Here is a 72,089-nt window from a genome sequence, read left to right on the forward strand (position 1 = left end):
TTACATAAAACCGGCTAAAAATCCTGCCGCCCGCAAAACAATAATTTATCCCGCTAAACAGAACCAAAAACCGCTAAGTTTAGCGGGAAAACCGCTAAATTGGCAACACTGCTTCCCGCGTTGTCCCAACCAACGTTGCTTTCTTTTATCTATGCTTCTAGCTCGTTGCATTGTTGCTCTACTGTTTGCTTATAGGTTATTATTATTTTTTTTTTTTTTTTTTTTTGGCAGTCAAGGCAGTTACGTTATGCGTTGGCGCGGCTGGCGCGGACAAAGAAAGGAGGTGAAGGGGCGAGAGGAGACTCTCTGGGTTCCCGCAGCTTCCGAAGGTCAAGCGTGGTGACCAATTACCGATGCGCGTCTTTTCTCTCTGTTTTCTTGCTCCATGAAGTTTTGCGTTTGCCTCTCGCTCTTTTTTGCTCGTTTACGGTGCATTTCAGGGGATTCCTCTCCACGGCGTGCTTGCAGTTCGTGTTAGCGTATAGGGCCTTAAATTTGACGGTTATTTTTTACAGTGTACAGTAACTTGAGTAAATTTAGTTGAAATACGTACGAGTCTGGCTGGCAGGCGCTCTGCGTACGGGTTTTCACCTATCTGCCTAGCCCCGCACACCGCCATATGGGCCCCTACAGTATGTGCAAATATTATTAATATTATAACAATCCCGTTGTCGGCTCACAACTAGTTTGTGCCAAAACAGAATAATATCGCTTTTTAGTTTGCGTTATCTCGCAATTTTTCATGTATCTGCATAAAGCTAAACACAGAACTATCATGCTCGGCGTTTCACATCCGACATTCCTAACTCTTCCTAACTTTCTAAACGTCCGTGTGTGTCCTAACAACAGAAACCGGAATTTTACGGGTTAAAAACGGCGCGTTGCAAATATGGAACGCACACTTTAATGCAAAGTTGACGTCGAGTGACTCAAATCGAAAAACATGCATAATTACAATATTGGTATATCTTCTGGTGAACGCTCAGCAACCGTTGCATTCGTTTTCGCGCACAGAACGGTGACTCCCAGAGAAAGAAAGATCACAGTGATTGCCTTTATTTTAACAATGTAAAAACACTTGCAGGCGTGCGCTGATGAAGCCTCAAAATCAGAATTCTCGTAGCGTGATTTGTGACTGCGCCGGTTACTACCCAACCTCGTTGTCACGCCACTTTCTGCAAGCAAACACTTAACTTTCCAGTAAATACACAAAAGCGACATCGATACAACTATCTTGTACATCACCTTATTTAATCATAACTGTGATTAATCATAACTGTGATCTTGAACATCACCTTATTTAATCATAACTGTGTCCACAGGCACTATATGTTCTATTTAAGTTAAGAAAGAAAAAACATAAACCTTTTTTCGTCAGAAGAAACTAAATATCAATGTTAAGTCTGGTAACAGTGTATTTTTGCCGAATCATTCCCGAAGCTTTAGAAAAGTTCGATGAAAGTTGCGCGGAATTTTTGATTCGGCAAAAGTTCGGCCCATCAAATATACGACCCGGGTAGAAAAAGGGGTGGGGGGGGGGGGGACTCTGCTCTGCCCCCCCCCTCCCCTTCCCCCTTCCACCCAAAAACAAGTTGCTACGCTACTGCCCGCAACTCTGTTTGAAAGCGCTTGCTCCCACCGCCGCAGCAAGAGGCCAGGCGAGACAGTTGACCAAAGTTGTCACGGCTCTGCAGGCTGTGGCAGATAGGTGCGACTCCCAAGACTTCAAGGAGCGGATGATTCGCGACCGCTTTGTCGTCGGACTTCGGGACGCGAAACTCTCTGAAACCCTCCAGATGGATTCAGACCTCACGCTGGCGACCGCGCTAGCCATAGCGCGACTCAAGAAGACTGTCCACCAGCAACAGCAGGAACTTCAACCGGGGGCCGGTGACAGTGCAGTCATCTCGGCAGCGGAAACAGAAGTAGTTTTCGTCGCTAAGAAGTCCAGCTCGAAACAGGGTCGGTACATAACGCAAAACTCAGCTCGTTGCGGCGTCGCGAAGCCTTGAGTTGGCAGCGGCCAGCGGTGTTTGTTCTGCGGACAAGCGTTGCATCCAAGGTCGGCCTGTCCAGCCAAGTTAGCGAAGTTTCATCACTGCAATGTGAAAGGGCACTTCAGCGTGGTTTGTTGCAAGAAAGCCGTCACTCCTAGGGAGGTAGGACTTTCACCGCTTCCAACGAAAAATGGGGTGCATTTCTTCAGGTCTGCTGGCAATGATTCTGCGAAAGACATGTTCATTCAACTTTCCAATAAAAGGATATTCACATACGGGAGAAATCCGCCACTTTCCTCCGAAGAGCGCGCATTACGTGAGACATACATCAACCTTTCTTGAAGCCTCCCGGCGCTGTCCTCCTCCTTGACGGAGGCGCGGAGGGTTCGTTCTGTCAGCGCGAATGCTCCGCAGGTGGGCGGCGGAGTAGTTCGCTAGCGATACTCTTTTGCCTCGTCTGGCCACGAAGGCCTCCGCGCTCTTTTCGCGCTCTCCGGAATGGCCTGCGCCAATATACTGTTCCTGTTTTAGTCCCCACGTGAAATGGGAAAGTTAAATGGCGACGCCACGTTCTTTTTAATTTCCAGTGTTGACGACTTCCCGGTGTTGTAGGACACCAGCAGAGGCCTTTACTTGACGACAGACATCATATCGTCAATATGGGAAACAAAATGCCAGTGAAATGATCGCGCGGTTTCCACCATTTTCGCAGTACACAGTGGGTGAGTGACGTCTTTGCTCAATGCATATATGCGCTCTGCGGCGGCTGATATTAAAAACAATTTCAGCTCCTCACAGGACGCTTCATGTTCGTTGTCGGCTTTTGTATTCGTGGACGCACGCGGGTCAGTAGTTCGACGAAGTCGACATGGGGCACCCGTAGGAATCTTCGATACTCGGCGGTGTTGCTTTCAAGAAGCTCTTCGTAAAATCGGTTGTGTATCCCAAGTTCTGCGTTCAATCCTTTCACTCAGCACCTTCTTTTAGCAGGTAGAATTTCGTATTCCGTTCCTAGCAGCGCTGCTGCCATCATGGCATATCTCTGCGTCGTTGTCGAGAGTGCCACCGCTAAATTAGTTTGGCAACACTCTTATCCTTGACGGCTCTCCGCCGTCCGTGTTCGTGCTAGAGCTGCGGACAGAGTTTCGTGGACTGTTGATGTCACGACATCCGTCCGCAGAGTTCTCCTTCGTGTGAATACGCCTAAATTGTACCTCTGTTTTCGCGAAAGTAGACTCGGGCGCAGAGTTATCTGATGTGTAATCTAGATTTTCTGGCCTCCCGGCAAGACTAGAAAGAACAGATGTTGTCTTGACTGATCCTAGCGACAAGCGCCCAAACGTTCTGAAAGAGTTCACCGGAAACATCTACTGGATACAAGCAACGATAAGGAAGACGGGATACGCAGTTACGTCGTTGCGCTCAGTACACTTGGGACTTCCAGAAGTGGAGGAAGTAGGACTAGTAACATTTGTGAATGGGGTGGGATCTAGCGAAGCTTATAAGGCTCGCAACCCTCAGCTGTTCCAGGGTCTAGGAACTTTCACCGGAGAGTACACTATACGCCTTAGGCCGGACTCTGTTCCGCACTCAGTCCATGTGGCGCGTCGAGTTTCCATCGATGGGGGACGCGGTCAGGTGAGAACTGAAAAACATGGAATGTCAGGGGGTGATACGAAGGGTAGACGGGCCTACTGAGTGGTGCTCTGGAATGGTTCCAGTTTAGAAACTCTCGGGGGTTGTCCGCATTTGCGTCGATCTAACTCAGCTGAATTGATGCCTCCTCAGGGTGCGTTATGTACTGTCCACCGTCGATGACACTCTGGGTCTCATGAGTGGTGCAGCCGTTTTCTCCAAACTAGACGCAAACTCGAAGTTATATCAAGTCAAACTGTCAAACGACTGCCAGTTTTAACCCCTTTCATACCCTACGGGAGTTACTGCTTTGAGCGTGTACCTTTCGCAATAACTTCTACACCCGAATATTGTTATAAAACAATATCAGAAACTTTGGCGGGTGCACCGGGCGTTGTAAAGCTGATGGATGATATCTTGATTTATGGTGTCACGAAGGCTGAGCATGACAAGCGCCTCCAGCAAACGCTTGAAACACTCGCAAAGGCGGGTGTAACTTTGAATAAATTCAAATGTCAATTCGGGGTCAAGGAAATGTTGTTTTTGGGTTGCTACGTCAGCAGGGTTGGAATACAATCCGGTCCGGACAAGGTGCCTGCTATCAAAAACCTAGAAACGCTTCGAAACTTAGCTGACGTGCGTAGGTTTCTTGGCATGGCTAATCACCTCGCACGATTTCTTCCGCATCTGTCGGAAGCGAGTGCTTCGTTGCGGCAACTACTGCAAAAAGGTCGCGAGTGAACCTGAGCTGCACTTGCTAACATAAAATAAATGATATGGTGAAACCGCTGTATGGCTAAATACGACCCGCGGTTCTCCACAATACTCTCCGCGGACGCCTCTGCATTTGGTCTAGGAGAAGTAGTGCTCCAAGAGCAAGAAAAGAAGGTCTTTAACACCGGCAGAGTCGTGTTACGCTTTGATTGAAAAGGAGGCTCTTGCCTTGACTTGGGTGGTTGAGAGGCTTGGGGGTTAGCTGAGAGGGTTCGAAGTGCAGTTTAAAATGGGTCACAAGCCGTTGGTGACGTTGCTGGAGAAACTCCACTTGACTTGCTTCCCTCGCGAGTTCAGCGATTTCTGATGAGGCTCACGCGCTTCAGTTTTAGCGTTGCCTACGTGCCTGGAGAAAAACATGTCGCTGCGGATACCCTATCGAGAGCAACCATCCAAGAGAAGCAAACACATCCGAGCGGAATGTTTTTATCTGATCTCACAGATTTCCTGGAAGGCTGCATTGCTAGCGTGGCCGAAGTTAGACACATTGAAAAAGTAAAGCAAGGCCGGGTGGCAGAAGGCATCTTTCAAATTCTAGTTTGGTTCTGTCGGAAAGGCTGGCCTAGCTACCAGTCGTTGCCGGTTCTCTTACAACCGTACTGGCAAGCAAGAGCGACGATCACGATTTGTAATGGGGACACACGGCGAATCATTCCTCAGTGTCAAATGGCCGAGGTGCTGCGTCACCTGCATGACGCGCATCAATAAATTGTAAAATGTCAATCGAGGGCACATGAGTCTGTGTCGGGGCCTGGTTCGAGCTCTGACTTTTTCGCTTTGGTAAACAACTGCCGAGTGAGCGCGGAATCACGTGAACAGGACGCGGTACCTATGATGCAGAGCGAAACTGCCTTGGCAAAAGTGCCTTGGCAGAAGGTTGGTGTCGATTTTTGCCAAATGGACGTTGCGGACTACTTGGTAGTTGTCTACTGCCTGTCTCGATGCCCACAGCTAGCCCGCCTCACATGAATCACCAGTGTCATTGCAATCACAACATGCTTTTTTTTAAATTAGATGGACATTTCCAGATGGACAATCGTGTATATTTGTCCTCGCTGTAGTCCACTTTTCTTCTGTCCTAAACGCCACCTCTTCCTATTTTTTTCTAGGTGAAGCACTTTATTATCTCTGTCCTCCCGAACCTATATTGTGCCTTCCGCATCATGTGCCCTATTTCCTATCTCCCCCCCCCCCCCCCTTAAAAAAAAAAAAAAATTAATCTTGATGTTTTTAGGCCGGACATTTTTGTTCACCCCATACGTGAAACCCTTATCTGCTATGCTTGTTTCAGTGCCCGGGTGCCCCATCCAACCCGTTTCATAACCTCCTACCGTCGTTCCTTTCTGTTTGAACTATGAACCCGTCCCGTCGGGCGCTCACCCATATACGGGTCTACGAACCTCATACCGTCACCACCTTTTGTTTAATACAGAAACCCTTACCTGAGTTTTGTATAATTATACCCCCCCCCCCCCCCCCCCCCCCAAACTAGGATTTAATTGCAACGCCATTCTCGATTCCGACCGGACCCCGGCCGAAACGTTGAAGTAAATCCGCCTGTCGTTTTTTTTTACGAAGGTTCTCTCTCTCTCTCTGTCTATACTTATATACATACATATATGTATATATATATGAGTGGCTACGTGTTCACAAAACACGTATGTCGAAATCCCCGCTGCCAATTCCCCGCGTTACCTCCCCTATCTTCAATATCCCCTACCTTTCCCATCCTCAATATTTCCGACTTTCAGAACACCCTTTGCACCTATCTCCTTATCAGTACTCCCGCCTTTCCCCCCAACTCTCGTTAAAGGGGAACTCCGCCGATATTTTGAGCTACCTAATCCAAAGGCATCGTCTGAATGCGGATGGCTTCCTGATTCCGAAATGCTGTCTCGTTCCTCCAGATTCACTCGAGCTAATTAAAAAGTTATATTTTGTTCGCTGCCGAAACCAATGCATACTCCTTTCCAGTTTTTTCCTATTTTTCCCAGACATCCAAAAATGATGTCACCAACGGCTAGCGAGGGGCGCTGCCGGCAATCGTGTACGCTCGCGCAATCCTTTCTCACGTCAATCAGCGACAAAATGGGGGCGTTTGTGCTATCTGAAGTTGATGATAGTCTCTAGTTGCACAAAGTGCTACCTTGGCCTACGTGCACAACTCTGAGAAAGTAAACGTTTTTTCAACCCGGTACGTTCAAGCCGCGGCTCGCTAGTTTAGTGAAATAGCTAGCAAAACCTTCTCTTTTTACCAGAAGCTGGCTGGCAAAGAAAGGTCGAAGAGTCACGCAATACATTTTTTGACAAATTACCGAGGCACCACGGAAAATGCTCGGAATGAGGGTGCAGGTGCCGCAGACTCTCGTATTACCTAAAGGAACGTGTCATTTGCTTTAGACTTTATTTAGAAAAGTTACTGTTGCAGGCGCCAGCACGTGTAACTAACTACTCTTGTGGCATGCGTATGCTTCTTGGTGCTTAAGTAATTTAGAAAAAGATCTAGAGACCATTTCAGAAAAACGCTTCTTCTCTGTGCCAGTTTCAGCATTCGTGCGTGTAGCGCGTACTTTTCCCGCCTTCCAAGCGGCGAACATGCGCGTGCTGGGCTGTGACCTAATACACGTAGACTGTGATTCTCGTAAACAACGAAATGTATAGAATGGAATGAACTGCATTCGTGTAGCCCAGGTGGTCTACACGTTATTTATTTATTTATTTATTTAGTACATACTGCGGACCTTTCGAGGTCCAAGCAGGGTGGGCGGAAAACATAAATAACGCTACAAAAAACAATGGTTTCACAGAAACAAGAAAACAATGGTAGAAAAACTGCTGCACAGAAATACAGGATATACACAATATACATACATCAAAATCTAGTATATTACAAAGTTATAACAATGACCCATCAAAATATACAATGACAAATATAACAGTGAAACTACAAAGCTGAAAGCTCCATCAAAATATGCATTGACAAAAAGACTACAATGAAACTATAAAGCAGCGAGGGTCACTGGGATAGATAAAAGGATTCCAATGATGATGCAAAATCAGGTGATGAAAACAGTTCCATGGGCAATGAATTCCACTCGTTTATTGTTCTTGGGAAATATGAAAACTTAAATGTATTAGTACGTGAGAAATAGGGCGTTAAAGAGTAGCTGTGATTGTGTCTTGTTTGCCTGGTTGGTAGTGGACTGACGTAAGAACAGGAATTTAGAGAAATCTTAGAATTGACAAATTGGTGTAAAAACTTTAAACGGGCAACCTTACGTCGGTGTTGGAGGGTAGGTATATTGTGTTAAATATTGTGTTAAATATCCTGTTAAAATGACAATTAAAAGAACTCTGCAACCACCAAGCCTAACACCAAGGTGCAATGGAATTAGTATCAGAGGCACAAATAGACTGTTCATCTCCAAATAAAGAATATTTGCTCGAAGATACAATAGTGCATGAGGTACTGAAATGCACCATAAAACTTGTCATTCAAAATAAGTTAATACAATTTACCCAAAGGAAAATATGTACCCGCATTTCTCTCTCTTTTTTTTTCTTCTTTTACATAAACTCTGCAAAAGTTTATGCAAAACTAAAAAGGGAGCGGTGAAATCGTTGCTATCTAGGACCTTGAGGTCGAAGATTTTCACACATTTAAGATACTTTCTACAGTAAATGTTACCCGGTCAAGGTCAAGACGCAGGAGGTGGAGGTTGAATAATAGCAGAGGTGCATTAATAAATGCCAAAAAGTAATCTGCAGACAACGAAAATGAAGGATTTAAAATACGACTCTTTATTTTAGTAATAACCAATGAAAAATTACGAGCTCGAATGACCACGCATCGAATATTCCGTGTGCCGAAAAGTCTGTGTGCCGACGTGCATTACACTGAAAAGCCATACTGATCCGATCACCGAAACGTCCGTGCACCGCGAGACAGGTGACGAAACCATCCGCAGGTGTAGAGCGGGGGAATCGGGCACGAGGGTGAGCGAGACGGAGATTTTGACAACGGGGAATTTGACACTCGGAAAAATGTCATGGGGTATTTGGAACGAAGGGAATTGACATGCGGATAGTATATATATTTATACTATTCGTGATATTATGTTATGGAGTTTAAGAACGAAGTGGCAATCCTGCTTCGTTGGCTAAGCTAACTTATATATTAATAAATGGTCAGTTTTTATTCGCACGCGAACATCTTAATTCTCAAGATTTTAACATCATGATCAACCTACACCGGCTCGCCTGCACCTTGACAATTTTTTCGTTTATCTTCATATACCGATGTTTATTGCGCTTGAAGCTTGCGCGCACGAGGTGTGAACCGGAGCTTTTGAGACACCGGTGAGTTAAAAGTGATGCAGTCACTGCTAAGATCAATCTTCTTTCCTTCTTCTGGAAGTATGACAAACTTTTGAAGCAGGACGGTCAGGAACATGAAGAGAGTGACGGAAGATACTTTCTCAGCGGGACACATCCGCTTTCCTGAAATAAGACAGGAAAAATCCACACTGTAATCTGTATGTATGTGTATATTAACACAGAAAAAAAAAAGAAGGCCTGCGATTTGCTCATGCGGTGAAGAGTACCTATTTCGTAGAACATAGATGAATGCTTATACGCCTGTCATTACGCAGTGTTCTGTTTTAAAAAGCAAGTTTTTACAGAGTGATGGCTGTTGTGATTTAGGAATAGCTGGAATATCTTTTTTATTAATAAATACCATCTGCCATGTCGACTACCTTTTCGGAGTTGCGTATTTACTTCTGAATAAATATATTCTACTCACGATAAATAGCCTCGTGGAGTGAAGTGGTGATTGCACCCGCGACTTCACCATTATGTTTGAAGAACCGTCGTAAGTTTGTTTAAACCCTCGGAACAATAATAATTTTGTGTTGAATAAATGGAGATGACAACTGAAAGCATGGGTTTATATGTATCCTCGCCGCCTCCAAAATGCGGTAACAGTTCAAATTTGTAAACCGGATATAAATTGGTACCTAGATATTCTAAAAGTATAAACTGAAAACGTTATTTACCAACATCCAAAAATTAGGTGACCACGTGCGAACGTCTGCACTACTGAGTTTGCTTTCTCATTGAATTCCATTGCAATTTTAGCAGTGACCATTAACTACATCCGCTACCCACAAAATTCATCGTATTTAAAAAAAGTAGACAAGCATTTATTTACCAACTGAAAACGGAATGAGATATTTAGGAGCGGCGATCAGCTGGCCATTTTCCAAAAACCGTGATGGATTAAATTTCTCGGGATTGTCCCAAAGATTGGGATCCACGTGGACTGCCCAGATGTTGGCCATGACAATTGTGTCCTTGGGTATCACGTAGCTTCCAACGCTGACATCTTCTCCTGCACTGAAACAAATATTGCAGATTCTCAACAACCATCTAGCTATTTGTTATACTCTATGCGTATGTTATAAGCTTTAAAACTGTAAGAACTACAGGATTTGTATTTTCTTCTATTTAATTGAGAAATAATACTGAACACCAACCAGGCTTTGCAAAGAAAGGTCTTTAAAGCTTAGAATTAATAAAACCTCAGAGAATCAAAAAATATTGTGACGTTTCCTGCTCATAAAACCGAATGTTTTAAATATCAATATTTTTTGTTTTCCATGTAAGCAAAAGGCCTGAGCAAGCAGATTTTTCTCGGCTGCGTTACAGTAGCATTCAGGTCCCGAATTCCGCCCCTTGTGAAATAATGTGTTTTTTGTATCATGAACCATCACATTTCCGCCCCCCCCTTCCCCCCTCCCCCCCCCCCCCCTCCCTCAAAAAAAGATATATCTATATATTGTTTAAAATATGCAAGTTTTGAATCGGATGTGCTGTTCAAAATGAAATTTGTGAGTTTTATTTTTAACAAGCTCTGCACACACACCACGAGCGCGTAAACGTTGTTCTTCTCACATATACTTAATTGTTTTGTGATCGTGTTGTATCAGTTACGTTTAATACTTCTGCAACTGCGTTTCCTTACGATAACGCCACTGATACATTTCTCACTGCCCACTGTTCCCTTATCATTTTGCCCAACCCTGAATCTCTCGTTACTCGGTCTTTTCCCTTGCAGCTCCCATACATCCAATCCATAAAGGAGGCATTTATTCCCAGGAACCAAATAAAACACAAGAATGAATGTTTTTAATTTTTTTTATGAAAAAAAAAATTAAACGCATTATGCAACGTGGGTACGGATGTGGGGAAAATCGGGATCAAAGTAGTGATGCGTACGATTTGGTTTATGTTAAACATAAATGTGCACGTATAGCGCTAAAAAAACAAGGAGCAAATTGTTAAGGTCAAACGGTTTGATGAGCAAACGAAAGGGAGCGCGAACATGACTTTTCTCTTTGATCAATGTCAGGATAATATCTACCTCGCCACTTTTTGGTTTGCAAATGTTATGCTTTGTTTCAGCTTTCGTCCGAGCGTAGCCGATGTTATGAGCCGAAGGGCCAATCAAACAGCGAAAGAGGCACAAGGTCATGGCGTGCTCTCGGCAGTTGATAGGACCGGCCGGTATTCGCCGTCTCTCCGTGCGTGCTCCTCCGCCGACTAGTCCTATCAAGCACAGAGAGCACGCCATGACGTTGCGCCTTTTGCGCTGTTTGATTAGCCCTTCGGCTCATAACATCGGCCGCGCTCGGACCTAAGTTGAAACGAAGTATAGTGAAGCTTCGAAGACATCACCATCATTCGTACAAATGCGGAACAAATAGGCAGAAAACTGTTAGAATTTAACTCAATAAAAAATAAAACGTATAAGGTAACTACATCAGCCAAACATCTTTCTATTTACAAATGATAGCCATCATGGGCACGTGCGAATTCCCTGACAACGTTTTAATACGTTAGCGTTAGAACGCTTGTATTGACAAAAACCCGGTGGTGTCTTTCCTTTGTCATCGCCGGAGAAAGAGGGAGAAGCAGGGGGAAAGGGTTGCGCGTGCGACGCTCCAATTGGTCCGAACTGCTGACGTCAGCTTGCTTCTACCTCTCCCTCCTTCTCCGGCGTTGAAGAATTGACCAACACCGTCCGGCATTTTGTCAAATCTCATTCTCTTTGAGAGCGCAGATCTTAGGCGCCCGTTTCCGGCTTGAGTGGCGTCGGCGTCGCCGTCGGCGTAACTGCGCGGTGCATTATGGGTAAATTTTCTCGCTAAATCTAGCAGAAAAATTTCCCCGCTAAATTTAGCGGAAAAATTTCCCCGCTAAATCTAGCGGAAAAATTTCCCCGCTAGATCTAGCGGAAAAATTTCCCCGCTAAATCTAGCGGAAAAAATTCCCCCGCTAAATCTAGCGGAAAAAATTCCCCCGCTAAATCTAGCGGAAAAATTCCCCCGCTAAATTTAGCGAAAAAATTTTCCCGCTAAATTTAGCGCAAAAATTTCTCCGCTAGATCTAGCGGAAAAATATCCCCGCTAAATCTAGCGGAAAAAATTTCCCCGCTAAATCTAGCGTAAAATGTCCCCCCTAAGTCTTGCGAGGAAATTTTGGTCACGTGACCGGGGGGGTCACGTGACCTGGGGAGTCACGTGAACCGCCCCCTAGGTCACGTGACACCCCCAGGGCACGTGACACCCCCAGGGCACCCCCTCCCGAGATCACGTGACTCCCTCCCGAGGTCACGTGACCCTTTCCTTTATGTCACGTGACCCCTCCCCCCGCCCCCAGAACACGTGGCCCTCAGCACCCTTCCCTCCTCCTCAAGAGCTGCGCTCCAATTCGGCGTTACAGGGAGTTGTAAAAGGCTTTCACTTTTTTTAAAGTCACGCGTACAGCTCGCGCGGAGCAAGAGAGGAGGAGGTGCTGCGCAACACCTTCCCGGACGAGAGGAGGAGGCGCTCCGCAAAACCTTGATAACAAAGCTGCAGTGCTGAATGAGATAGCGTCACCATAGAGGACCATCGCTGGAGACATATAGGAAACGAGTGCTGCGTACGCGCTCGGGCTTCGAGTGAAGTTTCAGCGGAACGTTGACGCAAACGTCGTGACCAAAACTTTGCCCAGCGTTGGCCTCTTCTGATGACGCCATCTCTTTCAGCACTACGGCTTTGTTTCCGCTCTGCCGTCGCCGGTTGTTCTTCACTCTGAGTTTCTGTAGTAGTAGTTCGTGGGCTGTGATGTGTGTGTGTGAGTGAAAACGAGGGATTCGGTTCACCCCACGAGTGATATTGATGCAGTTCCTTCCACGCGTGGTATGGATGTGGTTCCTTCCACGAGTGATACGGATGACCTATCAAGGACGTCGACGTACTCTGACAGGCAGAGTACAAGAAAGGAGCGAAAAATTACAGGAAGGTCCATCGGTAAATTTTCAAGGAATTCGTTAGCATGACCCTTGTGAAACGCCACACACGTCCGTATTTTGGAAATGGTAACACTGACCCCGTAACGAGACCAAACAAGCAGCAAAAAATAGAGGAAGCAAAATAAAAAAAAAGCCAAAAGAGAAAAGTTGAGGAGTCAGCGTTAGCCTTTTCCAGGGGGGAAGTGTGTTACGCTCCCGACAGTCATGCTACCGCATTCCCAAAGAATCCACCAATGAATCTTTCTGTATTTTTATTTATTTTTTACACAACGCTCTCAAGGCCTCAATATTTACTCCCTTGGTTTACTGTTTTCTCTAAATACTGGTTCTAAATTAGAAATTGTGAGTTTTTTCCGCGCTCTTCCATCTCTCCTTGCACGCTTTGTATAGATATATCGTTATGTAGTCAGGACACCAAAATAGGTTTGTCATGGCATAATGTCGAAAAAAAAATCTCGAAGATAAATGTTTAAGGGTCTAATGCGCTGAACAAGTTCACAAAAAGAAACGCTACGCAAAAGTTATCACCTCGTTCGTTGTACTTAAATCAATGCTTGTGACGACTTGACGTGAAGTTCATGGTGGGGTGTTTGAATTCCATTTAGCGGCTGCTCCGTTAAGATATATAACATATTATTTGAGCTTCCCATTACGTATTTTGGACAATAAATAAATCTGTTCTTGTACCATATATTTCTTCAGAATCCACCTGCCGAACATTGTTACCCTAATATGGAAATAAAATTAATCTTTGTTTCTTAAGTATTTATATTTAGCACCCATGAAGCTAGGGCTTTATCATCTATTTATTTCTAAGATCAGGCAGATGAATTCAGCTATATTTGTGTAGTTCCCTGCACTTTACTATTATTTTTAGCTTTTCAAATATATATTTATATATATTGTGAGGGTGTTTAATGAGGTTTTTACAATCGTGATGAATGACAAAAAGGGCGCAGTTTCGACGGTTGAGTGTAGTCCGAATCTCTGCCTCAGTCGACCCGGCGCGTGCCTTGCTCCCGTGCCGACACTTCTTTATCTTCCTCACAATACCCCCGGGGGGCTGGAGTGCCGGCCATCAGGCGCGTTGGCGTTGGGAGTCTGGTTTATGTATGGCGATAGTAGCGAATCATACGAGCCACATGGAAAACGTCCGTGGATCTGGAGCGACGGTTACGGGGAGGCCTGACTGGGACGACCTTGTAGTTCGTACCAGAAAGGAGGCTGACTACCCCATAATGGCCCGAAAAACTTCTGCATCAGTTTCGCCGATCGGCCTAGTTGGCGGAGAGGGACTGCAAGTAAAACCTCGTCACCGAGGTTGTACGAGACGTTAGTATGACTCTATGCATGACGGGCGATTCGACGGACATCTTCAGCTCGACCACCGACATCGGTAGTGTAGGCATCCTTAGAGGGGTCGGGTGCATATCGCGAAATTGTGTCCAAAGTTGTCAGGGGATCACGGGCGTACAAAAGGTAATATGGTAAAATCCTGCGGTAGCTTGGTGTGCGATATTATAGGCGTGAGTGACAAAGGGTAAGACGGTGACCCAGTTGGTGTGGCTCTCGGTAGCGTACCTTAAAAGCATGGTAGCTAAAGTGGTGTTTAGACGCTCCGTGAGTCCGTTAGTTTGAGGATGCTAGGTGCTCGTTACGTTGTGAATGGTAATAGCTAGAAGAAGAACCTCCGCAAGAACCTTTAAAAGGAACGGGGCGCCACGGTCACTGACGATAGCCTGTGGAGCGCCATGGTAAACAATAAAGTGGAGAAAGAAGTCGGCCAGTTCTTGTGCGCAGGCGGTGGAAGGGAAAGGTGCTTAAAAGTCGATACCGATACGTTGAAAAATGTTTTAAGGGGCGGTATAGGTCGTAGAGGGCCGGGTGGTGAGGTGATGGGGCTTTAGCTTGTCTGGCAGAGGTGGCATCCGCGTACCTATTTACTAATGGTTCGATGCATCCCATTCCAGAAGAAGGGGTTGCGAACTCTAAGGTATGTCTTCGAAAAGCCAAGGTGGCCAGCAGTAGGGTCATCATGGTTGGCCCTCAGCATGTCTTGTTGTAGATTGCGAGGAACAGCGAGAAGCCACGGACGTCCATGAGGTTCGTAATTATTAAATATAGGATTCCGTTAAGAAGAGTGAAAAGGCATGTGCGCCGCTCCACGCGTCGAGCGGGCTGGGGGAGCGCACCTTGGAGGTAGCGGACGATGGGCTCTAATGTCGGATCGGACTGTTGAGCCTCGACGATGTCCACGTGGTTGAGGGTGGCTGTGGTATTTAGGTGGTGTATGGGATGCTGAGGGGCAGACACAGCGGGGAGTGGGTATCGTGAGAATCCATCTGCGTCTAGGTGTCGCTTCCCCGATTTATAGATGACAATAAAGTCGTATTCCTCTAGCTTTAGTGAGCAACGACCGAGACGGCCTGATGTATCTTTAAGTACAGCAAGCCAACAGAGGGCATGATGGTCAGTGACAATGCAGAAGTCGACACCATATAAGTAGGGGCGAAATTTCGAGATCGGCCACACGACCGCAAGGCATTCACGTTCTTTGATAGTATAGTTCCGTTCCGCTTTTGTAAGGGTACGGCCTGCGTAAGCGACGACCTGTTCTTTACCGTGGACGTTTTATGCAAGAACTGCGCCAAGGCCGTGCCCATTTGCATCTCTACATAACTTTGCGCTGTCACCCTGGATGAAGTGGCCAAGGACAGGAAAAAACATAATCCCAGACTTGAGAATCTGGAAGGCCTTAGATTGGGAAGGGCTCCATTCAAACTTAGCGTTGCTGCGAAGCAGCATGTGTAGAGGCTGGGCAGTATGTGAAAATCCAGAGATGAATCGTCAAAAATAAGTACAAAGTTCGAGAAAAGCACGAACCTCTTTAAGTACCTTTGGTTAGGGAAAGTCAGAAACAGCCTAGATCTTGCTAGGGTCTGAGCGTATTCCATCGGGACTAACGAGGTGGCCAAGAAATTTGATTTGCTTCGCTCCAAATACGCACTTGCTTGAATTTAGTTGCAATGCAGAATTGATGAAGCAGTCGAATACCTGTCGTAGTCGATGCAAGAGTTAGTCGAATGTCGTCGAAAATACAACAGTGTCGTCAAGATAGCATAAGCACACATCCCAAGTAACACCACGAAGGAGGGTGTCCATCATTCTTTCGAAGTATGCTGGGGCTTTACAGAGTCAGAAAGGCATAATATTGAAGTGATAGAGGCCACTAGGGGTAATGAATGCGGTTTTAGGCTTGTCGGCGTTGGCTACAAGTATTTGCCAGTAGCCACTTTTGAGGTCTGTGGACGAAAAGAAGCGAGATCCTTGAAGAGCATCAAGCGTGATATAAATTCAAGGCAGGGTATAAGCGTCCTTTCGTATTACACTGTTGAGGCGTCGATAATCCATGCAGAATGGCCATGATCTGCCTTATCTCTTCACCAGTACCACTGAGGGGGGGGGGGGGGGGGGGACCATTGGCTAGACGAAAGTTTGATGTCTTTCTTCTGGAGCATACCTGTGATGTGCTGTTGTATAACGGCACGCTCTGCAGGCGAAACTCTGTAGGGTCGACTTTTTACTGGGGAGGCGAAAACGGTGTGGATAGTGTGACGTACGAAGGAGGTTGTCGGAAGGGTATTGTTCTGTAAGTCGAACAAAGTCTCGTACGTTCCTAGGAGGTGGGTCAGGGCTTTCTGTTGTTCAACTGGGAGGTTCGGGTCGATCATGTTTCTAATGCGGTGAGAAGGATCTTGAGTGGAAGGAAGGCGGGATGGGGTATAGGAAACACCGTTAGACAATGAAGCGATGTTGTCTTCCTGATATATCCTGAACTCAGCAACATGGCTTCCTAGTGTAATAATTTCTTGTTGGCGAGAAACATTTGTAATGCAGAGATTAACTTGGTCTTGTCTTATGGTGACAATAAAGGGCACATCAATCCCATTTTTGGTGAAGAGGGATAAGGATGGTTCGACAAGGCCGGAGGTTTCTGGAAATTGTTGATCAGCCGTAAGTTCTGCGAAACTGACAGATAACGGAGGCTGGAACACGTCCTGGATTGCGCGCAAGCTAACGGCGGGATACTCTGTTAACTCGACAAGAGGTTAAAAAAAAAGTAAGGTGTAACTCGCGGCTGGCGCAATAAATCAGGGCGTCTGTTGATGCCAGAAAGTCCCATCCTAAAATGACATCCGCTGCACAGTCCGGAATTACGGTATAACAAGTTTTAACGAGGAGGACTGAGTGGGTTGCACATCCTAGTGATTGACAAATAGTTCCATTTTCTAAACGCAGGAAATGCGCACGTGATGGAGTTAGAACGGCATGCAAACGTCGGCGGATGCCTTCAGAAATACAGGATGTAGCAGCCCCGACGTACACCAAAGCAAAAATTGTTTTGCCGACAATTTTGACGTTAACGGTCGTAGGTACAAGAGCTGGAGGATTTACCGCAAAATGCGATATTGCAGCCTGACATCGGGTTTGGCTGCCGGCTGCCTCGCTTAGTTTGACGTCAGGGTGGGAGTGGTAGCGTTGTTGAACGACGAAACTGAACGGCGACGGGTGGGTTATGGGGAAGGCGATCTCCTGCGGCGGTTTCCAGCTGTCAAAAGCAGACTTTCATCGCGGCGGTTGTTGAAAGTGTTGGTCTCGTTGAAGTAGTGAGACGGCGTTCCACAGGAAAAAGGTTCTTGGCTAATCCGGCGGCAAGAATAGCGGGCGACGTGTCCAGGAACGCGGCAGTAGAAACATATTGGCCGGCTGTCTTCTGTTCGCCAGAGATCAGCTCGGCGCTAAGCTCGGCGCTGCAGTCCGTAGAAGCGGCAAGGGGATGGCTCGTGCGTGTTGAAAGGGGAGGTGCAGCGCTGATGCATCGGCTGGATAGAGCAGAGAGGGGAGAACGCTGGTGTGGCAGGTGAAGCAGGTGCGCAGGCACACGGACCCGAGTTGGGCGGCTGCAAAGCTGCCCAAAGTTCTTTTTGCACCACTTTTTAATGGTTTCTGGCTCAATGGCACATCCGGAGGCGTCGTCAGTCAAGCTTGATGGGTTAAAGTATCTCAATAGTTCGTCGCGGATGATTGTGCGGATGAGTTGCGGGAGGTTCATGGGTGAAACGGGGCGAAGGGAAACTTCAGTAAGGTGTTCGAAAGGCGGCTTGTTGATCGAGCTCTGCATCTCTTCTTATGCTTTACACTCTGATATGAGCCGCTGTACCATCGAAACGATTTCGGGCTACCAAAAAAACAAACAAGAAAAGAAAAAAGAAAACGTTCCTGGGACAGACCTTTAAATAAGTGTCGGATCTTATCCTCCTCGGACATTCGCTCATCAACTTGTCGGCAGAGGCGAAGGACGCCTTCGATGTAACTTGTGGAAGTCTCGATTGCAGCTTGGCAGCGGTGTGACAGCTTTGCTTTTGCCTGTTGTTTGCGGCTCTTCGGCTTGCGGAGCGCTCCTGAAAATGATGTTTTGAAGCCATCCCACGTGTTAATGTCGTCTTCGTGGTTTTCAAACCACTGAAAAAAGCTGTGTCCTTTAGAAAAAAAAAATAAAAAAAAAAACAGCACGTTTGCCAGCTTATGGGAATTATCCCCATGGTTATGGGCGCTTACGTGGTCGTAGTATTTCAGCCAGTCATCGCCGTCGCCTAGGTGGATGGGGAATCCACTGAAGGTTGGAGGGTCCCGCTGGCGGTTCTTCACGTAGTTAGGAAGCGTCCGTAAGGGTTCACTTAATGTAGTTTGTTGTTCATCTGGCATGGCAACGATAGTAGGACGCCCGCTTCGAAGGTCCAAAGCATGCCTTGCGGTAGCCGACCACAAAAGGTAGGGGAGCTTAAGCACTTGTGAAGGTGTTTAATGAGGTTTTTACAATAGTAATGAATGACCAAAAGGGAACAGTTCCGACGGTTGAGTGTAGTCCAAATATCTGCCTCGGTCGACCCGGCGCGTGCCTTGCTCCCGTGCCGACACTCCTCCGTTATCTTTGTCACTATATATATATATATATATATATATATATATATATATATATATATATATATATTTTGCCGTTTTAAGAAGAACTTATTTGCACTGGAAAACAATTGAGATAACCTCAACAGCCTTTTGCATGTATTGGGAAAAAATAACTAAAGCTAAGCGAACTATGGATTGACTGCAGAAACGTATAGTGCATAAATTTTCTTCTCTTGTTGGTTTATCGCTTGCTGATGTGTAAATAAGAACACAATTTAACATGGCTGTTCAATATTGAAAACTGCTGCTGCCAAGCGCTGTATAGCATATTATTAAATAGGGTGCAATGCACTGTGCCTGTACCTTTTACAAACATCCGGGGAAAGAAAGACTTTAGGAAACAATTTTAGGGCTGTGCGAATAGTGGTTTGAATCGAATAGCGCTGCGTCATCCATAGCCTTGACAATGCAAGGGAAAGCCAAGACGACCCGTTCTTTTAACAGTGCAGAAGCTAGGGATGACGCTGCGCTATTCGATTTGAACCACTATTCGCACACCCCTAGAAACAATATAATCAAACATTTAAATGCTTGAATTACCTTCTGGGTATGCCAACAGGAACGGCGGTTCTCCAACGGTGCACTTCGCGGATGAAGGCCATTACAAAAGGCATCTGGTAGCGGTCTTCCCACTGTGGCTGTCGCGCGAAGCCAACAACCCGATCTATTTCCTCTTGCATCCTTTTTTGGGTCGTACCCGGATTCGCAGCACAAATCAAAAGATTCCAGGCCAGACTACGGTTGACCGAGTTGGTGCCGCCTCCGAACATGTTGAGAACGTTCCCTGGAAGGTAGTCACCTGGAGGAAACAAAATAAACTCAGTTACAGCGACAAAAAAAAAAAAAAAATTTAAGTGGTCCTCATCATTCTGTAAATCCTAGGAGAACAAAATATGTCGTGCGTGCAATACCCGTGCGTTGTGATTTGCAATGGCCGGTTACAAAATGCCTTAAGTTGTTTATAATTTATTGCGCACACAACACGCTCATGTGCCATCCCTCGGTCTAAAAACAAGACGCAAAATAAATATATATTTATTTAGAAATGGTGTGTGTGAAGAGCATGCTTTAATGATAAGTTGTTATGGGTTCTGCTTCTTCCGAGGAAATGGGTAGTTATTAGGTTTCTTAAATTACAGTAGCGCCCTGATGGCGTTTAAAGTATACTCTAAGAAAACACTGGACGTAGAAGAATTCTTAGGTTTTCTTCGCGGCTTGTCCATACTTTGCACCCTAACTTTTTTTTTAAGTACCCCCAAAAGGGTTTTTATGAAAAACCTGTAAGTTTTTTTTAGGCTCCTTGTTTTGATAAGAAAAACACATTTTTCATCGCCCAGTTGCCTTTTAGTGCTCCATGGGGCGATAGTGATTGAGGCGAAACAGTTCTGCAGCAGCTGAAAGAGTTCTTTGGGCTTCGAAGTATCTTTCAACGTACTTGTTTTAAAGTGTAGTTGCGAGGGGAGTAGGTTTATCAAAAGCTTCTTGATAAAATTCACGCCTAACCGTTCTTCCAAATACAAGAAAAAAAAGATTCTTGTGTGAACACGTCACACATGTACATTGAGCGAGCGCTACACCGGTGTTAGCCCTTCCAAAGGTCACTCAATTCAATGCAGCGCCGCCATGTGCTTCCCGGAGTTGCAGGAGGTGCGGGTCTCGCGCACTGGCCCATTTAATGCTAGTTGCAGGACGAACACAAAGACATAAAGTGACTTTATATTTATCGCGGGGCTTTAGGTTTATCGCTCCCGCTATGCTATAAATTGGCTGCTGCGCAAAGTTTATTTCTTTTTTTACTTCATTCGCGGATGAGTTATTTCACGGTGCATTACGAATCTTCGATCAGCCCTGTGACGTTATGAGATCACGTGGGGAGTGCGATTCGTTATTCAGTTCAGGAGCCAACGTTATTAGATTAATTCAGTTACGCAACTGCCCATAGACGCTGCATGCACCAGCAGTACCCCCCCCCCCCCCCCCCCCCTTCTCACTCACCACAACTTGCCTCCCTTCGTTTGACGCGCCGGACGTCTGCTTTGGTAACTGCAGTCTATTCTGTGGGATACGTACGTACGTTTCGAAGCGCAGCGTCTAGGTGGCGTTCCACCGTACTCTATGGGACACACGGTTCGTAAATGAAAATCAAGATGGCGCTTCGAATGACGGGAGGCGGACTGAAGTGGGTGAGGGGGGTACCCCCTTCCGCGGGAGTTCCACAACTGAGGTAATCTAGTAACGTTGTCAAAATCAACTTGCGCGCGCCGATGGTGGCTTGTCCAAACAGGCTTCCGTGAGTCATACTTGGATCCTGCTCGTTGTGCTCCCTTTCATCTCCTCTCTATGGCACCCACCAAAGGCATCGGGCTACGGCTGACACAATCCGGGATTCGATTCGCACTGAGCCACGTGGTAAATCGCGCTTGTTAGAGTTAGTAACGCCCAATAATGATTACGTGTATGTGGTTAATCGTTTAACACTCCTTTTGCTAGTACAAATGTATTGCATGCTGCAAGCGAAGTATAGTGTATGTCGCCTTCGACTAGCGCGTAACGCCTTTTTGTGACACTAAAACTTGATGATTTTCATATGAAATCTAGCCTGTGAACACATTCTGAGACAATGTAGGTGAACTGGCATATGATTATATTGAAGACACGCGCGAGAGACAAACTAAACCGAGAGAACGTCAAACTTAAATGCCCAACTTTTATACTGGTTCGTTTTTCTGCTTAGCTCTTCTTAGGCTCCATTACTCATCATAACTGAAAACAAAACTTCATAAAATGCAAAAAAAAAGAAACACAATTTGAAGCGCCGTTTGTGAGAGGTTTTGACTAAATCTTTGTTTTATCAGGCGTTGGTATTGTGGGCGAGCTGTTAGCTTAAAGGAACCCTCCAACGATTTTTGAGCGTTCGGTCTCTTTGGGTTATTTAGTATCCTGTGTGGTTTGGGCGACCTAAGAGAAATGAAAAGAACCGTAAAATAATAATGTATCGCATTTCAAATTGCCCAGGAAAGAAAAAAAAAACGCTTGCTGTGCGGGGGCACCAAGCAGTGTTGAACGCGCGTACTTTGTGACATCATATGCCATGAATTTTCCGATTGGCGAGAGCCGCTAAATATTTTGAAAGCAAAATAAGGCAGATAATTTCATAAACCTTCGTTATTCTTCAAAGAAGTCATTTTTATGTGGCGATTAAAGCTGGAAAGTGAAGATAAAAGTTTAATAACTTCGGAAAACAGCAAATAACAAAGACAACTCTTCTTCTACGCGCCCGCCTCCAAGCGGCGTAGCAGGGTGCGCAGGCGCACCAGCGCACTTTACGCTAGCAGATGACACGTGATACGAACGGACGGCGCGTACTGTATGCTGTATTGTGTGCTCTCGGGCAACCTGAAACAGTTAGGGTAGATGAGGAAAATTTTATTTGCTTTTAGTTGTTTACAATACCTTTTAGTGCATGAGCGAATGGCTGCGTCGGTAAAATTGCCCGTAAAAGCAGGCTCTCAGTGATAAGCGTGTAAAGGGCGGCCACCATACTTCAGGCTTCTTGGTCGGCTCCATTGAAGTGCACAGTGAGTGGTTGTGCCCGTACGCATCGACATGCGCTTGTTTCTTTTCATCGGCTGCCTTCAAAGGATCCGGTACAAAGACACTGGCTGAAAGTGAGCAGTGCTTCACCTCGTAGCGTGTTTTAAAATATGTCGGCCCCACGAAAGAGCGAAAAAATGACTCGACGAAGATTCGGTTCCAACTCTTCACCTTCATGTCTCACCGGCGTCAGCGTGCAAAAGGCGCAGCCTGGGAAGTTTATTCGCTGATATATTGAGAACCAGCTGTTTATGAGTTGTAATATCAGCTGTGGCATGCATGGTGGCATTCGCGCGCTTGAACCGTATGCTTGAGGCGACCGCTACAACCACTGGTTTCCCCGAATGTAGAGTTATTAATGTTCACTTCAGCCAGAAGCTTTTCTAGGTGTCGGGTATCCTCGAAGGTAACTCTGATCCCAGCGGCTGATAAAGCTCCCGCAGCACTATAATACGTCTACGGTTCAAGCGCTCGAACGAGACAGAAGCAAAACGCCCGCGCATCGGAAAGAAGAGATAACATTTGTAGAGATCTGGCTACCCTCCCCCGCGCCGACCCTCCGGACCCTAATTTCCAACTTCCGAGATGCGTCATGCCTCGGGGGACCGGCCATGTCCTCGCGTACCACAAGGTCCGGTTGGACCACTCCCCTAAGCCAAGTGACGTCACGGCACTGGCCTCCCAGAACAAAGGGGCGAAGGCTTGAAAAGGGAAGCCGGCCAAAGGAAGGCTCTCTCTCGGACGGCAGCTCTCTTGGACGGTGACGCTCGCTTGGACGGTGCAGCCCTCTAACGGCGGGACACGAAGTATGGTGCAGCGGTGACAAGAATACGAGGACGCTGGTGCGGGAATCGGCGGGGAGACGGACGATGGCGCGGGGAAAGTGCGGACAAGACGTTGAGTGGCAGACTCAACGAACGGACCGGACGGCGACCCTGGATGACGACGTCCCCATGATGCGGTGTGGACTACTACCGCTGGGAATTGGAGCAGCTGCAGCGGCAGCGGACTCTCCCCCGGCCTCGCTGATGACCGTCCCCCGATCCCGAAACGCCCCAGACAATAAGTAAATGAATAAACTCTTTCGCCGAGAGGGAAGTATTGCTGTGTCATATTCATCCGGAGATAGGGTTTGTGGGAATCGGAGCTAGAAGCCCACAGATTGTAACGTCGATAATGCCAGACGGAATTCTTACCGTACTAAGTTTTATTTAAGTTTACTTAAAGAACGTGTTCTCATGTTATTCCCGATTCCCGACTAATCACTACTGCCACTGGAATGCAACGATAATCTCCATAACCCTGGAAGTGCAATTTTAAAAATAACAAGGATGTATTACTTTCAACGTTTTACATTTGCGTACCACACACTAGTATCGGAGATACTTGATGAAATGCACAACATCCTCATAAAGGTGTTGTCCAATGGCGAGCAACTGATTAAACAAGGGAGAGATAGCAGTCAGCACTTTTCGCATCTTCGCCATTTGCCATTTAGCTAATTGAACAGCTCCCATTTCTTAATGTATGCCCATATCATCATAAAGCAGCAATGATACAAATTATCACTTTCTTAGCGTGATCCAGAGACAGAGATATTATTCGAGGAGCACACTGGAAAAGACCACTGTTTGGTACTCACTATTGTTAGTCTACAGTAGGAAGTCAATACCATCACACCAATCCCAGGCACACGCTGTCGCAACATCGAAATGTATCCCTCGCAGTTGTTGTCTGTAGATAACCTCACAGCCAGCATCACCAAAGTCGTGCCCGCTACTCTGGCATTCTCACTACTTGGCAACGTAACAACTGCCTTGCAGAAAGCTCTCGACGAAATTTAGGGGTCGGTGGCGACCTCCGAGTCTCATGAGGAAGGGTGCCAAAAGCCTTCTCGACGTCCGCCACAAGGATCTGTCGTTGCCGTTACAACTCGCTGGTCAACGCGCCCAGTACGTAGTCACGAAGCAGGGCCAAGCTGTCATGTATTCCTATGTACTTCCTGAATCGCATCTTGCCTGGGTGAAGAATAGATAATTCCCGTTCCTCGACGTTCTTCTCGACGATCCAATTTATGCTGGCAAGTACCTTGCGTTTGACTAACTTTCACAGAACTAATGCTAGCGAAATGCCCCAAATATTGCGTGCGCAGTCATGCTGTTTCCCCGGTTTGGGAATCGGGCTCACCCAGGACAATTTCCACACGCACGTGGGACATGTCCCTCTAGCCAAATTCTATTCACAAGCTCCAAGAGCTTCTTTTTGCCACCGTCGTTGAGATTCTTAAGCCCCAAGCTGCAGGTCCTGTTTGGAGATGCAGCACTCCACTTATTGCCCCTCTCGATGACGGCCTCCATCTCCCAGCCAGTGTAATCGGCCTCAGTAGGCCGACTGTCGTCACTTCCTTCCTCCGGTTCAGACCCGTACACTGTGGCGTCGGGTCAAAATACCGGTTACGGAAAATAAAAAAGAAACGCCCCCGAGTTTTTTTGTTTTTTTTTACCACTTGCTGCACATTCTTGCCGCTGCTCAATGTCAGGTTGTTCGCCGTGTTGCCGTTTTCGTGTTTAGCAGCAAGGGGTTGCCCCCTGACCAGACGCGTCTGAGACATGTTTGCTCGTTGAAACTGTCTCACGTTTGCAGCCAGTTGGCTCTGCCGAGTGTCTTGGCATACCTCTGGTCACCTTCGGCCTACTTGCCTGCCTTTCTGATGTCCTACGTGCGTAGGTAGTTGCAATGCATCTTTAGGCAGTTGGTTCTCTTATGCCATAATGATAGGTGTCGGTTGTTTGGCGTCGGGGTATCCTCGTTTACCTGATTCTTTGTCATAGCCTCGGCGACCGCCTTCTTCATCGCTTCCGCTGAGCTGATTATGTCGTCGATCTGTACATCCGCGTCGCTGTCTGCGTTGAAGTTCCTGAAATGGTCCCATAAGCAGTCTTAGGCTTCTCGGGTCTTTTGTTTCGTGATGTCCCTGTCTGTTAGCTCAATTTCAACGGGCTGATTGCAGCTGCCCCAAGTACAGTCAAGTGCCGTCCGGTCCACTGTTTGCACGTGGCTCCACGTCAAATCGGGTGTGATGCCTCGCTATTTTGGCTTCGTCACAGCCCTCGTCTTGGCTTACGGCTCTTTAAGCAACCGTAGCCCGGCCGCCGCCATTCTCCGCTGCAGTTCTCGGGCCCTCCGGTTAGTCTTCAGGTAGCCCGCCGGTGCTTTCAGCGTTTAAGTCGCCACCTACCAGGATTTGATGCACACTACCTGAGAGTCAGGTGCTCGACGCATCCGTTTCTCGTCATTGCTACTGCACCCGGCCTTCGTTGGCTTCTCCGTTTTGGTCGATAGTAGACAAATACCAGGAGCACGACCAGGAGCGCGAGACGTGCGCCGATGTTTGTGAGCACCAGCACCACTCCAGGGTATCGTTGCACTATTGAGCTGTGTCTACTTGTTGCTGGGGGCGATCTCGTCGCTGGAGAATCGCCACTTGCGACAAGATCGGTTTCGCCCTGTCTCGTGTGTGTAATGCTCGGTTGAAATGAAAAAAAAATAAAAAAAGGGTTGCCACGCTAATTGTCTCGACGTCACCACTCAGAGATAAGAGACGTGTACTTTAGACGTTGTGGCATAAATCTGGCACTTCCAAATTCTCGCGGCGTTGAATCTAGCCGATTTCGGACGTCCAAAAGTGTTTTTTTCCGTTCCTCAGCACCACAACGAAAAAAAAAAAATCTCGGCCAGAGTGCCATAACAAGTGCGAGGCCCAATCAGGTAAGTCTGTACTACCCAAAATGAGGGCACCGAAGTTGGTTCCAAGCTTCAGCGCAGGAGGCCTATGCAGATTTGAACTTCTGAGGTTGAGATAAAGCTTAGCAGTGAGGAAAAGGGTCGTGTTGGTGTCAGTAATCAGATTTGAGGAAGAAACACAGAAAAGGATGTACAGACATAGCTTCCGTTGTATGTGTTTTTCTATCTCTTTTACTATTTTCATTCGTAAAACGGTTAGCGGTACAGCGTAAAATGTGATTGTGCCTTCACCATCGCATCGATCACGGCTGTAGGCTTACGCGGAGCTTAGGGAATGAAAACCGCGACAGTGCGTCAACCTAAGTTCTTTTCAGAGCGCCAGCTCGGTAGCTCGCAGAATAAAGGCTGGTTTACGCATGCAGCGAAGCGCTAAGTTAGCGCTACGTGAGCGCTCCAAGGAGCGCTCATATGGCGCTTCCTAGCGCGTGATGTAGCGCTCGGTTAGCGCTTCAGTAGCGCTCTGTTAGCGCTTCAGAAGCGCTTTGTTAGCGATCTCACGCTCCTTGTGCCGTGCTTGCTGCTGCGGAACAGCGCGTGCACGGCGATTCCTTTGTTCTTGTTTTTCCTTTGGCATTGAAAGAAGAGGAAGCAAAACATCCGCTCTCCAATCAAGGGGTCGGGCAGGCGATCCAGAGTCATGGACTCTGAGCGACTAATTGATTGGGTACGACCTCATCGCTTTCTATTCAAGATGCGTGACCCTGGTTTCAAAGACATGCAGTTAAAAATAATCGCCTTCGAAAGAGCTCTGTGTCTCGGTCCCTCAGCCTATGAACAAGGTTCGGCGGGTACCCGTCGGTATCTCGGTGGCAAAAGATTTCGCGCACCCAGAAAGCTCCTCTGGGCGTTAAGCCATTCACACACATATGCACTAATCGCGTATATAAGAGCACTTGTCGCATTTCTTTTTCAGCATCCCACATGTTCGCCATAGTGCTGCTGATGCACACCCAAGCACAAGAACCGGGACCGCAGTGCACGCGCTAATCCGCAGCACCGCGGTACAAGAAGCGCTACTGAAGCGTTAACACGGCTACTGAAGCTCTAACACGGCGCTACTGGAGCGCTAACAAGGCGCTACTGGAGCGCTAACAAGGCGCTACAGAAGCGCTAATCGCGCGCTATGTTAGGACGAAGTCACGCGCGAGGAAGCGCCACATGAGCGCTCCTTGGAGCGCTCACGTAGCGCTAACTTAGCGCTCCGTTGTATGTGTGAACAGGCCTTAACTTCGTCAGGGGAGAATCTTGGCTCAAGTACAGTTTATTTACATGGGGTGCACCAACACTAAACGTAGAGGCCCCCAAAGTAAAACAAAGACCTCGATCGGTTTCGGGACAGTTTTATGTTTCTCGATCTGGTACTGGGACATTGAAACCCCCGTAAATCGGGACATTTAGACCTAGCACTTCTGGCTATTGAATACTTAAAGTAATACTTATCGCACCAGGACAGAGTGACTCAACCTCCTGGTTGTGCACGGCTCGCGCTCAACTAATGATTTGGGACATCGCATTATGTTAACCCCTTAACCGTTTCTTTTTTCTTGACTTTTCGATCCTAAGTTTATTTCTCTATTTTTATTGCACGCACGGCCCAAGCCGTACATGTCTCCACAATCGGTCGCCATCCTTAAAAACGTGTACAATAAAAAAAATGAGTGCTGCCATCTCTGAGCAGCACCGCAAACTATGCTCGCAACAAGCCTGGGATGCCCAAAAAGAGCCAAGGGGCGGGGTATAGTGTGTGGATGGTCTACACTCATCCTAAACAGTTTAAACGGCCCTCGGTGGACGAGCTAGGCTCGTCCAAAATGATTAAAGGACACACGCACAGGAAAAAAAAAATTTTTTTAGACAGCTTAGATGGAAAAAGGATCTCATAAAACGATTTTACAACGAAGAAACAAAATTTTTAGAGCTATATTTACGGCGCTATACGAATTTGTAGTTGGCGCTCGCGGGAGCCGCCGCTGGTCACGTGGTAGGCCCGCGCGCCGCCGCGCTGCGTCGCCGCCGCGCGCTGAGCGTTGTGCGAACGCCGCTTCAACGCGTTTCTCCACGCCGCCGTCGCCGCCGCCGCACAAGTTCGTCTGCTTCGGGGCGCCGCCGCCGTCGTTTGACCGGCGCACAGGTCTATCACGTCTGCTTGCGCTTTTTCAGGAGTTTCCTTTGGGCTCTAAAAGTTATTTATTTGTCTTGGTTTTTTGTTATACTTCAAACAAAGATGAATAAGTTACTTTTAGAGGCCATAGGAAGCTTCCGAAAGAGCGCAAGCACCACGTGATAAATAAAGACCAGTCACGTGATAAATACAGACCACTTTTCCGCGGTGCCCGCGGGCGCCAACTACAAATTCGTTTTGCGCCGTAAATATAGCTCTAAAAATTTTTTTTCTTCGTTGTAAAATCGTTTTATGGCGTCCTTTTTCCATCTAAGCCGTTTAAAAAAAATGTTTTTTCCCTTTGCATGTGTCCTTTAAGGGTTTAAATCAATACCTAAATCCAAACATCCTCCGCTCCTGCCAAAGAGGTTCCCAGAATGAATCGCGCGCGGTGACGGAATAATGAATGTAGACTATTCCACTGGATCATGTTAATTGTTGCCTTTTTTTTGTGTTTTTTTTTTGTGCCGTTCCTCTTACCGTTGCAAGTCGTTAATAGACACAGCGGCGGTGGAACCTGCTTGTTGATTTCGCTGTCCCTGCGGTTAGTGGGTCGGGGTTACCGTGCCTATCCCGTGCTGGGCCAGTCTGGATTAGCATTGCATGGAACTCTTGCATCCTTTGCATTTGCCACTCTTGCACTTTCGCTTTTATCTCCTGCTTCATGTTTTGCTGTCAATCTTGTTTGCCTTCTTCACACTCCTTGTCGGATGCCGTTGCGGCGGCTGTCTCAGGATTCGGCTGCGTCTTAGGCACTGTCGCCGTGGCCACGGCCGTTCGTCTTTCAGCTACCTGCTGGGTCGTGACTTCCATTCGCGCGGCGCGCTGCCGCATTTGGTATTCTCTGTTGCTCTGCGTGTCTTTTGTGCTCGGCTTCGTGCTTTCTACGTGCCTCTACCACTGCTTTGGTGTTGACTTCGGTCTTGCGTCGGCTTTAATCTTCATTTCGTACTCATGCTCGAGTTGCTGTACACTTTTCACGAAAACTTGACCTGTGCGAGTTCCATGGCTAATCCCTCTTACCCTAATGTCAACTATAAAAAAGATTCTGGGTCGTTGTCCTTGTCGTCTGCGTGCCTGCCTTCGGTCCTCCGACTGCCTCTGTACATAGCCGCTGCTATGTTCAGTGCCAGAAAACTCCCTGTTATCTAGGGAAGCGAAACAATTGCTGTTTGGGGTTACCGACCCCTTCGGTGCGGCTGTTGCGGTGACTGACGTCCTTGTGATGCGCGGGATTCTTTTTCAGTTTTTTTAGCCGTGGTCTTCTATCCTCCTCCGTCCTATCGGCGCTTTCTCGCCGATGACGTACTCGCCTTTGGCTGGCAAGCGGCAGCCGCTTTTCTACGAAATTTCTCGTCGCCTCGCTCTCTGGCAGGACATGCCGACGCCTCAAAAGCCGCGTTCCCTCTCATTCGGCCACTGGGGTGGTACTGGTCTTGACACTGTTTGTTCTCCAGACGGACTGTTTGCGTGGCTGCTTGCCCGTGAACACTGTAGACTTGTCGTCGAGACCATTGGACTTGAGGCACACCACCGCCGTCCGTTTATACGGTAAAACGTTGCTATCTAATCCGAATAGCCCGATTCCTCTCGGGATGCCTTGCAGGTTGAGGGTCAGCAGATATTTTCCGTTTTTTCCAATAGGCTGTGCGTGGATAATTTCATGAATGTCCGCTATTGCGTTGTCGATTATGTTTCTGGTTGAGTCTCCTCTGGATACTCCGTGGATAACGCCTCTGGGTTGAGTGCTGCTCGTCGACCGGTCTTTGGTAATTTGGATTTTTCTGCTCGGGTCTTGGTTTTTAAGTGGGATTTCCTTGATTGTCATAATGCCCCGTACATGTTGCCCACTTTGCTCTCTTACTGCGATGGTGTTGTTTCTGTATTGATCTCGTAGCCCAGCTGGTCGTCTTTGCACGGCGTTCTCAGGCTTCCCCGAACGTCTTGCACAGGGTCCACGAGTCAGTGTTCAATATTTTAACAGACGTCGGCTTCACTATCTTCTTCCTTATTCGCCCTCTTGCTTATCGCGTTACAGAATCTTTTCTTTTTTTAAAGCACAGCTCTTAGGCTCCCGTTTCCGGCTTGAGCGGGTCGCCGTCACCTTCGGCGTAACCGCGCGTTGCATTATGGGACGTTTCACATAATGACTTCACACGTGTCGTCACGTGTGTCGTCACGAGGGTCTCTAGGATCACAATTAACGTCACGAAGGTCACTTGTGAAGGTCACGATGAAGGTCACGACCTTCACAGTGAAGATCACGTGAAGGTCACGACCTTCACGAAGCCTTCACGAGTGACGTCACGAGGATCACTAGGGTCACGAGTGACATCACGAGGGAGGAGAGAGCGAAGGGAGGAGGAAGGTAGGAGGAGGGGAAGAGAACAAGAGGAGGAGGGGAGGAGGCGGAGAGGGTACAGAGGAGGAGGAGGGCATCTTTGTATTCTCCCTTCGTCCTCAAGAGCTGTGCTTTAATTCGGAGTTACAGGGAATTGTAAACGTCTTTCTTTTTTTTTTTTCATTAGAGTGGATTTTTTTCGGGTCGGGTTGGGGGGGGGGGGTTAAGAGGGTTGGGGTTGGAGCAGACTTGTACCGTACGCATTACAAGTAATCAAATTACTTGTAATCGATTACTTTTTGGAGTAATTTTGTAATCAGTTGATTACATTTATTAGGCAGTAATCACAAGAGTAATCTGATTACTTTTTGAAGTAATAAAAATTACTTGTAACCGTTACTAATTTTCCACGGGACCCCCCCCCCCCCCGGCACACACCTTTTTTTTTTTTTTTTTTCTGAAATGACAGAAATAAAATTTGCGTCTTTTTCCAAAAGAAAAAAAAAAATTGCGGACCTTAGGAAACAAGGTCAACCTCCCTGTATGTATAGTTTCTGTAAAATGTCAGATCTTCTTTTTTTCTTTTTTTAGCTGGGATTGGGGATTGGGAAGCCCCAAGAAAGCCCCAGTGCATGACAAAGGCCATTCAGGACGAAGTTTGAGGGAGCAGAATGTAGCTTTGTAAGTCCTTCGTTCAAACTAGCCCCCTCGCGCGCACACACAGAAATACGAAAAAAAAAACAAAAAAAAAACAATCCTGCTAACGGTACCTACTCGCACCCCTAGGAGAGCCAGAACCGAAGAATGTCTAAAGCGGATGCAAAATATAACAAAGCCAGTTCAAATACACGTCAAGATCCCATATTTCCCCTACGTGGTCTTTGCGACAAGCAACGTTTCGAGGTTGGAGGTAATTCATTGTTATGAGCGCTAAAGTTGTAAGTCTTCACACAATAAAGTAATCAGAAAAGTAACGATTACTTCTTAAAGTAATGTCCCGTTGCTTTTGCTGTCGAGTAATCAAGTAATCTAATCGAATACTTTTTAGCCAAGAGTAATAGTAATTGTAATCGATTACTTATTTTTAGTAACGTGTACATGACTGGGTTGGAGGAATTAATTTATTTTCAAAATTTTCTGTATTCATTAACCCCCATGCCCCAAGTTTCAAACCGTTTAAATAAGCAGATGTTGAACACACGACAAGACAATTAACCAAAGAATACTTAGAAGATCGCTCAAAACAAGCTCAAGATCAAGACGAATCAATAAGATCATAAATTAGGCAAGGGGGTGATGGAGCTGACGTCCGGTGAGCTCGTCCTCACCCCGACCAAGTTTCGTTAGTTCTTTTTATCAAATTCGCGTTTTATAAAAAAAAAATATTTATATATATCTTTGGTACTTTTATTCTCCTGATCTATCTTAAATTGACTTTAAACTTGCAAATGCTAATGCGGGACAAAAAATAGGCATTCTCATCTTTCATTCCTTTTCCATTGCCCCAATTCAAATTCTGTAGACTATTCGAAGACCTCGGGCCGCATGGCCATACCCAGGCATTTTCATGCAACGAGTGCTTGCCACCCGATGCCGCAGGAACTAGGCCTGGTGCATGCACCAGTTAACCAACAGGCATGCAGTTACAAAAACAAGTATTCTGGGGGAAGCCGTCGAGATTCAAGGTAAAAAAGGGATCTCCGTGCCGAAAATACCGATAGCAGCACGACAATGCAAAGGTGAATAATCGTGTTTGGATGAGCGGACCTGCCGTTTCTCTAATTTCAATGTGGCCTTCTGGACTCTAGCCAACCACGCCACAGAGCCTATTTTTTGCTTGCTTTTTTATATCTTTCAATTTGGAAATTGTATTACCATTTAAACTAAAAGAAATTTTAAAAAACAATTCTCGGTGCTTTTACGGTAAATGAGCTTCGTTTCAGCGCAAATTTCAAATCTGTCTAGAAATGGTTAGGGTTTCTTTTAATCAATAATCTTCTACCAACTACAGAATATTGATATGTCCGGCGTGCAAAGTCGTCTGGCCCTTGCCCACATCCTGCGTTTGGTTACCAGCCAAATATGCTCACGTGCTTTTGTTTTTTCCCGACCTTAAGGATTGACGGCAAGTTCGTGGCTGCTTCCTTATCGTACGTTCTGCACGCGATCTGCTATGTTACTCTGCCAGTTCCATGCTTGCGTTCCGATGCACTAATGAAAGGACGCACGTGAAAATACTTGCTCCCTCTGTACGTCTTAGACCAGGAATTAGCCACCGGCGGCCCGGATCTGTCCCGCAAGACCATATGGTACAGCCCCTGACACGCTAACAGAAAACCCTTCCCTCCACCTACCCCCCCCCCCCCTTCCCCAGACACACGCACACGCACGCACATATATTCTCGAGGACTAACGGCTCAAGAAACAAGGTTGGTTGTAAACCTTGTGTATTTGGGCGTATTAATTCCGAAGCAATACACCACAGGCTTAGTTTTATATGCAGGTTCGTTGTGTGCATCACTTATTCGCAGTTACTGTGCACAAAGCTGATGTATTGACAACCAAGATTTAAGGTCATCGCATCCAGCATAAATTGTTTGAAATTGCGGTTTTGTGACAGTGTCAATTTCAACTGTTTCTGTTACACAGGGATGCTTACTATAGAGATTCTGGCCAAGCGAATGTTCAGAATTCTAGCATAAATCTTGTAGTCCATCATTATAAAGAGCAATCAGACTCATGGATTTTAGTTAGTCAGGGTCATCGGTGGTTGAAATCCGAACTGTGATCCCTTGAAAATTTTGAAAACGATGCAGGCGGTACGTACTGCACCCCAATGGGCTCGCAAGATACCACGTACAGCACAGGGCATAGCAGTAGACTTTGCATCTTATCGTTTACATTCGGAAGCCCCTCCCCCCCCCCCCTTCCCCCCCGTTTTTCATCTGGAAATATCCGCCACTGTTTCCCAGCGACTTGGCCTGCTGCAGCGAAAAGGTTTCCAACTCCTGTTTTAGAAGTATTCATATTACCCTTCATCAGTGCGAAGGTATTTTTTGCTCATCTAAATATCGCAAGGAAGGACTTTTTTGCGATTGTAATACTTGTTGGAGACCAACTGTGGTTTGCGTTTTAATGTAGGTATGTCCACATAATCCACACAATCCTATGCAGACATAATCCTTTCTCCCGATGTTCATTTCAAGAATTCCTGTACTTACCTCGAATATAAGATTTCACATCGCTGCGTCGTTCTTTCGCTTCCTTGAGGAATGCGTCAATGTAGTCACGACTGGAATGGTCGTTTTGTGTCTCCATGTGGTCATTTACTTGCTTCCTGCGTTAAACATAAGGCGCTCTTATATTCGCGTTGTCCTCTTGTAAGAATATAGCCTTTCATCGTAGTTCAGAACCGGCATCATTTTACATTGCCAGATACGTTAAATAAACGTCAAGTTTATCGACACTTTTGTGGAGATAGCGTGCAATGAAACGTTTGATTTTCATTGCCCTGTTGCCTTCCGCAAAACTCGATTTCGGACACGAGCAAGAATGGAACCGCTGATATAACACGTTATTCAAAAATAACATCAACTCACTTGATAAACTTTACGACTCCTCGAAATGCGGCTTTTACCGTGTAGTATCGGCTGAATGGAATCAAGCCGAGAATTCTGTAGAGCCAGGTCGGCACAAAGAGGACGAGCGTTCTTAGGGACAGTATTTGTCCGGCTGTCTTGAAACTGTTGTTCAGAAAAATGCGCACTGGGTGATCATGGGTGTACCGAACTCCAAATAGCAGTGTCGTGATATGTGCCGATATGCTGGACATGATAAATTTTCTGATGAGCACAGGTTTTCCATTTCGGTCAGAAAGAGCCTTTACGAGAACACGGGATTCTTCCTGAAAGGCATACAAATATTTTGTTACTGCAAACATTAATAATACAAATTACGTTCAGTGCAAACTACTAGGAATATCTAAGACTGTAATATTTCAAATACAGCAAACTAAAAAAGGGGCTGCATGGTATACCTTGCCACTTCTTATGAGTTGCGAATGCGAAAGCACGCATGGCGTTCCTCCGTTCCCTTATTTCGTCTGCGGCGTACTTGCGTCGACGGTCGAGCGCGCGCGTTCTCCTTGCCACGTTGACCTTGGGCGTGGGGCGATGGAGCTGTTGTCACGCGGAAACGCAGCGCCATGGGGAGGCGCTAATTGAAACTGACGCACGGCGGCTTCATATCACTACCGCTTTGTGTGACTTTTTGCGTGGTTTCAAAGCTGGGATGCCTCAAATTCCGACTTCGGGAATTTATCTGCCGTTTGGCGCGGCTGATGACGTGGGCTCGCTCCATGGGAGAGTTAACGCTCTCGCATTAAAAACGCCAAAACTATACAAGAACGGATGAGGTAAATGAAACAGGGCGACTCATAACTAACATTTTTTTTTTTTTAAAGCCCATGCGGAGTGCAAGTTCGACCGCTCCTTGCGCATCCCGTGCGTTTGCTTACCCCCGCCCTTAAATAATTGCGGCGCGAGCTTGTCTGCCACGTCATCGTGCTTTCTCTGTGTTGCCCTTTCATTGAATTTCCGCTATTTCCGTTTCGATGTACCAACGACGCATTGTTAGGGGTGTGCAAATAGTGATGAAGGTCGAGTAGCGCACCGTCATCGCTAGCTTCTGTACTGCTGAAGGAACTATCCGTCTTGGCTTTCCCATTCACTGTAAAGGCTATGATTGACGCAGCGCTATTCAATTCGAACCACTATTCGCACAACCCTACGTATTGTAGAACACTAGCTCGCCATATAACTTATCTAGCCTTCACAAAATGCACAGTCATGACTATTGCCTGTGTAGCCCCCGTTCCAAGAGTGAGTGCATATTGCTTAGCCGATAACGAAAATAAAGTGCCACTAAAATATATTGCCCCGATTTGAACTGCTTCATGCAGCCCTCTAGATATTGTATTGAGGAAGCCTTGCCAAAATCTTAGCATCACTGAATGACAAGGCGCAAGGGCAACGACAACAATGGCTGGCGGGATGATCCTACGTTGTCTCTGTAGCCAGAGCATGTTCACGTGCGCGATCGTTGAAACATCTGCCTGTCTGGCCGATGCGATCTGCATGACATGAGTATTTCATAGCCCACTCCCGTGGGCGTGAATTCGACCGCCTCGGCCCCCAACGCGGCGAGGGAAATTAAAAAGATGGAGTGGAGGACACCCTAGCAACGGCGCTCAAGCCAGATTAGCTGGCTCGTGGGGATAGACGCTTCCACCGTCAACATAGGCAGCGGTTAAAACGAGCCTCCGAAGCGCTAATGTAGCTTTGTGGTAAGCTTTCTGTCTCACACGCAGCGGACCCCGGTTCGATCCACAGTGTGGGCTTATTTTTTATATTTTTTTCTCGAACATTGTATTTTGTCGTGGCATTTAACGATATTTACGACATTTTTTTCTTTTTTTACGATTAACACTGAAAAAGAAGGAATGTTGTCGACGAAGCATTACTGAGCTAAACGGTATGAGACTCCTTTTCCGGAGGTGCATCGGGGACAGTGGGGCTTGGGTTGCCTGATCAAACAGCGAAGCAGCGTGTACGGGAGGGGCCAAGTGGGTTAATAGATTTGTAATGTGAAGCCGTAGACTGTCACGGCGAAGTGGCGCGAACGCAGGGGGGGGGGGGGGGGGGAGGGAGGGAGGGACTGGGTTAACACGCTCCCAAGAGTTACATCCGCCGTCCTGATCTGAATTCCAACTTCCCGCCCGGCGTGATGAGCGCCGTTGCTAGGGCGCCTATCGTTGCTAGAGTGTCCGCCTCTCTCTCTCTTTTTGTTTTCCTTCGCCGCGTTGGGGGTCCAGGCGATCGGCTATACGCCTCCCATAGAGCATTCATTGAAATTTTTGCGGTGCACGGTTTTGCATGGATCTGCGACATCTCGGGTGATTGTTTATTCTGCTGCACGATTTCGACGGCTTTTCGGGAGCCGAAAGAAAGCACAAGTACATCGTAGCGATTAGCTATTTGGTTGAGATTATGGGTCACTGAGTGCATATACTGCATAATTCTCGGCCTCGATGCGTTTCTATCGTGGGTTTGCCCTTAGTCCCATTGATCTTTCTTACTAGACCCTTCGCCACCGCTAATAGAGTGCTTCGAGAGTAAATCGCCTTCTGTGACCGCGCCACCAGTTTCGCAAAGCTCTCTTGTGCGGTGGGCCTGCACGCTTTCTTAAAGAACGCCTTGACACACGTGCAAACAATTCCTCTTTTCACAACTTATTAGTGATCCGAGATAAACAAATGAATTCCCTTCATTGAGCGTGGCTCGCACATCCAACATAAGTAGTTCCTTATAAGTGTCAGCCTGAGGTCCGGGAACTGTAAATGTCTTTGTTACATCGCGTCGGTGAACAGAAGACCACTGGTCAAATTGGTTACATCAATGTTGAGCCCTGCGTTCGTTTGCCCGCTCAGTGCCCACGCTCCTCGAGTGGCCACGAGCTGATAGACACCAGTCTGCCAGTCAGCACATAACACCTTTTGTAATTAACTGGGGTACCCGTAGCGTTGCGCAGGTCGTAGGGTTCTGGTGGCCCGGTGGGTACCCGGAGCCGGATTTGTGCCAGACTTCGAAGACAATGACACTGGTTCCTGAGGCGAAGCCGTTGGCTTGTCGCCAGCTCCTGGATGTGGTCTGACTGGTTGGGCCTGATTGTGAGAGTTGTGCGATAGTGGCTGCTTTGGAGCCGAGCTGTCCATCTGAATGTCCCTGACAGGAGGCCACATGTCCACTTTTTCTCGCACCTCGGTGTTCGTCCATCACTTTCGTATACGGTTGCGATGACGGCGCACCAACCTTTGATCAATGCGGACCATCCATAAGCGTAGGCCCGTTCGACGTTTGACCACTCCAGTAGTCCATCCTTGACTGCTTGGTAACTTCTTCGTTAAAGCTGCCTGTCCCACACTAAGTTCATGTGGGCCCGTGTCAGGTTCTTCCGAGAGGGTAGAGGAATCGGCCGTTCTCACAAGTTTTTTTAAACCTAACATATTTTAGTCGTTCCAAAGCCGATGGAAGCTCCCTTCGATACATCAGAGCGAAGGGGGCGTTTTGCCCGTAATAACGTAAAGGGGTTATCTTTAAAAAAAAAAAAAAAAATGCCAGCGCACACCATAGTTCTTCCTTCCCTCTCTTGGCAAGAGCGATTTTGAGCTCCTTTATTATGCGTTCCGCCTGTCTTTTGTGGCAGGATGGTACGGTGCACTTCTCACCGCCAGGATGCCGTTGTTCGGGTAAAATGTTATAATTTCCTCTGACACCAGCGCTGCTGCATTGTCCGACACAACTTTACTTGGCAGGCCGAATGTCGCAAAAGTGGCCCGTAGTTCCCTATATGGAACTACAGGCTGCCCGAACTTCGAGCCATTCGGTAAAAGCGTCCACCGCAACCAGGAAAACCTGACCATTGACCGGAACTGCAAAGTCCAGGTGAAGGGTGTCAGGGATAGGTTCTTTGGGTGAACACTTTTGGTGCATCTGACAGGGGCTGCATTCTGCAACTGCTGTCTCGATATCTCTATATACTCCGGGCCACCAAACATAGCTCCGAGTGGAGGCTTTCATTGCCACAATCCCGCGAGGTCCAGAGTGCATCAGAGCTATCGTGTCTTTTCTCAGTTGTGTAGGAATCACGATTTGTGCTCCCCAACTTACACATCACCTGTGGTTTGAGAGCCCTGCCTCTTTGGATCTATACGCCTAGTCCTCCGGTGTTTAAAACCGGTCAAGGTTACCCTCTAGGATGGCTCGGTAGACATTCGCATGGACGCCGGTGCCTGCGGTCTCTCTCGCCACTTGTTGGACGGAATGGTGGACGAGACAAAGCCCCAAACATCAGGCTCTCTCCTGGAACCTCCGGCTCATTTTCAATGGTTGACAGCAGAAGCCGGCTAAGGGCGTCTGTATTCTGATGACATTTTCCTGGTCGGTATCTTAACTCGCGGTTATAAGCTGCCAGTCTGACACACCACCGGATCATTCTCGGGGGCAGGACTTGTGGAACAGGCTTCTTAGTTCCGAGGATGCCCAGCAGAGGCTGGTGGTCTGTGTAGATGATCACACGCCGTCCTGCGACGTACTGATGGAAATGGTTGACTCACAACACAATGGCCAGGCCTTCTCGGTCAAGCTGAAAATAGTTTCACTCGGAAGTTCCTAGCGTCCTGGACGCAAATACAATCGGAGCCTCTCGGCCGTCTGAGTCCACCTGTGCAAGCACGTCACCCACACCATATGGTGAAGCATCGCATGACAGCAGTACTGGTTTCCTTTCATCACAGTGTGCTAGCACTGTGTACTGCACTACTAATTGCTTCCATTTCTGGAACGCCTTACGGTGCGTGTCATTCCATCGCCATTCTGCCTTCCGCTCCAGTAGGCTATAAAACTCTTCCTTCCACTTTGGTCGCTCTATTTTCCAAAAATCTGTCATAGAACACAAAGAGTCCCCAGAAACACTCCAGCTGTACCTTGTTCGTCGGCTCTGGAGCGTCTACCACAGCGCGAATCTTGTCTTGGGTGCAATGAATTTCCTCCGCCTTTATCAGGTGACCCAGAAATTTTACTTTCCTGACTCCGAAGTGGCATTTAGTTTCAGTCCTGACTTCTCTAGTCTTGCTAGCACTTGGTCTAGTCGATAAGCATGTTCCTCCGCGTTTGCCCCGCTGATGATAACGTCGTCGAGGTATACAGCGACTCCAGGGATGCCGGCTAATGCCATGTCCATGACGTTTTGGAAAATTGCAGGCACTGCCGCCATTCCAAAGGGAAATCTTTTTACTTGGAACAAGCCTTTGATGTTGTTGGTTATTAGCAGTTCGGCGGTGCTGTCTCTCACTCGCAGCTGTTGGTACGCATGAGCGAGGTCCAACGTTGAAAAGACCGTGCCACTCCGGAGGTTAGGCAGCTCTTCGGTGTGGGTGGGCAGGGGGTAAGCAGCCGGCTTAGCTGCGATGTTTACCGTATTCCGATATCCCCCGCAAAGTGTTACCCAGCCATCAGCCTTCTTTACCACAACCACTGGTGTAGCCCATGTTGAATGTTGGACCGGTTTCAGAATTCTTTGCTTCTGCACAGCCATTAGCTCACACTCTACGACAGGCCAGAAAGCAAAAGGTATGGTGCGTGCCTTGAGGAATCTAGGGGTGGTTGGTTCTTTGAGCTCCAGCCGGACTGGTGGACCGGTGTACCCCATGATGTCGGACTTGGATGTCGCCTCGTGTGCTTGAAGCACCTTTCAAACCGCTTGGCTTTGCGAAAGATGGTGGAACCCACTGACCAGTATCTTCAGCGATGAAGGCTAATTTTTTTCCATCAAACTGCACCAAGTTCCGCTTATCACTATCAACAGAAAAATGTAGTCTTTGGACTTATGTCTTACTTCGACTTCTGTAGACCCGAAAACACGCAAGCTTTCGCCCATCCACGTTCGAAGCGTGTCATCGTCTCTCTGGAGGCGAGGAGGCTGAAAGGGCCAGGTCTTGCTGCATATACCTTCGGTAATAGTTGTGAATGCTGCTCTTGAGTCGACTTCGAACTATAATAATCTTCCCTGGAGCTTGAGCGTTCTGAGGTACTTGGGCACGATACCTCTTGCGTGTTGCGCATTGAATTCCTGCAAGTAGAACCGGTGGTTTTGATCATAACCACTGAACTCTGCATCGTCGGCATAGTCTTCATCGTAGCTCATGTGATGGGTTGTGCGTTGTGCGCCTGCCCTCGCTTTATTCCGACATGCTAACTCAATATGTCCTATCTCACTGCAGAACCGGCTGGACACCTTACTGAATGGGCAAGCGTCTTGTCTGGGACGTCCAGGGCAACAGTAGCCTTGCGGCTCCGCTTGCACTTTTTCCGCCTCCAAGGAGCGTTTCGTAGCTTGCGCTGATGTGAGCTTATGTTGGTCGGCCGTGGGGGCTTTAAGCTGCTTCTCCTGTTGAACCTCGTCTTCAAGCCGTTTTTCAATGCCGTAAGCATGCTTGTACGTCACAATTTTTTCTGCGAAACGCCTTTGCTGTAGACGCTCTTCTTGCACGCGACAGAGTAAACGGTCTCTCAGCGCCACGTCCAGTGGTAACATGGTTGTGTTAGATACCAACGGGTCAACGGCTGCTGATGCTCCAGCGCTTGTTGGCCGTATCATCACGCTGAAATTGCAGTTTGTGGATAATATCTTCAATGCAGTCATATAGGCAGCGATGACTCGCCGGGCTGTTGATCGCGGCGTTGGAATTCGCTTCGGTTGAACAGTTCCGAAGGCCGTGGGTCGTAATGTTGCTGGAGCAAGGACATGATGTTTTGGAAGCTCAACTTTTCTGGCTCATTCGATGCCGTTAACACTTGAATGGTCTTGTAGGTTTCCGCGCCCCACAGGGTCAGCAGCAGAGCTCTCTTTTCACCGGGGTTCGTTATCTCGTTTGCTTGGAAGAAGAAATTCAAGCGCCCTGACCAGGCTGTCCACCCTGTGCTTGAAATTCCTCGAGCTTACCTTGTGTCGTGGTCAATCTTCAACAACCAAAAACGTGACCGGTTGAAGTTGTCGTCTGCCTCGTCGCCAACGTTACATCGCGTCGGTGAGCAGGAGCCCACTGGTCCAATTGGTTTAATCAATTGGGAGGCCGGCTTCCGTCGGCCCGTGCACCCCGCGCCTCGACATGAAAAACCAATTTTTTTTCTTAGGCTTCAAAAGTTTTTGTTAAAACTACTAGTCATGTAGAAATTGTACATGCGGGACACAAAAATATGTCATAGCAGTTCGACGTCGGCCGAGCCCTTTTCTGAGTAAAATGCGATAACTCGCTTCGCGCTAACTGTGTTACACCGATAGAAATAAAAGAGAAGATGCAAGCGAGCTGGTGAACTTTCAACATTGTAAAACCCGAGACTTAGGACAAAAAAGGGGTCACGGGTTTTACAATGTCGTGTTGCACCGCCTGCGTGAGAGACACCAAAAACCTTGGTGCACCTTTTGAATGATAATGACCGCTATACATACGAAAATTTACTTTGAGCTGAGCTTTTCTCCGAGTCTGTCGAAAGACTGGAGAGCTTTTCTCCAGGTCCACACAAAAGTTGTTGATCTTTCTTCTCCTGAACTTATCTCCGGTGAGCTTATCTCAGGTAAGTTTTTCTCGGGTGAGCCTTTCTCCGGAATCCCCCGACGGTGTGTCAGAAAAAGTTAAGATTCTAACAAGACAGGAAGCAAGCTAGGAGTTGGGTAATCTCTAAAACAGGCAACAAATTTTATGCCCCCAAGTTCTATACATTTCTCAATGCGCCTCTACAGCAGGGAATGGGGGAAATGAAGGTATGAACGACTCTGAGAAAGAAGAGAAACGTATTCGTGTGCACTTCTTTCAAAGTATGGTCTTCTCTGAATTCAAGGTTTCGGTGTAACTTTAGAATGGTTATGAAGGTGCGATGCCCACCATACGATATTTTGTCTATTCTCTCATTGTTTTGTCTCTTGTTTGCATATATCGACTATGCATTATGGGGAAAACAATGCGCTTAATTTGCACGATTCCAAAACTCAACAAGATGGGATTTTATAAGATGTGTTCATGAGTGCAGTGGCCTCTGTTCCTATGTTTTATGTCTTTAGTTGTCATTGTATGCAATTTACATATGTTTGCCATTGAATTCAATACCAATTAAGCAATGCGAAGATACCCTGCAAGAGTATTTAATTTATGTTTATACGTAACCAATCAAGATATATTGCTGTCCCAATAACTTCGATACTACTACTATGAATCTCTGAATATCTCTGACAACCTTAAATAATTGTCTCGAGTATTTTTTCCAGCAGTGACTTTTTGCTACTTATGGCAAAAATTACAAGTCAATAAGTTAAATCACTTTAAAGTACAATGATTAATTAAAATAAATTTCAAGGCGATGCTTAAATAAAGAACGCACCTGGATAGAAGCTTCGGTTGCCGCGGTCCCCCAACCGAGTTCGCGCAGAATCTTTAAGGTAAGTTGCCGATTCTCGTGCCAGGCGTCACCATTTGAGGTTGCGAAACCTTATAAAAGGAAGTTGTGTAAAAGTTAATAAGCTGTGAAATGTACAGAAACACTCGGCACGATGTGTTGAAGTGACTCACCAGGACACTGCGATTCTTCCAGAAAAACACTTTTTGTTCGGTTTTGCACAGCCTTGTGTGTGAGGACTTCTTTGATTGACTCAAAATCGTTCAGTGCCACAATGGATGCAGTGCCAACTTTTATTCTATGCAAAAAAAAAAAGGGACAAAATTCTTAATTCAGCATATTGGGGTGTTTTCTGGCTTTGCTAAATTGCATAAAAAAGGTGATGTCGAACATTAACATCTACTTTCAACTCCTAAACTATCGTGCGACATGCCGTGTCCGGATAAACCTATACAAATATGCCCCTGTAAAATCTAGTCTCTTGGTTTTTGTGTTAAATATTCGCAGATGTGAACAAATAGTTTTTAACAAATAGTTTTTTTCAGGACAAGTTAGGGGTTGTAGATAATCCAAATTAGTTACTTATCAGGCTGCGCAATGTGATATTTTTGTGGCAAGACATACTATTGAAAGCCAATGCGCATGAAGCGTTTTTTAAAACCACTAAGGCGCAGCGGTTTGCTTGCTGACACTTGATTTTATTAACCACATCTTCATTAAAGCCATCCAACTAAAATTACAAGGCGTCTAGCGTGTTTTATTAAAACAATATTAATATAAATGTCATATTATATATCACATTTGACAGTAGTAAACATCACTGATATTAATATCAAAGCAAATGTTTATAAGTTCTATTGTAAAGGTAGCATAGAGTGTTTTTTTCTCCTTACTTGCATAAATGTCGCATCACTTGATTGAACAAAATGTTTATTCAGCGACAAATATTACGATTGCTCTGCATGCTGTATTGCTCGCAACTGCAAACCAGAAGCTAGCTGGGCCAAAGCTATTAATAGAATACTCACCCTACAATCGGTCCGTAAGTATTTGCCAGGTTTCGAAACATGATATGGTGGTTTCTCCCCAAGAATGGCATATAGCCTAGCACCGGCGTTCCTTTCGGCCCAGGTGGTAGTTTAGAATCATTTCTGCTTCTTTGTTTAACGAATATCAAAGCCCCTATTCCAACAAATATAGATATGAGCGCCAGGCAGTTTCCTATTTCGGTGCCAGGCAGAACCTTGAAAAAATTAAAAGTATGAAAAGGTTATGGGTGCACATAAACTCAGAATAGAAAAGTTAAAGTGTAGTTTGACTTTGCTACAAAACAAGATTGACATGTAGACTGTTCTGCAACGCAGTCTGTGTGGCATACTTGCATTTCTTTAATCTTTCAAGCATTAAACCGACACCCCAAAGGAATGGGGGCGGACGGTGTGGTTTTTAAGATTATCGCCTGTGACACCTTTGATTCGTGCTCAATTCAAAACTGTCATAGGCAGATCGCGAATTTATTGGCAAAGATTATATATGTTTCGTTACTTTTATGTATTAAAATCAAATTAAAAAAGTGTTTATTTTTACATTCAAACTTTAAAAGTATTCCTAAAGCTGTTTCTGCGGACAAACTTCTTTAAATTTATTTCACAATATTTCCAGCCTTATTACGGGCAAAGGCAGGAGTGGACGGTTCAGAGGGAAAATTTCCCTGTATGCGCGCAACGCTTACAAACTCACATATAGTCGGGGGGTGTCAAAAAGGAACGTGACAAAGCTTAAATGCCAACCACGACAACGAATCTTTTACTCATCAAACGGTACAGTTAAAGCACTCACAAATTCGGAATCTGTCTCAAGAGCAACATTATCACCGGGAAGATTATCCCATAACTCTAAATCTATATGAAATGATTGTTCAAATATGTTTATGCAGTCATGAATTGGAGTATGCACTTTTGATGATGCAAGCGCTCTGAACAATGAATTTCGGCTTCATATATTTAGAAATGTCGATTTTAAAAAGGTAAAAAAAAAAAAAATCAGTGTGTGACTGATTCTTGGATTCCATAATGGCTGCATGCCACTTTTGTTTTTCAGTACCGTGAGGGATGTCGTGTTTCTAAAATCATAAAAAAATGTGCGCGCTGCAAGCGATTAAACCCTTTCAAGGTAATGCGCAGGAGTTGAGGGGCGTCAGAACGACGACGAGCGCTTTTTGTTTGATTGAAAGCATAGTGGGTAGATCTCAATGCTATATGTTTTGAGGTCTGCCCACTATTTTTTTTTTCAGTCAGCCAATAAGAGCTCGGCGCCATTCTGACGTCACCTCAGCACCTGTGCCAGAAGCAAACGGCTTGCTCTACGCATTCGAGAGAGAGAGAGAGAGAGAAATATACCATGGATCTAATACGTCGCGGACGCATATTCTAATGCTGTTCTTAGAAGGGCTGCGGAAATTCCCTTGGCGCTACCCGTCTGAGGGAATGACACAACACACCGGTTCAACAACACGTAGACACTTAATGACAGTTATCGCCCGCGCTGCGATCCAAAGAGCCCCCGCGCCTACGCTAGAATGGCCCTTTATCAGCGGCGGAGGGTCGCATATGCGTAGCCAGTTGACCCTCGCAATAGAAATGACACTGACGATTTGGCAGAGGAGAAACCTGGGCCAACGCTTTGGCTCCCCAGGTTACCCACAAAGTTTAACCGAAGAAGGTGACTTATGGAGTTTTTTCCGTAAATACCAGAGCTTTTAGTTGCCTTTTTTGTATTGTTTACGTGTTTATTCCATTTTAGATCGCTCGAGATAATAGCACCTAAACATTTAGAGCTGTCCACTTTAATAAGCTTAATAACATCACGCTCATTATCGAAGCAGATATTTCGCTTAGTTGTAAAATTCATGTATCGTGTTTTTGTGATGTTAATTGTCAAGTCATTTTCACAACACCATGATGGCATACAGTGATCTCTCGTTAATATAGACGCCTCCGTTCCCCCAAGAAATCGTCCATAATGTGAGTTGTTTATGTTAACGAGACAAAAATGCATGTATGTTCGCAGTTTTTCCCCGAAAACGGTGTCCATATAGCGGGGTATTTATTTTAAAAGAGTCCATATTAAAGATACATGACTGTACTATTAACGAGACATGATGCACCGGTTACTGATGATAGAAACCAAATTGTTAACATATATTAAAAAGAGCAGAGGACCCAACACAGAGCCCTGCAAAACTCTGGAGTGCACTCTTAGCAATTCTAGAAAAACTTCCATTAATATTATCGAAGTGCTCGCCATTTTTGAGATATGCACTAATCCAGCTTATGATCTATGAAGGTAAATCAAAGTAAGTTAGTAAATAATTTAATTTGTACTGGGGTACTTGATCAAAAACCTTTTAAAAAGTCAATACAAACGGCATCCACTTGCAGATGACCGTTCACATAATCAGAAATTTTATGAAAACATTAAATTATTTTGTTCTTGTGGACAACTCTTTACGAAAACCGTGTTGATTTGGGCTTAGTCTGTTGCTTTCCGCAATGAAGTTAACTAGCTGCTTATTTACAATTTCCTCTAATAACTTATCCGATGTACAGGTCAAAGAAATATGGCGATAATTTGCAATCAAGTCACTTTCCCTGCATTGTTTTATGGGCAAACCTCTTGTCATAATCCACTCATTCGGTAAAATCGAGTTTTTAACTGACCTTGAAAATGCGCGTTAGATATTTCGTAACCCATTTGGCATACGTTCTCAGAATTTCATTCGGTACAGCATAAGGTCCAGTCGATTTTCTAGCATTAAAGGATAGCAGTAATGAGAGAACCGCTTGTTCTAATGTAAGATCTTTCATATTTCCGTTTTCGACTTTGTCACTGGGAATTCTGTTTAGTTCACTTAACTCAATTGTAAACATTGACTGGAAGTACTGGTTGAATTTCGATGGCATTTTTGCCTTGTTACTCACAATGTTATTATTAATTCGTAGCCGTTTTATGACGGACTATGACAGGGCCAGATAACGCCAAAACCTTTCTGGAGAGGATGTGATTAACTCTGGCAGTTGCCTTCTGAAATATGTATTTTAGTTATTTTTATCATTTCCTTCAGACTCGCACAATGTTCGCAGAGCAGGTAGGCCACGCTCACGAAGCGTCTTTAGTTTTCGTTTGGCCTGCAAAATGGTTTTGTAAAACATAGATTTTTGCGTTTTACCGTTGGGTTTTCTTGCGTATAAAGTTTCCAAAGAACTGTACCATGTCTATTTGATGCCACGAACAAGTTACAACACGTGACAGTGCTTTCAATAAAATAGCCAGTTCATCTTTGAAATATTTGTTTGTACTAAAGGTATATATAATAAAATTGTAATTTACTGATTTTCTTCAAAGTTCTGCACTATTAAAAATATGAAGGCCGTTTACAACTCCCTGTAACACCGGATTAGAGCGCAGCTCTCGAGGAGGAGGAGGGGAAGGGTACTGAGGGAAAGATATATCCTTTTTCCCTCCACCTCACCTCCTCATACAGTCTGCTACTCCTACCTCCGAGTGGCGTCGCCGTCGTCTCGCGAGGGTCACGTGACCTCATGGGGCTCAACGTGACGTCACCGAGGTCAAGTGACCTCGCGGGGGTCACGTGAACCCTATGAGGTCACGTGACGATGACGATTACGTCATCAGTGACGTCACTGGTGATGTCATCAGTGACGTCACTGGTGATGTCATCAGTGATGACAATGCCTGTGTCGATGACGTCATCAGTGACGATGACGTCACTGATAACGTCATCAGTGACGTCACGCGTTCCGTAATGCACCGCGCGGTTACGCCGACGGCGATGCCGACGCCGCTCAAGCCGGAAACAGGCGCCTAAGAGCTGCGCTCTAAAATTACATTTAATTTTTACTCGATTCAGATTTTTTGCAATTCTTTCAGCAGCACAGTTTGTGAGAAGTACATTCATATTGCGGGAGTGCGGAGTCTAAATAGGTTACTAGACAGGAACTGGAGACCAAAAGGTTTTCACATTTGCCTTCGTTGCCAAGTTTGAATAAGCCGCAATTCAAACCTAGTAGCGGTACATGATATATATTTAGAAAGCACCACAAGTATAGTCCTGACAAACATCATACAGTGGCAATGTATATTAGTTTAAGCAGATACGTTTTTACAATATCCAAAAGTACAATATCCAAATCCAAAAGTACCAAATGCTCTCAAGTATCACGTTTGAGGTTATACTGAGTAGACCCATGTCACCAATTCCTTATAAACTAAAATGCATTTTTTTATATTTGTTACCTATCCCTTATTAGTTACCAAAAATGGGAATGTGACTTTCTTCATGTTCATCACGTACTTTTAGGATTTGTTTAAACTTTTCTCATGGAGCATTTCTTTTTACGTTCTTACTGCACAATTTGTTAGTTTTGAAAATATGGCTTGGGGAGCGGACCGGCTTCGTGCCGGTTGTCGTGTGTTTAATACAGGATTCAGTTAACAGTAATGACAACGACGATCATTCATATGCGTGATTATTTCAACAGCCCTGTGAAGGTTTTGTTGTAGTATTTGTAGTCTTTATAGCGCCTTCACGAGACTTTGATATCAAGCGTATGCGGAGCGCAAGCTCGTCTGCTTCTTCTGCAGGGGTTGTGGTGGCGTCATAACGCAGAGCTTTGATTGGCTCTGATTGAAGGATAGTAGGTAGACTTCGAAGCAAGCTTCCTTGATGTCTACCCACTATCCTTTAGTCATAGCCAATCAGAGCTCGGCGTCATGACGTCACCACAACCCTTGCAAAAGAATCAGACGAACTTGCTCTCCGCAAGATTCGGAAAACGGTCCAATCAGGGACCCCCTTGACGTGCCTTATTGCCGGTTAGGCGATCTTTCAAGGTACGTATATCGCGACGATAGGAAAACATAAAGACACAAGAACGGTTCATAATGAAGGACGCGTCGTTTAACTGCCCCCCCCCCCCCCCCCCCCCAACGGTACTCCGTTCCTCAGCAAGTGCGACCAAAGTCGACATTCCTACCACATAAAGCCGATTAAGCAGAGTGTAAAAGTTCATCATCATGGCGCTCGTCGCGTTTGGGCATCTTCTAGCTCTAGCCACTCTCGCAAAAAAAAAGCGCCGTGTCACGCTATTTTAACTCTGACTGATTTATTTAGGCGGTGATTACAAACCCCCAATCCGAGGAGCACCATGACTTAAAGTAATACTTCGTTTTACCTTAAGTTCAGATACAGCCAACGCTATGAGCTGATGACACCAATCCGACAGCGCCCAAAAGGCACCTTCATGCTGTTCATGTTTCTGTACGTGTTCTACCATTGCTGAACTACTGATAACTAGCGCTTTTGATGTTGCTTGATAGGTCCCATTAGCTCATAGTGTCCGTTGTGTTTAGACTTAAGCGGAAACGAAGTTTATTTCCGCTGGGATCGTGGCGCTTGCTGCGTTCGGACTTAATAAACTTAGGGAACCGCTTGTGCACGTCCGATATGGTACAATTGGCCCTCCGGTACGAACTGCGCATGTGCTAGCGCAGAAGACTAGCAAATGCCCAATCGCACCGGAGGGGCCCATCGTACCGTATCGGATATGCAAAAAACGGTTGCCTAAAACTCTCTAATGTGGAACGGGGTATGGACCATTTTTGTGCGACGGGTGCCATCTTGAATTATGACGTAGTTAGATTGAGCGTAAAAAAACAAAACAAATTATAACAAAAGAATGTATAGCCAAGAAGAAAACAAAACTATTGGCACGAACTTCTTCAATTCTAGCGCCTTCCAATCGGCAAATAAGGTAATTTGCTGTTTTGTCCCAATCCTGGTATACGTCAAAATTCAACAAGGCGGCCGCCACGAAAAAAAAAAAACAAAAACGGTCTATACATAAAGCTAACAGCTTAGAACCGTGTGCTGCAAACAACTTGAAGCAAAAAAAAAAAAAAAAAAAAGGTGAAAGGCTTAATAAAAATATAAAACCTGGAACGAAAACAAAAATTGCGTTACGTTTCTTACGTATTAACAGCGCACCCTTTCTAAATTATCTTAGATAATTCATGGAATTTGTTTTCTACTTGGGAAAAGTGAAAACATCTGGTTTGACTTGAAAATTAAAATAAGTAGTAAATACGTCTTGTTTCATTTTTTATATTTTAATTGGCAACATCATTTTATTTGGAACGCCGATTTATGGCTACGGTATTCTTTCAAGGCTTCTTTCTTGTCGAAAACGGCTCCCGCCTTGATGGGTGTTAAAGCCAGTAATAGCGCGAGCCTGACATCATTCTAAATATTTTTGTAGACTCAAAAATAGGAAAAACCTATATCCACTATACAGGACTTTATTCAAGGTGCCATCGAATTGACAATCAAAAAAGTATAATCGCGCTTCATAACGAATGATCAGTTTTGTTTAACCGTATACCCGCAATTTTTATTTGTAATTTACCAACGAGATTGATAAATAAAAACTGAAGCAAGTTTCATGTGGTTACTGCTGAGATTCGAATTATATCGTATCTAGCGTACCTAAACTTAAAGTTTAATTTTTTTATGGCATTTTTTAGAACGTTTTTAACCATTCCAATTTAGATTGTGGCACATGTACTTTGCTGCGCATGAATGCCATAAGAGGGGAATTGGTGCGGCAGTCTGTGGTTATACTCAACGACAACTGTGATTGCCCTACAGGGTTGGCTCAGACAAAAGGCATACTCGTGGTGTTTGTGCTATATCTTAACAAATTTCTATATCAGAATACCAATCAATGTGAACACTAGCATTCACAAATGCAGATGAATCAGTATGGTTGGGTTTTACGGGTTTTTTTTTTTATGTCTCCTGCACCATTAGGTTTTGGGGCTGGTAACAGATATCTAAGCAGACACAAGTAACGAATAAATTTCTTGCGCAGGAGTGAGTCAACCAAATACGCATCAGATACAAACGTCTCAGTGGTGATATCACAGCGCGTCTGAAGGCGACAACTGTAATTCCCGCTCTATGCTAGTTGTCACATCAAGAAAAGAGGGAAGTGTTGTGCAATAGTAATGCGCTGTACGAAGTAGTGCTTACAATATTTGGTTGTCGGAGGAAGAAATAGGCTTTTGATGTTTGAAATGTGTGCATCTTAATAAATGGGAGATAACGGTAGGCTTATATAAAATTCGACCACAAATACCTGAAATCATTACGCGCAGGAGTTATTCGCAAGAAGCCGGACATTTTATACTGCGGTTCTTGAAGTCAGTAGGAGAATAGATGCTAAATTTACGCATGTTCCAGTACTTCCATGGACACATATTTTAAGCACTAAATAGCTTATCTCCTGTTTTACATGAATGCTTAATTAATTCGAGTGCACATACTAAAAAATGTCTGCTAACGTAAGCGTATAATTTGTCTATTTTTTTTCTCTTAAATTGATAACTGTAGCCTAGCCGGTCTGCAGCGAGTTCGCAGGGTTGTGTTGCATAACACTACCGAATAGTGTTATTTAAAACAAAAGTTCTCAAAGCTTCACTTAAATGGCGCTTTCTTGGGATACACGCTGTGGGCCACCCGGGGATCTAAAGCGTGAGCCCAGGTTGCCCGCCCACCAAATCGCCGGTGGTCATTACCACCGCAAGGGGGCCAAGGGTAATTGGCCACGGAAGGGCGCAATGCCGCTGATAAAACTCCGTCGCAGCATATGCGCGGGGGCTCTTGGGATCGCGGCGCGAGCAATTGCAGATTAAATGACTGCGTGTTGTTGAACCAGCGCGTTGTGTCATTCTTCAGAACAGCTAGCAGCAAGAGAATTCCCACATGGGTGCCCAGACGGGGAATGCTGCTGGTCTAGGATGAAGGCCGGGAACTAGGTTCGTTTTGTTTTTTACACAGTCCTTTTTGGGATTGTTAGTTTGCCCGTATTTGCGGTACCTTTTAGAGTGCAGCTCTTAGGCGCCCGTTTCCGGCTTGAGCGGCGTCGCCGTCGGCGTCGGCGTAACTGCGCATTGCATTATGGGAAGTTTCCCATAATGACGTCACGAGGGTTACCTTCGTGAAGGTTACAAGGGTTACTCTCACGAGGGTTACGAGGGTTACCCTCACGAGGGTTACGAGGGGTAATCACGAGGGTTATGAGAGTTACCCTTACCAGGGTCACGGGGGTTACCCTGGCAAGGTTAGCAAGGGTTACCGTCACGACGGTCACGAGGGTTACCCTTACAAGGTTCACGGAGTCGCCCTCATGAGGGTCACGAGTGTTACGCTCACGATGGCCACAAGGGGTACCCTGGTGAGGGTTTTGAGGGTTGCTCTCAAGAAAGTCACAAGAGTTACCCTCGTGACGTCACGAGGGTAACTTAGCGGAAAATGTCTCCGCTAAATTTAGCGGAGAAGGAAGAGGGGCATGCCCTTCCCTCCGGACCATCCCCTCCTCCTCCTCAAGAGCTGCGCTCTAATTCGGCGTTGCAGAAAATTGTAAACGTCTTTAATTTTTTGCTCCGAATTAAGCCAAGCTTCACCTTCTTCGACCTTTGGAACCCTTGCCACTACAGGATGTCGTGTATATAGGACGCCGTCAAAAGCGTGAGTGGTGACGAAGATTGGACACTCGGCGCGCTCGCGGATAACGCCGCCGGCGATAAGAAACCAGACACTAAGCCTGCAGTCTCGCTCCCGGCAGGCGCTTCATAAGAGGGAGGTCTAGCAGAAGTAAGAATGCGCCCATGCTTCTTCATTTACAACGGGAGCAGATGACGCATTCAAGCTTAGTTAATGTTTTTTTTTACTGCTGAGGGATGTTTAAGTTAGAAAACATTAAGGCCCAGGTCTATGTTGTAGAGCATAACATGTCAATAGAAGCTATCGATTCAAGCAAAAAACATGAAAGACGTTTAAAATTCTCTGTAGCGATGAATTGGAGCGCAGCTCTTGAGAAGGAGAAGGGAGTGTATACGGGGGGAACGGTGTGTGCCTCCTCCTTCCCCGCTAAATTTAGCGGAAATATTGGCACTGTTAGATGTGTGGACGTCATACGCCACGTGACGTCCCGTGTTGCCCATAATGACGACAAATGTGGCATCACGAGGGTAACGTTCTAGCGTTACCCTCGTGGGCCTCACGGGGATAACCCTCACAAGGGTAATCCTCGTGGGGGTAACCCTCGTAAGGATAATCCTCGGCGGGTAACCCTCGTGAGGGTTGACTCCGTGAGAGTAACCCTCGTGAAAGTAACCCCCCTGAGGGTAACCATCATGAGGGTTACCCCCGTGAGGGTTACCCTCACCCCCTGAGGATAATGTAACCCCCGTGACGGCAACCCTCATGAGGGTAACCTTTATGGGGGTAACCCCCACGGGGGGTTTCCCTCGCGGGAGTAACGCTTACGAAGGTTACCCTCACGGGAGGAGAGCATAGGGTGACCCCCGTGAGGGTTACTCTCGTGAGGATAACCCTCTTGAGGGTTTTCCTCGTAAGGGCGCCCTCGTGTGGATAACCCTCGTGAGGGTTTCCCTCGTGAAGGTAACCCATATGAGGGTTACCTTCGTGGTGTAAAACGCGACGTCACGCTTCCCATAACGCGGCGCGCGGTTGCGCCGACGCCGGCGCCGACGGCGACGCCGCTCAACCCGCAAGCGGGCGCCTCAGAGTTGCACTATAAAAGAACAATTAAAAAGTGTGTAGGGTTTATTCAAGCTACAATAGAATTCAGGTGACGGAAACGCAGTTTCTTACTAATGCCGGAGTTACTAATCTAGTACGTGTTCTTCGTTCCATAACTCCATGCTTCGTTCTTGTCTGTTTTGATTGTTTGATTTGGCATATATTAGCACCCTTTTTGTTTTGTCAAGCTGATTCACTCTGTGTGCTTCATAGCATTGACTATATACGTAAATACGTGTCTATAATAGCAGTCTGTAACGGCAAGACGTATTATACATGTGGAATGGGCTATTTTAGCGCAGTTTTCAACTCCATGAATTTCAAAGAAAAATGCTCTGACACATATTTTCGTACATCCGATTGCAAAACGTTCCGAGCTTCTTTTTCTTTTACAACACTCAGCAGAATTCGCTCATATAATCGAACGCGAAGAGAAAACACATTTGTGTTTTCCCATAGGAATGCATTGCCGGAACTCAAGTTTAGACTGTTTGCTGTCTGCTTCAAAATGCAACACCACACTAGCGCCACCTGAACCTCTAGCGTTTATTGTAATAGCTGTATGGTCTGGGAAACCTGGGGATCCAAAGCAATGGCCCAGGTTCCCCGCCTGCCACATCGTCAGTGGTCATTACCACCTCGAGGGGTCTAGGGGCGATTGGCTATGCGAAAGGCGCTCCGCCGCTGATAAAAGGCCGCCGCAGCGTATGCGCGGGGGCACTTGGGATCGCGGTGCTCGCGATAACGGAATAAATGACAGCGTGCTGGTGAACCAACCCGTTGTGTCATTATCTGAGACGGGTAGCAGCAAGGGAATGCCAGCAACGCTTACAACCAATTAATGTATAGCGAATTCTAGCCTCAAGCTACGCTTTCCTGGCTCTATAACATAAGGCCAACACTTACCGTGCTCTGTTCTTGACGTTCCATCCTAAAATCAGCTCTCTGGGATTTCCCTTCTTGTTGGCAGCATCCAGTACTCCACTTATACGGAGTGAGAGTGCGCGATTGATTGCCTACACGTGTGGAATCTGCAGGAAATGTGAGACGGATTTACTGTGAAAACAATTGAATCTCCTTTTTAATCAGAATTCGCAGCAGAGCGGATGTCAATTATGTGACGCACGTGGCTGAACTTGACTGTACACAAATCTCGTCGCAAAATATCTCTTTAGGGTTCTTCGGCTTCTTCATATCTTGCACCCTATAAATCTTTAAGCACAAAACTGTAGTAGGGTGATTTCAAATAAGATCGACCAAAGGGTGGCTGTCGACATTTTTAAATCAATTGACGTTTTTACATGTCATTTCCTAGTCTCTGGTATAAACGAATCCACACTTAGTTTTAACCGGAAGACAAATTTGGGGGCAGGAAAGATCGTATGGCATGAAGAGGTGCACAGTTGCATTAACCCAGAGTGATGGAGGGGGCACGTTTCAAAGTGAATAACTAAAAGGATAAAGTTAGAATAATTCCAATACTTTTTAAAAACAAACTCTGGGTACAGCTTGGTTGTAATATAAAGTAATGATATTTACTTAGATTTTCTTCATTTTTCTACAAAGTGCCAAACATGCCTGCTCGAACAACAAATGGCAAAATTTAAACGCCAGTATCTCATGCAATAGTTCAATCATTATCATATAATTCGCAGGTTGTATTCTACTTATATATGGCTATTATTTAAAAAAAAAATATTAATAAGGTATCTCAGTAATACGATAGTCGGGATATATTTAGGCAATCATGAAAAAATAATCAAACAACAAAAATTTTCGATGCAAAAAAAAAACCCCAAAAAAACACTACCTTCTATTTTATTTCAATTTGGGTACCCTGTTGTACTCTATTTTGGCATTCATTTCTATTAAAAACTTGTTGCATTATTTCCCTGGGAAAAAAGACACAAATCCTAAAGTATGGTCCTTTTTCAAAGCGTACACTTAACAGGCCAAAGCCTACACTTAATCCGAGAGGTGAATCTGAGTTCCAGTTTCAGGAAACTAACACACATCTTTCAAATATTTTTATTCAGATGAGGGATAACTAGCGCAATCGGTCACAGACTAAAAGTAAGGAGAAACTATATACAGTATAGAGATTAGTGATTCGAGAAAAGATGATGCAGGGTGAAGTTTTACTTTCAGGTATATTTTATATTTAAAATAAAAGAAACAACTTTACTTCCACACGTAAAAATAAAGGTAGAATACTAAAATTGATTACCTTAGTTACGTATTTCCGGGGACTTCAGGTGAGCGGTGCCACCGCGCCGGACTGTAGGAGCTTCGATACTCTCGGTGTACGAACGGATTGTGGCCAGCCGAAATATTTTATCCTGCGCGAGGATAACGTTTCATGATTCTTGTATGGTGATCAGATAAAAATTATAAGCTATCACCAAGTAAAATAGTATGTTAAATACCCCGCGAAGAAAACTGTGATAAAAAAGATGTCCCTGCTTTCAAAATGAGCATGCAGCCCGTGGGGTATCAAATTCGGCATTTTACACTAAGGCTTTCCTCGATGTACCCATTTAATAAAGTTTCTTCTGACCAGATCTGACTGTCCGTGCTACGTATATCTCACAGGTTCCTTCCGTTGATGACTTATACAGCCGCCACGCGTGCCAATACTGAATTCCAGGAAAGGCGCGCACCGTCAACCACTCCTCTTTCTTTTTTTTTGTTGGCAATACCGTACAAGGTCATATTGGTCCGGATACGCAAATTGCACCCAGTTTATCAAGTAGAACTCGCACCATTGTCCTGACCGTCTGAATTGCGTTTATTGAACGTTCTCTTAGGTTGTTCAGCGTGGCCTGGTGCTTCACGAGTCCGCCAACTCCGTCGCAGGCATTTTCCCATGTCCAGATGCAGAAAACAACCACTGGGCTTGCGGGCAATAATTCCGTGCAAACTGGTAAAGCTGGTAGCGATTTCTAAAATGACTGTCGGCCCCGTCACTTACATACGTCACGTGCGAGTGTACCGCAACGTTGTCTTTAACCCACCCTTTCACTTTTTCTGGAGCCGAGCACGTGAGAGCGACATCGTCACAAAGGTCCTCACTGATGATAGCAACGCTGTTTGTAGATATTCTTGTCGTCACTACACATGTAAATATCGTAGCTTTTGTTTCTTCTGTGGTATGATTTAACTTTGTCAGGAAGCACGATGGTCCAGTTTTCAGCAAAGTCAAAATGAAAGGCAATGCTCTCGCGTTGCATGCAGTTTCTTTTCATCATAGATCGCTTTCTCTTGCGTGTGTCGGCTATGGTCGTGAAATATCCAACTTTCAACCGTTACTTGAACGACTTTTAAGAAAGTCTCAAGATCCAATTCTTTTTTTTCTTTTTTTGTTTCACAAGGTCGTTTGACTCCCATGTTGTAAGCACAATCTCTTCGTCCTCTTGGATATGAAGTTCCTCGAGTGTAAGAGACTGGCCTTTTGGGCAGTGATCACAGTCTCCTTAAAGACACAGACTTGTTAGTGGGTCGCACAGAAATGCTGAGTTCATTTCACCAGTGTTGAATGTTGAGCCTGTAACGTTCTCTACAGCGGCAATAGAAAGGTAATAATTGGCGCAGCGTACACAAACACACACCTTCTCGCGTGGAATAAATTTGACCCATCTAGGCCACAAGGAATAAAATTTCGTTACCTTAACGCCGGAATCAGGATGCTTGTCTTTGTATACACGAAAGACCTCTCGGATTGAGTGTGTCAAAAAGCGCTTTGGCACGAACGTTCTCTCCCCGTTGAGCATGAGAGAGATTAATTCCTTCCGGTTAAGACCTTGAAGCGAACATTGTAGCTCGTCTTTCGTGAAGTACTCTAGGGCAGCAGACAGGTTCTCAGTGCTCACCTTGCACCTCGTGTAAGGATGCGGCTCAAACCACACGCCATGCTTTCCCTTACCTAAAACGTAAACGATGTCGCCATGTTAATCTTTCTCAGGTTAACATGACGACAGTGTTTACGCTCTATTGTATTTAGGCGGGGCTCGAGTATTTGGGTGGTCTGCTCTCTGTCGGTGTGCTTCTTCGTGCCTGATATTATCGCCCGCGAAGCCAGCGAGTGGGATGGCGACAGGCACGACTGCTCAGCAAACAGGCACCGGCGGCCATATTTCGCTGGTCGAAGCGAACCCCCTCACCCTTGATAGCGAGTGGGGATTGCGAAAAGAGATTGTATTGGTCGCTTTGCCAGAACTAGCGACGAGTGTCGCCTGCTACTTCCGTCAACTATTGCGCCGTAATCGTGATCTTCGCGAGGAAATGTTTGTTGCTAGCCACAGAACTCTATCACGCAGAAAGGGAATGCTTGAATATGTTTTTATTCTAAATATACGTCAGATATAAATATAAGAGAGAGATGGAGATTGAGGGTAAGAGAAAGTAGCATATAGTGCCGTAGGAAAATAAAGTAAGCAAAAATCCCAGTGGCCGATGGCTGCAGGATCTTTTCTCGGATTAGTAGTTCGTAATATGATAGCTCTTTGTACACAGTAGTTTCTACTCAATTTTAGTTCGTTAAGGATTTCTATAGTGACCAATGGCCTCATATGAACAGAAATATATAAAAGGTGTGTGTTAGCTTCATGAAACTGGAACTCAGAGGCACTTCTTGTATAGGACACTGCTAAGTGTAGGCTTTGAAAAAGAACCCTAATTTGGGGAGTTGTTTCTTCTTTCAGAATACAATAATGCAGCATGTTTTTAATACAAATGAATGCCAAAATAGATAACAACAGGGTATCCAAATTTAAAAAAAAATCGAAGGTGGTGTTTTTTTTTTTATTCGCATCAGAAGTTTTCGTTGTTTGATTTTTTCCTCATGTTTGCCTAAATATATCCCGACTACCGTATCACTCAAATACCTTAATTATTTCTTACGCAATAGCCATATATAAGTAGAATATTATCTGCAAATTCTATAATAATGATTCAAATATTTCATGAGATACAGGCCTCCAAATGTTGCCGTTTGTCGTTCGAGCAGGCATGATTGGCACTTTTTAGAAAATTAAATAAAATTTAAATAAATATTATTACATTATATTGCAAGCAAGCTTTACCCGTAATTTGCTTCTAAAAGGTATTAGGATTCTCCTAATGTTTTCGGTTTAGTTATTCACTCTCAAACGTGCCCCCTCCATCAGTGCCCCTTAATGCAACTGTACACATCTTCAGGCCTTACGATTTTCCTGTCCCCAAACATGTTTTCTGGTCAAAACTAAGTTTGGGTTTGTTTATACCAGACACTATACAATAGGATATAAAAACATCAGTTGATTTAAAAATGTCGACCAGCCACCCTTTGGTTGATCTTATGCGAAATCACCCGTCAAGGTGGTTAGTTGGGTGAGTTGGTAATGACTTACCATAGTTAAAATTGCGCACAAATAGAAAGGAACAGAGGACAGAGAAGAAAGACTAAGGTGATGTTTTATTAAACATATTTGGGCGGACTTAGTCAAGAAACAAGCGCAAACTCACAAATTTAAGCATTGAAGGAAGAAAAAAAGAACAGTCCGGCCGTATCAGCTCGCACCAAGGCCATACTGGGAAGGGGGGCGCCCGAGCACGCTGAGGGCACACAACGTCAACCACACTCAAACGATTGCAGAAAGGCGATTTCTTCGTCGGTGAATGCCACAGAAGTTTGGTTGACACAATGCTCGCCTAGGCGGAGTGTACTAAAACCTTCAAAGATTTCCGTAGTGTGTTTTTCTTGGAATCTGCCAGTTATCGAGGTTTTTGTAAGGATGGTGTACACTACACGACATGACAATGCAGGAATAGGTGACCCTCCACCGTGAAATTTAGACAAAGGTTGTGCTCCCTTAACCGGTCATTAACACACTGCTCTGTATGTCTTACGTAGGATCTACCATATTAAAGGGGAATGTTATAAATCACACTGGTTGAACATGGCACATAAGGGTGGACGTGTTTTGTGCTGCACCTGTGTTTCGTAATATTTTCTACCTTCGCTCAAACATTAGAACAAATTTGACCAATTTTTGGGGGGGCTGACATCACGAAGAAGTCTCCGTACCTATTGGCTACCTGTTTTAGATAGTGGAAAAATCTGTTGATATACGGAACCACCACCATTCTTTTTTTGTCCACAATACGTACAGCTTTTTCACATACTATTACTATTTTTATCAGTGTTCCTACCACCTTAGTTAGCACCAGCTTTGGAAATCCAGACAATGTAAGCCTCTCAATTTGAGCATTAAAACTGTTTTTGATGGTGTCGAAACATGGCTTCTTTGAGGCTGAAGCAAGGAAGGAAAGAGCTCTGCCTCTTTTTACGACTTTTGAGTCCGTGGACGTATAGTGTAGTAAACTTTTTTTAGAACGGGGTGAAAATGACCAGCACAGGTAATTTGTGTGCGAAAATTGGAAAAGATCTAAAAGTCGCAACACACCTTCCTTAGAAGTTTTATAAGTAAAAATAAGTCCTAAACCGCACTTATGGCAAATGTCTATGATGCTACTAGTTACATTATTGTTCAATGTCTAAGGTGCGCAAGCAGAAAATCAGCTACATACCTAAACGTGTCAAGAACTTGCAAAGACGATATGTCTGTCTTAATAGCACGGTTGACCCCCGCAAGAGTGGTGGTGGTTCCGCATACACACAAAATTTCCCAGAATCTAAAACAGGAAGCCAAGACCAACGGAGTCCCCTCAATGATGTAAGCACCCAAGAATAGATCGAATTTGTTATAAAGTTCTAGCAAAAGTATAAAATATTAGAAAACACAGGTACAGCAGAGAACACGCCCGCCTTTATGTACCCTGTTCAATCAGTGTGATTTATATTATCCACCTTTCATGTGGTAAATTCTACGTAGGACAAACAGGACGGTGTGTTAATGACCGTTTAAGGGAGCACAATTTTTCTCCAAATTCCACGCTGGGGGGTCACCTACCTCGGCATTGTCAAGCGCATAAATGTACACCATTAAAAAAAGAAGAAAAACAAAACTCGATATTTTGCAGATTTTACGAAAAACACCCTAGGGAAAGTTTTGAAGCTTTTAGTATACTCCGCCTAGGAGAGCGCTGTTTCAGCCAATCTTTTGCGGCATTAACAGACAAGGAACTCGTTTTTCTGCAATCATATGAGTCTGGTTGATGTTGTGTGCCCTCCGCCAGCTCGGGTGCCCCCGTGTCATTGTGACTTCAGCCCGAGCTGATACTGCAGGCTGTTTTAATCCGAGAGCGTTAACTGTCTCATGGAGCGAGCCACCTTTGAAACCACGCCAAACGGCTCTTAAACCCTTCTCTAAGTCAAGCCAGCTCCCATTCGCCGGTTAGCTACGGCAGGTTTTACTTCGCTTCGATCTCATTGGCTAGCGCGCGTCGGCCAGGCTCCTATTCGACGAACACCCAGCGCCATGAGACGTGGCCCGCAGGCAACCGGCTACGAGTCCCGGTTCACTTGTCTCGAGCGGACTGCGTGGTATGTGCCATAGACATCTCAATTCTTCGCTTCTTTTTCGCTCGAAAAGGAGCTCTGCTCTTATAACGTATTCAGATAGGTTTATACTTACCCTTTGTTTCGCTTTATTTATTTTTTTCTTCCCAGCTGTTTGTAATAAAAGCGCGAGCTATTCGTTAAAGGATGCATCTCCGCTGCGTGAACTCTCGATCAGCAGGAGCAACTGCCAGAGACGAAACTAAAAACTCAAAATTTTCACCTTAAAAAAAAAAAAAAACACCGTTAAAGGAGGTATGAAATTATTTTTGCATTGTCGCTAAGTACTAATGAGAATCACTCCCTAACGTCAGCAACATAATTATCTTACCTTAGTTTTTTTTTTATTTCTTAACAACGCGTCAGTCGCCCAAAATATTCCAGAAATATGAACATCCTTCATCCACTCAACTTGGAGCCAGAACAAACGGCCATGTTTCCTGGTGCCTATCCTACGGCGACAAAGTTAATCATACCCACGCTCTGGGGTTGGCGAAGTAGAGAACGCGTGCTGAGTTACAGGCATCGTTAGATTGTGGCTATTCTGATCACCGCAGTGGTTGGACACAAGCCACTACCCGAGTGTCCGCCGAGGCATTCATTGTTACGAGGGGAAATCGAGTGCTCAAGCAGTTCTCGTGTTCAATCCATGAGCCGCGCTCAACTGTCGTCAGGTGGGTGGTTTTGATCCTACATTTATGTCATCAAGCTTTGCAAAGGCAATTCTGAAAGGAAGAGTTCCCTTTTTTCCTCTCTATTTCACCGCGACGAAGAAGCTTCTAAATCCGTGGATATACTTGGGCCAGACTAGGACAAGTACGCCTCTGAAAAGTTAGGAACATTTCAACCCGATAACGTTTTATGACCCCTTTAAAAGACAAGTATTTTTCGAGTTTTGTAATAAAATTTATCAGGAAAGCAAGAACTGTCAAATTAACAGATTGTTTTTAGAGACTTGGTGTGCTTGGTTAATTCTTGAATGAATTGAGCAACAGGAGCAACAGTGTAGTTGTTCTCTTGTTCTATAAAAAATTCTAGCAGGTTGGCTGGCTGGTACCATTTTAATTCTTGTTACCACATCAGGTCAAGGCCCAAAATAGTCATATAAAAAATCAAATCTAAAGATGCCACTGGCAAAACTAATTTTATAAAAGCATAAAACACGATGTCTTACATTTGTCTTTGACCTTTCAGGTGTAGGATATCGGGCCCCTAGGCTCAAATGAGTTTGATACCACAGCCTTAAACAACATGTTTCAACTTAAGACGTAAAATATTATTTCGATGATGCGCGACAAGCGACTTATCCAGTTAAGACGCCACTTTCAACCTATGCATTTTTTGGTTTTTGTAGCTGTTACTTTATGCTAAGTCTGTCCAGTCATGTCGATAAGAAATGCATTGAAGTTGGCCGAGTGGAACCCTATACAACAACGGAATAGTTTTAGTGACGCTTTTGTCTTAACAAGTATTATTTAAAGCCCGCGGCCATTTATCTTGAAAAAAAAAATGTTTCTAAAATGGTCAAAAACAATTCAGTTGAATTAGACAATACTTAAGGGTTCTGGCCTCTAGACAGGTGTTTTAGAACCTCGACAGCGGGCATAAGGGCCGATTGAGGAGTAGGAGTGTGCGTCAGGCATGGGCGTATGCTTGCCAAGCGAATAACTGCAGAGTGCCGATTTTGGCGGGGACATAAATCCTTTCTTTAAAAAAAGAAAACGAAAACACTCGCCGATGTTTGAGAACATTACTTCGAAAGAATTGATATAAGTATGATCGATGAAAGTTGGTCGGATATAAATTCGCGAAAGATTTTCAGGGGCGTTGCTCGTGTTGCGACCTCCGAATTTCAGAGGCAATTCCTGCACAATAGTTTGGGATATCAAATTAAAGAAAGCCGGAGACAAAGGAACACAGAAAAATCGCACACAACATATTTGAAAAAAGAAAGAAGAGAGACACGGTTTTTTGTTCGTCCCATTTTTTGTGTCCCTTTGTCTACCAGATTTTTCAGCATGATCGCTAACCATCTCGCCTGCGCATCACTCTTAAGGGGGCCCTGCAATCCTATTTAAGCCTCTACCTTTTTTACGGTTTCCACATCTCTTGTGGTTCGGGCAACCCAGCGGGCACGGAGAGAGTGATTATCAATGCATCATATTTTCACCGGACGACGCGCAAGCCTTCTCCAACTAAGGGGGCGCCCCGCGGCATCGAACGCAGGCGGCATGTGACGACACCGTGACGTTGTCGGTCCTGGCCAGCGGCTGCTTTGGGATGGGTCAGAGCCGCTAAAAGCTTTTTTTAGTCGAAATACAAAATATAAGTGGCGCGAACCTTTTAAATTATTTTTGAAAGTATTGTTTGTTCAGTATTTTAAATAAAAAAAGAAACCGCAGTTTATAGAAGTGCGGAAGAAAGAAATGACCCGTCGACATACCGCCACCAAGCGGTGGAAAAGGCGGCGCATACCAAAAAGTGGTGGTGGGAGCAGGCGCCAACTTGCGCTATGCATTGCTGTGAAGCGGCGAGCGTAGAAATGTCCCGGATGTACGGCGCAGCGCTGCAGTCGTATGGGCTGGAGGATCCGACCGGTTTCGAGCATTCTGAGGGACTTCGACGAGCAGGTTTGCCAGGTGGTTTGGCCGTTTGGCGGTTTGGCAGTGCGAAGTGGATCCCGTTCTGAACTGATATTTATCCCGTGTTAGCTGTCGTTCGTGGCCAATGAAGTGTCATGCCGAATTAGTGTGTAGACGCGCAGCAAATCCAGTGTGAGCCGCCCTGGCTGCCCGCTTCATCCAGCCGTCTCAAGCCGTCGACACGGAGTGCGGCTGCCGTGAGCGCTGGCTGAGCTTACTACCCCTCCTCTAGTTCACGACCAGCCAAGCCAGGATCAGGTACGTCATGAAGGAGGTTATTTTTGGTTTGTTTTTGTAATTTTAATTCGCCTATAACTTTTAGAATACAGCGAAATTCGAGAAACGTTTCACCAAGTTACTGCGTTCAGTTCGCTCAGGTTTGGTGCAAATTGAAAACCAATAGAAAAGTTGTTGCATGGCCCCTTTAAGCAGGGGACACGTGAACGATGGAAACGGGCGCCCAGCTGCAAGAGCAACCGGTGCTGGCGTCCCTACTTTACTTCCACGCTGCTCGGCATAGATCCGATCTTATCGATACAGATAAAGCCGCGCGGTGCGCCTGTGGCACGCCTAGCGGCGAGCGGCGACCTCCGCGTGGCACTCACTATTACCGCTCATGAGTTCCATGCTTTATTTCAGCGAACCTGTCGGCTTCTCGTGCGAAAGATGTGATCGACTGTAATTTTCTGAGTACCTGACGCCTGCGCAAGCCATTTAGGTCTCCGGTTTGGTCGCCGAGTTAACCTGGCAAGACGTGTAGAATTTTAAAGTCTGAGCGACAGGCACGTCTTCCTATCAAAATGCAAACTGCCGAACCTGTCTACTATAGGCCGATCTCCTAAAGCATGTCTTTCACGCATGCCAACAGCTACCACTGTCAATCGCGGTACACGTGCACATGTTGTTTGGCCTTTTGAATTTATTTGTTAGAACCTCGTATCTTTGTATAACCTTAACCTGTGGCTCAGCCAATTAGTGTTTTTTTAGGGGAAAGGGGGGTTCAGAGTGGGTGACGGATACGCAGATCTGCGGGAAACGAAGTAACATGCAGACGGACACAATCATCGAAGGAATGTTGCAGCATGGATTAGTCACCAGCGACCGTTCATGGGTAAATTACTTACAAGAGGTAATTCAATTACAATTACAGTTACTTTGCTCCAAAAGTACTCTACCTACAATCACAATTACTACTATGTGAAAAGTAATTTTTTACAATTACAAATTACTTTTAAAATGTAATGCAATCACTTTGCAATTACTTATTTTTTAGAGCGACCCCACTTGGGCCATATAACTTTAAAGGCGTTGTTTAGAATGCAAACCATTTGTTCATTCCTTGCACGAATATTGGATGAAGGTTAAGCAACGCTTTATAAATGTCACGTACTGTACTCGCCTTTTGTGAATTCTGTTAAATTGAGAATAGGACTTCAGAGTATGGGTTAATTAAGTCATATGTTCTTATAGTTTCACTAAATAATAATAAATTATTTCGTATACTAGAAGAGGCCAGATCGCTGAAGTAAAATTTAGTTGACATTTTTGTTTACATTAAGTTGAAATTATAATGACGCAGAAATATGTAAGATTCAAATCTGGGCTCCCGAATCAATGATGACAATATTCACAGGTACGAGGCCAGTCTCCAAAATGATAATGATAATAATAACCGAAGTAAACCCAACAAAAAATAAATTTGAAAATAATGCGCAGAAACAAATATGGGATAGTACTGGGAAAGGAGCGTAAAAAAACTGGCACAAAAAAAAAAAAAAAAAAAAAACTTTATAGAATATTAAAATCCGAACCTCGGCTGAAAGCTGAAGTTCACTTTTATTTATGTCAATATTCAGGCATGTTTACGCTATTGTTGTCTGGTCGCTCAGAAGACGACGCCACACGGCGCCGTTGATGTAGGCTCCAAAAAGGATTCTCTCTCAGTCCACAGTATAAGCAACAAAACAATAAACAATACGACACTACCTTTGTTTTGAGTGTGTGTGAGTGTGTGTCTATGTCTGGCGAGTGTGTCACTTGCGCTAGGCCGCTTGTGTGACCGCTAAGTCCGTCAGCGAGGTTCCGTTGGCGTCGCAAAGTCTTGCAAAAGGTATTGTGCCTGAAATTTTGCAATTACTGACGCTCGAAAGTAATTAAATTACAATTGCTATTTCCTTTAGCCGAAAGTACTTTATAATAACTACAAATTACAAGGAAATAATTATGTTACAGGAATTTAATTACTGTAATTGGTTTACTCCCCAAGTATGCAGTGACACTTTCGAGGCTTCGGTCTTTTTGTTTCGGAGTTTCCGAGTAGCCTCATGATTTTAGATTGCCTCCATTTTGGAAATAAAAAAAAAATCTGTATGGTGGCTTTTTCTTTTAGCTACCTGCAAATTATGTTTTCCTGCTGCATGAATAAGTGGGGAAGTCACAGCGTGGCAAACGCTTGTCACATCCAAAAAGGTGCGAGAGACGAACATAATAATTATAATGTTCATGTTTGTTTGCCAACATTCGTTTTTATTAAAGAAATGTGGCATCAACAGTGCATTTCTAGAGTTTGAAGTGTGAAACTTAAATGTGTGAGTTTATGTGTGAAAAAGTATGGATAAAGGAGTATTATTACCTTTGAACAGCAAGTACACAGTTACAAAAATCCACGTTTATTAAAACAAATATATTATACCCGGTGTACTAGTTATTAGTTTAAAATGTCTTAAGCTTGTCTATGATAGCTTCCAACTGGGATGTGGTAAAATGTTGCGGAATAAAATTTCTCGAAAAATCACTTTAGTTTTTGTAGTTTCCTACTGTGTATTAGTCTGCAGTTCCTAATTACTGATATAACTGTACGTAGTGTCGAGACTCCGGGCTGTTAAGCGAGTTCAACACGCAAAGAATGCTTTACTAGGGGACGAAACACTTTCTCTATCCCCGCGATCGCCAAAGCGAGGAAGCCTCAGCACCTCATTTGTAGCCGCAATCACGCGCAAAAAAAAAAAAAAAAAAAACGAAAAAAAAAAGAAAAAAGCTCGGCGAGGCACACAGGGGCAAAATTTGAACACTACGGAAAGGAATTAAGTAAACCAAGTAGTCCGTTACTCCGCATTAGCACAACATGGGCTTCCATCAACGAGGTTGAGGGGAGCGATAAACTGGTATCCCGTTTACCAGGCAAAAGTGACCCCACCTGGCTGCCTCCATGTTGTACAATTTCGACCAGTAGACACGTGATCTGCCAAATCCTCAGGCTTTTACGCAAAACTGAGCCGAGATTTCTATTGCGATCACTGTAAAGAGCACGATAAACTATTCTTTCAATGCTGTTAGCCACAGAGATTATTATATAGCTCCGATGAAAACCCGAAATACAGCGACGGGGCTGACGGCATCTTGCGGAGGCATTGCGAACCTGCCCGAGTTTTTGTCGTAAAAGCACATTTTGGACTTGAGACAAACGAAACATAACGTATCTCGTCGGTTCTGTTCTTAACTATCAATAAGCTATTATTTTTGTGCGGTACTCCGTTAATTTCTAGGCGTAATTTATAATGTCACGTGTCTAGTGGTCAAAAATGTGCTACATGGCAGCGGCCCCAATTAGGGGCCACTTTCAGCTGCCACTTTATCGCTCTAAGCCCCTCTACCTCGCTTGCTTTTATGTACAATAACCTTGATAATGCTCGAAAACCGCGCCACTGGATAAATGAAATAGTAAGCCCGGAGAGAAGTTATTCCGCATCACAAAATGTAATCTTGGTCCTCTGATTTTACAATGAAAATACGGGAAAACAACATCTTGTTACAGAATGATTCAAGAGGAAATTATCTACTGGGATATATAATCGATATTGTTTTCGTGCCATTTTTTTTATAAGTGCTTTTGAAAAACTGCTTAAAAAGGGAGCTTATTCAACCTCTCAAAAAAGAGAGCATCCAAACCTAATTTCGCGAATGAAAAAATTAAAATTTTTTCCGAAACCTTCTAATTACTATCTCCCATAATCTGTATTATATCAGATTTCCCTGAATATTGCAACTTCAGGGCAATGATTCGAAGAACACAAGAGAAAACGTCTTAAAATAATTTATTATTGCCTTAGATCAAAACAGTGTGTTTCTGCTCTCGTTGAAATCAAAAGTAATAAAAACGGATGAGTAGAAGAAAAGCAAGAAATTGACTCTTGTTTCCGGCGAGCAGCATCAAAACGTCATGTTTGCTGACTCTGCACATGTATATTTTTTATGTTAGGTGACTTGTGTCGATCACGCGCGCATAACCCATAAACTGTATGTCAGCCTGCATTCTGATAGTTCGCACATGGAACCATCAGATGATTCAGCGCAACCAACTACTAATTCACAGTGAATGTAGTAAGGATATTGTTTTTGTTGAAACATGCTTGGTAGGGGAAATAATGGAGAAGATTCTGAAAGAGCAGGGACATGCACACATGCCCTCGAAGCTTCAAAATTATTGCTTCACAAAATGGGTGCCGGGAGACGCGAAAAAGTGTGTCTCCCGGTACAAGCTCTTGGCATTCAAAGTGTTACGACGGCATATTGTTATTGACTACTTTCTTGTATTTTTCCTGACAGATGGTGCAGTGGGCAGCGGGTGCTGCATAAAGCGTGTTGTTAACGCTGTGGCTCAGCTCTTGAATGCATATATATATATATATATAAACAAAAGGCTGGGGCGTAGTTATGTGCTAACGGCTGCGCTTTGCGCACATTGGACCCAGTTTCGATTCCCACGGCCGGTGGGTGATCTTTTTCAAGGATTTGGCAACGTCAGCAAAGAACACCACTCGCCCTACGTCAACTGCAACATCAACGACGGACGTAATCTACAGTGGTGGGATACGCGCAAAACCGCTACCGCTGCGTTCGGAACAAGATGGTCAGATGTTTGTTTTATTCTTAACGCTTTTGTTCGCTCACCTCGCGGTGCGTGAACGCCACAACAATGCCCAACAATTTTGCCGTGTCGAGCAACAGGTATTACAGTGAGTGCAATTTGACTGAACACCTACTGCTCAATTTGTATATTTATTTTCAACAAATATTTCAGAAATATATCATTTTATGTCACACTCATTTAATATACCTCTCCTTCGGCGACAAAGTCAACGCGCTAGCACAGTGAAGTGTCAAGATATACCTCCCTGAAATTTCGCCAATGCCCGAACTGGCCGCCAGGCGCCGCGGGCTCCCACCCGCGCCTCGCGTACGCACGGCAGCAACTCATGGTCATAATCGCGTTGCTGTCGTAACTGTCTATAAAGAGACCGCATTTAGTTCAGTCAGTGATAGTAGCTTGGAAGTTACAATGACGGAATGGATCGCACTGCAAAATTCACATCGCAATTTCCGTTTTGTAATTGGGTGTGTGATTTTATAGGCGTATTCACGTCAAAAGGATCGTAGAAACGGCACAGGAAATAGTATGTGGATGCTTACCTTTGCGTTGCTTTTTCCCTGTGTGAAAGTTTTATTCAATATTTAATGTTGCAGTGGGAAAGGTGAAGGTACCTGAAAAAAAAAAAAGGCGTTTACAACTCCCTGTAACGCCGAATTAGAGCGCAGCTCTTGGGGAGGAGTAGGGAAGGGTACTGAGGGGGGGTGGTCACGTGACCTGGAGGGGTCACGCGACTTCAGAGATCACGTGACATTGGGGGGGGTCACGTGACCCCCCCCCCCCCCCCCAGGTCACCGAAGGTACCCGAGGTCCTCCCGAAGGAACCCGAGGTCCTCCCGAGATCCTAGGGGGGGGGGGGGGTGCTCGCGGTTACGCCGACGGCGACGGCGACGCCGCTCAAGCCGGAAACGGGCGCCTAAGAGTTGCGCTCTAAAATCAACGATTCTGGTTCAATGATAATATTAACAATGGTGGGTGTTTCTGTGTAGACTGGGGCAAGTTAGCCAATGGCAAATTGCTCCAATGGCTCTCTGATGTCTCCACTGAAGATTAAAAATTTTGCAAGTTCCGTATCAATTCTAGCTATTGGTATTGAACGTACATCGGGCAGCAGTAAGACACGACCGCACACCCGTACGGTGCTCATCCAGGTTGAAAGCGGTGAAGGGGGGGTGGGGGGGGGGGGGGGACTGAAAGCAGGAATATTTGGCTCTGCAGTGCCAACCGAGCTCCCAGATGCGGTGCGATGACACACTCGGCTATCCCCCCCCCCCCCCCTCCCCCCCGTTTCCCGTCCTCAACTGTGTTATTCGCAACAAAGGATGTGTGTCGCATTCTCCGAACTTATTGTGCGAAATTGCCTCAATAGTTTCCTGCAAAAGTAGTAAAATTATAAAGCATGTGCTCAGTTCACTCGATAGGAATCGTAATCCGTGGGGTCAACGGTTGCGTGAAGCTGTCCCTATAAAGGTCGCGATTCTTAAGAAAGCGCTATAGCATTCAAACTAGAGAGATGCGTGAAACGTCCTTCGAGAAGGCGGTCTTCTGTTTTAATAAACAAGTGCTAGGCAATGTACAGGGTGCATACGATAACAAATAACCGTAAAACCTTTCTCGAACGATTATTCTCCTTGAAAAATCAACACGAGTGGTTAAAATAAGACGCAAAAGGCTTCAAAACGTACGGTTGCAGGAGCAAACCATTAGAATAATAAAAAAAAAACTTATTTTATATATCCAATGACGCACACTTTTCGCAGAGCTAAGCGGAGTGTCTCAGTGCAGTAATGATAACACACGAACGCAGCAGCAAACATCTGTCTGAGTACGTTTTGACATGTGTGTTATACTAATGTCTCTGTAGTCGGAGTACCTCCGTTGCTCCAAGGAAGCATCCATATCCTAAGTTGTTCATAATAACAAAAATTGCATGTATATGTGTATGCAGATCTCCCAGGAAAGATGCAAGAAAATAGTCGATAACGAAATGCCGTCATAGCACTTTGAATGCCAAGAGCTTGTCTCGGGAGACGCACTTTCTCGCGTCTCCTGGCACCCAATTTGTGAAGAAATAATTAAGCGACCTCCAGGGCATGTGTGCATGTCCCTGTTTCTTCAGAATGTTTTCCCCTATCTACCTTACCTAGCACGTTTCAACACAAACAGTATCCTCACTATATTCACTGCGAATATTTGCCTTGCGATGAGTCATCTGATGTTTCCATGTGCGAACTAGCAGAATGCAGGCTCACGTCGAGTTTATTGGTTATGCGCGCGTGTTCGACACAAGTCACCTAAAATGACAAATGTACCTGCGCAGAGCCAGCAAACGTGACGTTTTGACGCTGCTCGCCGGAAACAAGAGTTAATTTCCTGCTTTTCTTCTACTCATCCGTTTTCATTACTTATGATTTAATGAGAGCAGAAACACATTGTTTTGATTTAAAGCAATAATCAATTATTTTCAGACATTTTCTCTTGGTTTCCTCGAATCATACCCCTGAAGTTGCAATATCCGGGGAAATCTGAAATCAAACAGCTTATGGGAGATAGTAATTAAGAGGGCTTCAGAAAAAAAGTTTAAAATTTTGCATTCCTCGAAATTGGGCTTGGAAGTTTCCTTTTCCGAGAGCTCGAACTTATTAAATATGCTCCCTTCTTAACAATATTTTCGGTTACAAACTGGATATACATATATGCATGCTTTGTTATTATGAACAACTTACTTTATATGGATGCTTTTTGGAGCATACGTAATACCGAGACATTAGTGTAGAAGGACAATTAAACATTAATACAAAGAAACGCGAACGGATACGAACAGATGGTATTGAACGTATACTGCTTTTTTTTGTTAACCTTACGTGTTCATTGTTCATGTTTGCTTAATATCAGCCAGTAGTGACGTCATCCGAGAGATGCGGCAGTAAGTAGGCAAACTCCAACTGCATTTGCTGCCCGGCGGCGTCCTCTAGTAGGCAAAATTAAGGCATTTGCAATAATTTTTTTTCTGTCTCCCTACCTATCAGTGTATGAACACTATACTTCGTTTTACATTAAGTCTAGACGCAGCCGACACCACGAGCTAATGGGGCCAACCAGACAGCGGCTTCGTCTGGTCTAGGCTGAAGCGAAGTATGGAAGTATTTTTTTTCTTATCTCAAAAAATTCTATGTGGTATATGTCCAATGATGCAGACCTGTATTTTACTACTTTTTTTCTCCGGGGATACTGGTCATAGCAGCGCGCAACTAACGCACCCTCAAATTGGTAAACTTTTTAATTGCCCACGGATACAGGGTATGCAACCGCCAAGGGTATCGGCGAAAGGGTTTGGAGACGGACGTCGTTCGTGAATTCGTTCCAGGTGTTTATTTTACTGCGTTACAATTTTCGAAAATCTACGATCGTGTGTCTGTCACTGGGTCGTCGTCGTGAGCACAAATAAGTTTTATAAGCGCGAGATAAAGCACTAAAAGTGTGCGAATAGCAAAGGAAGCTTCAGCACGAGTATGGCGTCAATAATGTTTAACTTCGTATGTTCTCCAAAGATTGTTATTTATGAAGTCAGTCGAGTGCGTGTGTCAATCACAAAGGCTTCGAATCAGGCTCATTATGACGCTTATGCGCATGGCTACTTT

At 45.3% G+C, this 72,089-nt stretch overlaps 1 protein-coding gene across 1 annotated transcript; it reads right to left on the reverse strand.

Moving 5' to 3' along the window:
• Positions 1 to 8,709: 8,709 nt before the first annotated feature.
• LOC8042488 (cytochrome P450 2J2) lies at positions 8,710 to 34,196 on the reverse strand. Its single transcript, XM_040206958.1, has 5 exons — positions 34,117 to 34,196; positions 33,911 to 34,026; positions 19,330 to 19,588; positions 9,619 to 9,803; positions 8,710 to 8,906 (listed from the first exon to the last, which is right to left on the reverse strand). Exons 1-5 carry the CDS (start codon positions 34,194 to 34,196, stop codon positions 8,710 to 8,712), a joined length of 837 nt encoding a protein of 278 aa, XP_040062892.1.
• Between the last annotated feature and the right edge of the window lie 37,893 nt (positions 34,197 to 72,089).

Source organism: Ixodes scapularis, unplaced genomic scaffold (assembly GCF_016920785.2).
Source record: "Ixodes scapularis isolate PalLabHiFi unplaced genomic scaffold, ASM1692078v2 PGA_scaffold1__304_contigs__length_218370807, whole genome shotgun sequence".
In the NCBI taxonomy this organism is placed as follows: Eukaryota; Metazoa; Arthropoda; class Arachnida; order Ixodida; family Ixodidae; genus Ixodes; species Ixodes scapularis.

Excerpts from the sequence above, each read along its gene's own strand:
- LOC8042488 (XM_040206958.1), bottom strand. The coding sequence starts at position 34,196 with ATGAAAATCAAACGTTTCATTGCACGCTATCTCCACAAAAGTGTCGAT. Across the intron at positions 34,027-34,116 it reads TATTTAACGTATCTGGCAAT|GAAGCAAGTAAATGACCACA; the intron begins GTAAAATGATGC and ends TGTTTAACGCAG. Across the intron at positions 9,804-19,329 it reads CCTGTTGGCATACCCAGAAG|TGCAGGAGAAGATGTCAGCG; the intron begins GTAATTCAAGCA and ends TATTTGTTTCAG.